The 72089-nt window shown below is 40.8% G+C and overlaps 1 long non-coding RNA gene across 3 annotated transcripts; it reads right to left on the bottom strand.

Moving 5' to 3' along the window:
• Positions 1-15889: 15889 nt before the first annotated feature.
• LOC311595678 lies at positions 15890-35268 on the bottom strand. Of its 3 annotated transcripts, none has more exons than XR_014778536.1 (5): positions 35164-35268; positions 31353-31440; positions 26532-26628; positions 23320-23415; positions 15890-17129 (listed from the first exon to the last, which is right to left on the bottom strand). It is a non-coding gene; the product is annotated as an uncharacterized lncRNA (long non-coding RNA). The 3 variants fall into 3 exon arrangements; XR_014778537.1 differs by lacking the exon at positions 35164-35268 and adding an exon at positions 33892-33987; XR_014778538.1 differs by lacking the exon at positions 35164-35268 and having other exon boundaries at positions 31401-31519.
• Between the last annotated feature and the right edge of the window lie 36821 nt (positions 35269-72089).

Here is a 72089-nt window from a genome sequence, read left to right as displayed (position 1 = left end):
CCAGGGCCCAGGAGAGCCTGTGGAGACTGGGGCTCCAAGGGACCATGCATAGACTGGACCTGAGCCCCCTGCACAGGGCAGTGGATAGCTCAGTCATCGTGTGGGTATCCTAGTGAGGGGAGTAGGGGCTAACTATAACATGGACTCTGCTGCCTGCTTTTATATCTCTTTCCCCTGGTGAGGCTGCCTTGCTGGGCCATGGGGGAAGGGCATGCCCTCAGTCCTCATGGGACTTGATATGCTGGGGGGTGGTGGGGGTTCCCCTTCTCTGGAGAATAATGGAGGGGTGGGGGAAAGGGAGGAAGGGTCCAACTTGGGGGAAAGGAGAGAAGGGGATATGACCAGGATGTAAAGTGAATAATTAATGATAATTTTAAGACAAAACAAAACAAAAACAAACAAACATACCTTCCACCCAAGAAAAGCCAAGTTACAGATGGTTTCAGCACCAAATTCTACCAGATTTTCAAAGAGGAGCTAATACCAATACTCCTCAAACTATTCCACAAAATAGAAACAGAAGGAACATTGCCAAACTCGTTCTATGAGGCCACAGTCACCCTCATACATAAACCACACAAAGACCCAACAAAAAAAGAGAATTTCAGACCCATTTCCCTTATGAACATTGATGCAAAAATCTCAACAAAATACTCCCAACCCAAATCCAAGAACACATAAAAAATATGATCCACCATGATCAAGTAGGCTTTATCCCAGGCATGCAGGTGTGGTTCAATATACAGAAATCCATCAATGTAATCCACCTTATAAGCAAGCTGAAAGAAAAAATAAAAACACACGATCCTCTCATTACATGTCAAAAAAGCATTTGACAAAATCCAACAACCCTTCATGATAAAACTCTTAGAAAGATCAGGTATACAAGGCATATATCTAAACACAATAAAGGCAATATATAGCAAGCCTATAGACAACATCAAATTAAATGGAGAAAAACTGAAGTAATCTCACTAAAAACAGGGACTAGACAAGACTGTCCACTCGCCCCATATCTCTTTAATATAGTACTTGAAATACTAGCCAGTGCAATATTAAAACAAAAGGACATCAAGTGAATCCACATTATAAAGGAAGAAGCTAAAGTATCACTATTCACAAATGATAAATAATATATATAAGTGACCCACAAAATTCCACCCACGTACTCCTAAGGCTGATAAATACCTTCAGCTAAATGGCTGGATACAAGACTAATTTTTAAAAAATCAGTAGCCTTCCTATATACAAACAACAAATGGGCTGAAAAATAAATTGGGGAAACTATCTCCTTCATAATAGTCACAGATAATATAAAGTATCTTGGTGTAACTCTAACCAACCAAGTGAAAGACCTATTTGACTAGCACAAGTCTCTGAAGAAAGGAACTGAAGAAGATATCAGATGGAAAGATTTCCCATACTCACATATCAATAGGGTTAACATAGTAAAAATGTCCATCTTACCAAAAGCAATCTAAATATTCAATGCATTTCCCATCAAAATACCAACAGAATTCATTACAGATATTGAAAGAATAATGTTCAACTTCATATGGAAAAACAAAAAACCCAGAATATCTAAAACAATCCTATACAATAAAAGAGGTTCTGGAGGCATCTCTATCCCTGATTTCAAGCTGTACTACAGAGCAATAGTAATAGAAACTGCATGGTATTGGCATAGAAATAGACTGGTTAATCAATGGAATCAAACTTAAGACCCAGAAATAAGCCCACACACTTATGGACACATGATTTTTGACAAGGAAGCCCAAACCATAAATGGAAAAAGAAAGCATTTTCAACAAATGCTGCTGGTCTAGCTGGATGTCTACAAGTAGAAAAATGCAAATAGATCCATATCCTTCATTCTGCACAAAACTCAAATCAAATGGATTAAAGGCCTCAACATAAAACCAAAACAATAAATCTTTTAGAAGAGAAAGTGGGAATCAGCCTGGAATGCATTGGTACAGGAGACAACTTTGTGAAGAGACTTCCAATAGCTCAAGCTCTAAGACCATGAATTAATAAATGGGACTTCATGAAACTGGAAAACTTCTGTAAGGCAAAGGACACTCTCAACAGAACAAAATGGCAGGCTACAGACTGGGGAAAGATTTTCAGCAACCCTACATCTGACAAAGGGCTTATATCCAAAATACATAAAGAACTCATGAAATTAAACACCAACAAACCAAATAATCCAATTATAAAATGGGGTACAGAGCTAAAAAGAGAATTTTCAACATAGGAATCTCTAATGGCCAAGAAGCACTTAAAGAAATGCTCAACATCCTTAGTCATTAGGGAAATGCAAATCAAACTGATTCTGAGATTTCATATTACACCCATCAAAATGGCTAAGATCAAAAACTCAAGTGGTAGCCCATGCTGGCAAGGATGTGGAGAAAGGGGAGCACTTCTCATTGACGCTGGAAGTACAAACATGTACAACAACTTTGAAAATCAATCTGGTGCTTTTTCAGAAAAACTGGGGATAGCTCTACCTCAGAACCTAGCTATACCCCTCCTAGGTAAATACCCCAATGATGCTCCACAGTACAAGGACATTTGCTCGACTATATACATAGCAGCTTTATTTGTAATAACCATGAACTGGAAAACAACCCAGCTATCCCTCAACAGAAGAATGGATAAAAAAAATGTGGTACATGTACACAGTGGAATACTACCCAACTATTAAAAGCAAAGAGAAGCTGAGGGAAATGAGGGTGGTGATCAGATGTGGAGAGAGTGGGGGCAGGAGGAGAGAGAGCTTGCAGAGAAGGAAGAAACCATGGTTTGGGCATCTCTGAATCAAGCTGGAGACCTATGACACGGTAGGCTCCTGGGAAGATACAAAGGTAACTCTAGCTGAGACCCTTTAGTAGTGGGAGTCATGGAAACTGAAGAGGCTATCCTTTAACCAGCCAGGACTCCTAGTGGAGGGAGGGAAACACCAACCCACCCACAAAAACTTTGATCCAAAATTTACCCTGCCTACAAGACATGCAGAGATAAAGACAACAAAGATTGATGGAATATCTAACCAATGCCTGGCCTAACCTGAGTCCCACACCAAGGGAGAAAGCCAAGCCCTGACACTATTAACATACTCTGCTATACTTGCAGATGGTAGCCTAAGCATAGGTGTCCTCTGGGATGCTCTATCCAGCAGTGAACCAAAATGGATGGTGAGACTCACAGCCAAACATTAGGTGGAGCACAGGGAGACTTGTGAAAGACTGGGGGAAATGATACAAAGACCTGGAAGGGACAGGAACTATACAAGAAGACCAACAGAACCAACTAACCTGGGCACGGATGCAGGGTGGTGGTGAGGGGGGCTTGTGAAGACTGAAGCACCAACCGAGGACCATGCATAGACTGGACCTAGGCCTCCTATACATATGTGGGTGATGGGCCGCTTGGTCTTCACGTGGGTCCCCTAGGAAGGGGAGCGGAGCTGTCTCTGGCACGGACTTTGTTATATCACTTCCCCCAGGCAGGACTGATTTTTGCGGCCACTTAGGAAAAGGATAAACTCAGTCCTGCTGTGATTTGATGTGCTGGGGTGTGTTGGGGCGTCTTCCCTTTTCTGAGTGGGAGGGGGACAGAAGGAAGACAGAGGGAGAGAGGGAGGGAGAGAGGGAGGGAGGGAGGGAAGAAGGGAGGGAGGGAGGGAGGAAGCAGGAGAAGAGATAGGCAGCTATGATTAGGATGTAAAATAAATAAATACATTAATTAATTTTAAAACAGATAGAACAAGAAAGTGAGAGAGTGGAGAGAAAAAATGAATTCCTCTCTTTACACTCACATGTAATATTGCATCATGTACTCATATATTTTCCCCAAATGCTGACATGTATAACAGAATTTAAGGCAACATTTTCTGAAAATAATTATGCAAAGAAAGAAGTCATGTGATACTTGATAGTCTAATGTATGATAGTCCAAACTTTCAATTACTTTATTTCAAACCACATATTTTTCGGAAAGACACATTTTTCTGCAATTGTTCTATACAATGTTAGTTTCTGAAGCGATAAGGTGAGAAGATGAAGATGAGAGAGAACCATGAGAGGAATTTCACACAAACCAGGTAATTATGAGTGGAAGACATCATAATTGCAAATGTGTGTGTCATTATGCTGTAAAAATCACTTTGAAATAATGTAGGAATTAGTCGTGCTGTGGAGAGCAAGTATATAATTATAGGACAAAGGAAAAAGTCAGTCATTCTAACGTTAGGCATAAAATCCCCTACAGTCAGGCAATTTTTTTTCCAGGGAAGTTATGAAGACTAGTTCATAAACTGTCAAGGCTGATGCACCCTGGGGAGCTATCAGTGTCTCTCAGAAATTGGTTCTTCCCTGATGGTCAACCTTGTACCAAAGATGTCACTTTCTAAAAGATGCAAAAAAAATAACATTTTAAGTTATTCTTTTGGGTTTTTTATTTTAAATTAATTTTATTGTACAATTTACTGTATATTTTAATATATTTTATTAGTTTATTCATATTACATCTCAATTGTTATCTCATCCCTTCTATCCTCCCATTCCTCCCTCCCTCCCATTTTCCCCTTACTCCCCTCCCCTATGACTGTGACTGGGTACATAGGCATGTTTGGATATTTGACTGTTTCACATCCCTAAAATGTTATAATTCAGTTTAACCCCAGACTTCTTTTTCAGTGTTCTAATTTCAAAGGGAAACACTGTTGGCTAGCTCCAGTTGCACTGAAAAAGGATACAATACCACAGGGCCAGCTGTTTCACTCAGAAGAGAGACAGCTTAGTATGCACAAGGCACTGAACCAGATCACCAGTATCATAAGCAACTACCAAAGACAGGGCAACTTAAACAACAGGAACGCTTTCCTCACAGTCCTGAAGGACATGGATTTCATGGTAAATACATCAGCAGGGCAGGTGTGGTTCCGAGCTTGCGACTGGCCAGGCACATTCACATGATGACCTCCTGTGTACATGTCTGTGTACAGAGAGGAGTGGGCAGCCAGCAGACCTCACTTAACCTTTAGTACTTCCGTAAAAAGTCTGTCCACAAATATAGAAGCACTGTGGGGTTCGGGTTTGGCACATGAATTTTGAGAGTGTATATGTATGTAGTCGAAGTTGCATTATTTTTAAGCCTATGAAATTACTATGATGTTTTTCTTATGATGCCACTAACACAAACACTAACAAGAATTTCTCTGGTGTGAATGCCTAGGAGGACCACATCGCTTCTTACTCCACCATGTCATGAAAATTCTCTGCTGATTCTGAGGGGGTTGTTTATTTCTCGGGGTCAGAGGGCCACCAAGAAGACTGAAACTGACATCATTTCTCTCATAAGACTTTCCAACAAGATCCTTCTACAATATGGCCCTCTATCCCCAGTGATGTGGTGACCTCTTCCTCCCTGTAGCTCCCTCCCCCACCTTTATGAATTAGGGCCTTGCCAGAGTCACCAACTCAAAGCAGCACTGACAAAAATGGGTCATGGGTCCGATTCAGCCCCTCACTTTCTGTATCTCTGCCAAGCAGCCTTGCCATTGCCAAGCATAAAGGGGTCTCCAGAGTCAGAAGGGCCCTAAATTATAATTCACCCCCACAATTAACGTAATGTGTAGAACTAATTGGGAATCTGATGTGTAAACAACCATGAGAAACACAGAGAAGCATCAGGCCCCGGGGCAAGGTAGAAAGACCTCCATGCTCTGTGGTAACTCCTTAGGTCAGCCCTTGCTACAGTAGGATGGAGTGACTTCATCCAATAGTAGAGGGTATACATGCCCACACAATTAGCACCCTTGTCCCAGAAAAAGCCCAAATCTAAGTCCTTGGGCTAACTCAGAGTCAATCAACAACTCAGGATTACCATCACTGAGTTTGAGCAGCAAATCCTCTTCTCAGTAGCTGTGAGATGAGTTAGTAATCTCTGATCCTGGGTTACCTCGTCTACGAATTAGGAATAATAGGCCTGGTATGGAGTTGTTTGGGGGACTAAATACTGCTGTGGTGGGAACCAGCAGTACAAGTCTGTCACACTTGCCATATCTTGCTTTAAAGTGACAAGAAACTGTCTTCCCCAGGGAAAGCACACCAATTGGTTATCCTGGGGTCAACCCTAAAAACACATATATGAGTAACATCAAACAGAGTGAGCTGGCTATATTTAGAAGCATATATGTGTATAGATATGCATATATGCAGGCAGCAACAAGTAATAAAAAAAGAAGTTATCAATTTGAAAGCGAACAAAGAGAGGTATGTGGGAAGATTTGGAGGGAGGAAAAGAAAGGGAGAAATAACATAATTACATTAATATAAAAGTAAAACACAATTTTAAAAAGTGGCAAGAATTGGTGCAGATTGTGATATTCATTCTAATTTTAATGGTGTCAGCCATTTGTTTGGCAACATTTTTTCTCTGTCACTAGGATAATTCATCTCATTCAGCTTCAGTCAGGATGTGAGAATTATTTGTGTTCATTTCACAGAGAAGAAAACTATGACACAGAAGGTTAAACAATTTCCCTTAAACATAAATTAAGTGGTAGAAATTGGACTCAAGCTAAATTAGACCATTTCTGCTGACCCTTTCAACACCATGAGAGAACATTGTCTGGAGGCTTCTTCCAGTGAAGGTAAAGTGGGGTGTTTGCAACCTCTAGGAGGATCTAATATGCACACATGCACCTATTCCCCTGGAACACTAAAAGTCACCAACGGCATAATAGTTTTATTTTGTTGATAGAGTGAACTTATACTTTCTCGCTGTGAGGCATCTGGAAAGTTGATTCACCTATTTCTTTTTCACCTGCAGATGGACCCAAAAAAGCCCACTGTAAACTCTTAGCTCAAACATGATGACTGACTCCAAAATCAGCCACTGAAGGGTCTCTTGTTCTCTCTGCCTCTCTCTGTCTCTGTGTCTCTCTGCCTCTGTGTCTCTCTCTGTCTCTGTCTCTCTGTCTCTGTCTCTCTGTCTCTCTGTCTCTGTCTCTCTCTGTCTCTCTGTCTCTGTCTCTCTCTCTGTCTCTCTGTCTCTCTGTCTCTCTCTGTCTCTCTCTCTGTCTCTCTCTCTGTCTCTCTCTCTCTCTCCCTCCCTCTCTCTCTCTCCCTCCCTCCCTCTCTCTCTGTCTCTCTCTCTCTCTCTGTCTCTGTCTCTCTCTCTCTCTGTCTCTGTCTCTCTCTCTCTCTCTCTCTCTCTCTCTCTCTCATAACACTCCACGTGTTATGTTCCTCTATCCATATGATGTGATGTGGCCCTTATTAATGCAGGTATGGAAATGAAAACTCAACTGCATGATTCGTCTACTGCCATGCATTTATTAATGGGAAGATATAGGATTGAAAGTCTGCAAGTCTGCAAGTCTGCATCCACCTGGCTGTAATTTGCCCTAAGAGTATGCAAATATTCCCACTGAATGATGGGCACCATACTGAAGAGCACACAAGATCTGCGCTTTCTTTCTTTCTTAAGAAATCTTTACAAATTACCTCTTGCAACAATATAGTAAGATAATATTATTTGTCTAAATTTACAAAGTTGAATCATGTGTGTGTGTATACATATATATGTATATATATTTTTTTCAATCTTGAATCCATTTGAGATTCTCATGAAAGTCCACTGCTTTCACCCATTTCCATTGTAGAAATTTTTGGTATGATTTTACAAAATGCCCAGAGTCCTTAAAGTCTCTGAATTTCTATGCTTTGCTGATATACAAATCCACACAAAGAGACTTACAAAGCTGGTGCTTTGTCCTCCCGAACTGTGTGTTCACAACTTTTATTCTAGAGCAAGACCATGTCCAAATGCTGCCTCTACCACTTAAGAAGTTCCTTACGTATGCTCCTTGCGCCTGAGGTTCTCCGGCAGGAAGCTGAGATGTACAAATGGTACCTGCTTCATGCGGCCCCACGATAATTAACCTAGCTCATACTATCAAGCACTTAGAAAACTATGCAGCACACAGCAGGCATGAAGAAAGTGTTACCTTTTACATTCTATCTACAAGGCTACCAAGTCTCCATTCCCTCTTACTTTCCTCCCATTCCTGCATTCTCCTTAACCTTAATTCCTCTTGCTTCAGAACTTTGTGCTAGGTGGTGTCTTCTCCCAACCATCATCTCCCACACTCGTGCCAACATGCCAGCCCTTCAGCTCACTCATACACTGATCTCAACACAAGCAGCCCCTCCTCACAGAAGTTTTCTATGACCTGACTAACAAGGACAGCTGTTGCTTTTGTAAGCTCCTAAGGAGCACAGCAGATTCCTGTATCTACCCTGGGTATCGTTTTCTTACATCTTAAAGAGCTATATGACTGACATGAGTCTCTCCCCCAGATTTTAAACTCTGAAAAAAAAAACTGGATCCACTTTGGCTCTCCATCGTGTCCTCAGCATTTATTACAGTCATTACTGTAGACCTTCAGCATTTGTTGAGATGTGGAACATAAATAAATGAATACACCTATAATGGCAGAGCTGACAGACACGTAAAGAGGCTGTTCACCCAAAAAGAGTGGCTTTCTTTATCAGTCACAAGAGAGAGCACTTGTACTCAAATGGATCTGATATTGAATGTTTCTGTAGTTCATAGTTCCAGTTTATATGACAGTGAATGAGATGCCAATTTACTTAGCTCTACAGGATACACAATACATTTTTTGAAAGAACTGTGAAAGGTCCAGTCACCACTAAGCCACTCCATTTTATTCTAAAACATCTATAAACAGAGAGAGGGAGAGAGGGGGAGAGAGGGGAGAGAGAGAGAGAGAGAAGAGGAGAGGAGAGGAGAGGAGAGGAGAGGAGAGGAGAGAGGGAGAGACAGGGAAGAGGAAGAAAGCAAAGAGAGAGGGAGGGAGGAAGGGAGGGAGAGAGAGAACTTCCCCAAGTCTTTTCAAGATTCAAATACACATCTCATCAAGGCTTATTCATTTTTCCACTGTACTGATTCTCTGGAAATATATTGTATTTTATGCAAAAAATAATAATTACTCAAAGCAAAAACAAAGCTCGCTGTTGGGTTCTCCTCCATCCCGTTACACACCTAATCTTTCTAGACACTGGGCCCAACTCTGCCCAACCCTTGGGCTTCCCCTGCTGAGGCATATTAGCAGCAAAGTCCCACAGTTGGATTAATTAGATCAATGTTGAAGTTTTCATTTGCTCTGTGAGTTTAACAAATTAATCTGGCGTATAATGAAATACTGTGAAACAATTTCAGAGTGGATATAGCAAATGCTGCCTTGTTCAATTACTGTCACAATGCACATGCAGGAAAGATATGAAAATCTGAACATATAATTGCAGACTTAATTACCATGCAGCGCTAACCAGAGGTAATCATGTCGAATTAGTCAAAGTATTTTAACTAGTTCTAAAGTTTCCAATGCCAAAGAAGTGGAAATATGTGACCAAATATTATAAGCAGACAATGATCTAGTTCTTCTTTCTCTTTCTTGAGTTAATAAGGCAAGTTATAATGGTCAAGGCAGAGATTTTACAAGGGACACAATCATGAGTCAAGTTTTTATGATTTACTGGCTTATAAGGTACTTTGATATATATCATCTTAAGAGTTATGATTATATATGAAATTAACACTCCTCTGTTGTCATCAGAGACTATTTATTTATTTATTTATTTATTTATTTATTTAATATTTATTGAGTGCCTACTATGTCCTATAAACTATTCCACGCATTAGGGTGCATCCTGAACAGAGCTGTGTTCCTCTTCTAGAGAAGATGCTCACAAAAAAAGGAGATGTTTACAATAAATGTAAAACAGAGGAAAAAGTAATGTTCTGATAATGCATGGATGCATGTCTATTTCAAAGATCTTTCCAAAGGAAGATCTGAGTACCAACCCTCCCATGCATGTATGTCTGAGACGGGTCATATCCTGCACGCTTAGAACATTCGTGATTAAACTATGGGTGTATATTGTCACATACCTTATGTGACAGATGGCAATCATGCCCAGCATTATTGTTTAGTTCACTTCCTTCATTCTCACACCTTGATATAAGGAAGTGCTACCTCCCACAATAATCTGTTTTACTAAAGGAGCTTCTGGACTGTTCTGTTCCTTTTTTCCTTTGCATCTGTTTCTCTCTGACTTTGAGAAATGGGCGATGTTATCCCTCACTGCTGGCGAGAATGTTGTGGCTCAGCTGAGGACATAGAGCAAGTAAATGACTGAATGCAGTGGTTCCTGGTGCAATGCCCTTTTCAGAATGAACTCACAGTATAGAGGACTCCAGTCAGCTTAGTGGACAGGTATTGCCACATTTTGTTCCATGTCATTTGTTCCATCCAAGTAGATAAAGATTATTGAGGGTAAGAAATGTTCAGCGTTCGACCTTATACATTTCTCCATTGGTACAGTATTCAAATAATAAGGTCCTCCCTGAGTTCTGGGAAATTCTCAAAAGGTTTTTGTCTGTGTCAACTAAAATGAGCTCTCTAGAGAGCCTTTTGCTCTGACTTGCAGGATGGGTGGTGGTCATTTGTTTCACATCTCTACAACATTAATATATATAGTCCACGTGAAGAGAAGTCCTGAAATCCACGTATATGTACCATCTCACTAGTCTTCTGCCTGCTGAAGGGGTCTGGGCAGCACAGCTCCTTAGTCCCACTTCACATTGTTATATTGGGTCTCTGGCCTTCTACTGCTCTGACAGGAAAGCATTGCCTACTTCTGCTGCTTTCTCTGCCCTGAAAAAGACTGGCTTGACAAGTGACGGGTAATTGTTGTTTACTTTCTGGCTCGTGTCAAAAGCTGCATTTGGCTGGTCACATGTGGCTAAGGGCATTGCTGCAAAGGGTGAAGGGTCAGAGCCCTCACCTTGGTAATTGAAGAAAACGCTGAAGAGTGGTTTGGCAAGTGGCCATCTTGTCACTTTATGTGGGAAGCATGACTCGCCTTAAAGCACTCACTGAGCAGCTCAGACCAGGTGGAAGGAAAGGCCAAGAGTCATCAGAGGCCACTGCTCAGGAGAGTGTCGTTTCCCTGAAGATGCATGCATCAGGATAGCTCTTTCCCCAGGCTCAGCAGAGCCACAGTGTTCAGAAGCACATAGATATTCCTCGCTCTGATAAAATTGTTTCCGTATGGAATTAGTGCAGAGACAAGCCCAGTTCCTACCCAGCACCTGCTCTCCAGGCCCTGTGCTCTAATTGTTTGTACCACTAAAATGGCTTTAAACTGTCAAAGACGTGGATCTATATCCTCTGCCTGTTAGTAAGCGCAGTGTCCTCGAGGAAGACAGTATCTTTAAGTTACTTTACTACTGAGTAAAATTCTGGTAATAATGGCATCTATTACATAGAGCCAGTGTAAAAATTAAATGACAAAATACATACCAAGCACTCAATACAGTGTTTGGAACATAGAAAGGGCTTGTGAGTATGACCACCAACATCACTAGCATCATAAATATTGTTTCTTACCCCATCTTCAACATTTAGTGTGATTGTTAAAAGCTTGACATTTGGAAGGGGCAGGGCAAATGTTGCAATTCTATCTAGATTATTCGTTGGGTGTGTGATCCATCTTCTCCATCAACGAACTAGAAGTATTAGTAGCAACAATATATAACTTTAGTACAGGGCTGGGTAAATCGTGGCAGTCCAGCACTGGTCTAGCCTTTTCAAGCCTGTGGCTTTAGTTCTAGTAATACAAACAAACAAACAAAACCACAAAACAACAGCAACAATAACCGACAACAAGGAAAACACAGTATTTTCTCCTAGAGCTATGAAATGAATAAATAAATTGAATAAATGTAAGACTCTCCCTTCCTGCTTTGCTTTTCAACTGAGTTGCATACTTTCATGCTACACAGTGTGATAGTCTGATTCACCATGCAATGACTACACGCAGGCAATTAGCAAGTCTATCATCTGACACCCTTGTCATTTCCTAGTGTGAGAACATTTAAAATCTACACACTTAGCTATTACCGAGAATAGAATGACTTGTTGTTGGCTATAGTCCCTACACTGCCAATAGATCTTCAGAACGCTATCCCCTGCAGCAGGTGTCTCCTCACATCGTGAGAAGAGCAGTATATAACTAAATGTTTCTCTTTCCATTTGTGTCCGTCTATTCAGGCTGACTTATGGAAGCACTCAGTTAATGAGCTTGCTAGCCACAGAAGCGTCCATGAAACAGTTTGGTGGTTCCATGGCTGAGGAAATTCTGTATTACACAGAGAAACTGACTCAATTCTTAGGCATTTCCTTTCTAATAGGAGCTTTTGTTATAATAAAAGGAAATAACAAAGCAAATTTTCATGAACAGTTACACAATTAGAAAAAGAAGTCACCCCTCCTCTGCACATTTGCTTGGCATAGCTCTGAAATGGCAAGGCCGTCCCCGAAGGAGTGCGCATGAAAATGGAAGGTCAAGCACCTCTCATGACCTGTGGGGCATGAGCGCTCTTCTTCAGTCATGCTCCTTGGGTGCTGCTGTATTTGGAGGAAATGTTTACTTCATGGTTACATAAAGGAGAACTAATGATAAAATGCTTTACGTACCTTTTATGGATGGGTTGGCCACTTCAGGCTCCATATCCCCTGATGCTAAGAGTCTCAGTATGAGCACTCCCAAAGCCCCCCTGGAGCCTCCCTCACTCCCAGAGATGTCCTCCACTGATTTCCTTTCTCTCTTGTAGTCCTCTTCACCCCACCCCCGTTCTCCCAACACCTTATCTCCACCACGTTGCCCTCCCCACTCCCTCTCCCACCGAGTTCCTTCTCTCCATGAACTTCAGACATCTATTTTATTTCCCCTTCTAAGTGAGATTCAAGCCTCCTCCTTTGGGCCTTTCTTGTTACTCTGCTTCTTTGTAATGTGGTTTATCATGTAATATATGGCTAATATCTGCTTATTAGTGAGCACATACCATGCACGTCTTTCTGGGTCTAGGTTGGCTCACTCAGGATGATATTTCCATTTGCCTGCAAATTTTATATTTTTCTTCATAGCTGAGTAGTCTTCCATTGTTTATCCATTCTTTTATCCGTTCTTCAGCTGAGAGACATCTAGGTTGTTTCCAGTTTCTGGCTATTATAAAAAAAAAAAGCTGCCCTAAACATAGTTGAGTAAGTGTCCTTGTGATGTGGTGGAGCAACATCTGGGTATACGCCCAGAAGTGGTATCGATAGGTCTTGAGGTAGCACTGTTTCCAATTTTCTGAGAGAGTGCCAGATTGATTTCTAAATTGGTTGTATAAGTCTGCACTCCCACCAGCAATGGAGGAGTGTTTCCCTTTCTCCACGTCCTCTCCAGCATGTGCTGTAACTTGAATTTTTTATCTTGGCCACTATGACAGGTGTAAAATGAAATCTTAGAGTCATTTTGATTTGCATTTCCCTGATGACTAAGGACATTGAACATTTTTATATGCTTCTTAGACATTAAATATTCTTCAGTTGTAAATACTCTGTTGAGCTCTGTACCCCATTTTTAATTTGGTTATTTAGTTTGTTGGTGTTTAATTTCTCAAGTTCTCTGTAAAGTTTGGATACTAGCCCTCTGTAGGATGTAGGGTTGCTGAAGATCTTCTCCCAATCTGTAGACTGCTGTTTTGTCCTATTGACTGTGTCCTTTGCCTTAAAGAAGCTTCTCAGTTTCTTGAGGTCCATTTATTAATTGTTGATCTTAATGCCTAAGCTGCTAGTGTTCTATTCAGGAAGTGGTCTCCTGTACCAACCCACCCATAAAACCTCCCTGCCAAAATTTGTCTTACCATAAGAAGTGTAATGATGAAGATGGAGCAGAGCTTGAGAGAATGGCCAACCAATGACTGGCCCAACTTGAGACCCACCACATGGGAGAAAGCCAACCCCTGATATTATTAATGATACTCTACTATGCTTGCTTAAAGTAGCCTAGCTTAACTGACTTCTGAGAGACTTCATCCAGCAGCTGATGGTAACAGATGCAGAGACCCGTAGCCAAACAAGAGGAAAGCTCTGGGAGTCTTGTCGAAGAGTAGGCAGAAGGATTGAGGGAGCTGGAGGGGTCAAGGACACCACAAGAAGGCCTACAGTGTAAACTAACCTGGACCCATGAGGGCCCACAGAGACTGAAGCACAAACCAGGGAGCATGCATGGGCTGGACCTAGGCCTCCTACACATATGTAGCAGATGAGCAGCTTGTTCTTCATGTGGGTCCCCCTGACAGTTGGAGTGAGGTGGAGGATGCTATCTCTGACTCTGTTCCTGCCATTGGATCCCTTTCCCTAGCTGAGCTGCCTTATCTGGCCTCAGTGAAGCAGATGTGCTTAGTGTTGCTGTGACCTGATGTGACATGGTTGGTTTTGTACCCACCATGGTAGGTTTGGTACCGATGTTGGGTGGGGGAGGTTCTATATCTACTCAAAAAAAAAGGGAGTGGTGTGTGTGTGTGTGTGTGTGTGTGTGTGTGTGTGTGTGTGTGTGTGTGTGTAGGTGGGAGTAGGAGGGGAAGAGGAGAAGAAGGAAGGGATATTAGCAGGCTGTAAAATGATTAAATAAATTAATTTTACAAACTTTAATGACACTGGACTCACCATGGCAGTTGTCTGCTAAGTACTAGTTTCTTTTATTTTTATTTATTTATTTGTGGTGGGGGGGTGCATGGATGTGCAGGTGCATGCACATGCTATAAAGAGCAAGATGACCCCTGCCACATGAGTGCACCAGGTAACTTTCCCTATAAGGAAAGTCTCTGCTGGGTGGCAAAATACCTCCAGACTGATGACAAAATACACCCCAGCCAGCTCATTATACAAACTGACTGTAAAGGCCTGCTCCCTATGGGAAATGTTATACCGTTCATATTTTACTATTTCCATGATCTAACACTAACCTTGCCATCCTAAGCTTCTATTTGTCTGGTGGAGTTTTGCAGCCTCATTTGACATTAGACTGCCGCACCACACAGGATGTGACAAGTTCATCTTTGCTGCTCCACAGCATTAAAGACACTGCAAAGCTTTAGGACTCTCACAGGCCCCATAGGTAATATAGACATATTTGCCTTTCTCCTTTTTCTATCTCCATTTGAAGCTGGTGTCTCAACCATGCTTAAACTTGCTAAGTCACCTCTACCTCTTGCTTGAACGCTCTTCTGTGCCCACCAGTTTTGTTATTTTCATTCGATTTTTATCTTTTCAAGGAACTTGGGGTGACTGTGCCCCTGAATTGCCATGAGGCAGATGAGGTAACAGGATTATACTCTGTGAACTAGGAGAATTTGAGTGGCATCCTCTCAGCCATACAACTAGCTGTAGAACACTGTGTGACTTGAGTCTGTGTCTTCCTGGCCCTGTCTGGTCCCCAGTAGTGAGAAGAATACAGTGCAATTAAATACATTTGTTATTTAGTATCTATCTTAGTTATTGCTGTTGTTACTGCTGTTGTTTGTCAATATAAAATGGACTAATCTTGGAGAAAGGTATGTCAGTTCACAATATGCCTCCATCAGATTGGCCTGTAGGCAAGTCTGTGCGGACATTTTCTTTATTAATCATGGATGGAGGAGGTCCTAGCCCATTCTGAGTGGTGTCACCCTAAGGGTGGTCCAGGGTTTTATAAGAAAGCAAGCTGAGCAAGCCATGAGGAACAAACCAGAAAGCAGCACTCCTCCACGGTCTCAGCATCAGCTCCTGCTTCCGATTCCTGCTTCAGTTTCTGCCCCCACTTCCCTCAGTGATGGAGTGTGACCTGAAAGCTGTAAACTGAAACAAACCCTTTCCTCCTCAAGTTGCTTTGGTCATGGTGTTCTACCACAGCAATAGGAAGCTAACCTAAGACAATATGGAACATACGAGACACAAGCAGCCTTTATTGGGTTCCCCGATAGAAAGAGTTTGATTTCACCCCCAAAGAGCAAGCTCCATGCTACCCTGACAATTAGATTATTTCTAGATTATTTCTACAGTATGGGAAGAAGTCCGGTAGAAGAAACAATGAGCCATGAGCATCAACTCACAGCCTCCATTCTCCTGCACAAAGTACATTGCCTGTGACTTTCAGAGAAATGATGACCCTGCTCAAGCAAACGATGAGGCAACCAACCTCATCCCCTCACCATATCTAATTGTTCCCACTATGTCTTCCTGAGCAGTAGGCCACCTCCCTCCCTTATTTCTTCCTTTAGCTCTGACATTTTGGCACACTAGAATCTACGAACGGGCAAAGTTACATCCACAACCATATGCCTGTATGATATTTAAAGGTTCGATATTTAAAGGGTCTGACATTTCCATTACAACCAATTCCTCTGAAACCAATTTTAAGGGCTATAAAATTATGGGCCAGCCCCCTGTTTCACATCTAATCAAGGGTAGTTAGATGTTCAATGCAAAAACACCATAAAGTTTGTGCTGGCCTTCTTTCCACAATGGTATGTCTCATTGACCAAAACAAAGCTCTTTAAAAATGAAGACAGTTAAAAAAAAAAAAAAGATCTGAGGTTCTCTGTTAAGGGAGGCTGAGAGATGGCTCCACAAAAAGAAATGGGTTTGAAAATTGCTGATGCATCCTTTATCACTGCAATTTCCACACGGTTATAAAAGTCATGCTCGGATAAAACCTTGAAAGTGCCAAAGCAATGGTCTAGGAAATGAATGCAGATAAGCTTTCTCCATTGCAAATCACAAGCAGTGGACATAGACGAGAAATTATATCACTACTGAAGAGTCTAAAATTAAAGATGCGGTTTTACTCATTTGTAGACAACTGGAAGCAAATCGTTTCGTGGACTTCGCACAGCAAGTCTGAAATGCAGCTGCCAAGTGTACTGACCTCTCCACTTCTGCACGGCTCTTGTGTGTAAAGGTCTTCATGCCTCCAAGCATTTGCAGATCCTTGTAAGAGCTTATTTCAGATGTAGGTTGGAGACGCTGGTGCTTTGTTCTGCCTCTTTAAAATGCCAGGGGAGAGGAAAGATGCAGAGCCTCTCACTGCTGGACCTCAAAGGGACCAAGACACTTCTATGCAGTTCAGAGCAATTAACTTGGTCCTGGCCCCTCGGAGGCTATAATGAAATATCTGCTTTAACACCGTGTGAAAACAAAGACACAGCTCTTTTCCCAAGGCCTGAAAGATAATAAAGTGACTCAAAGGGTGAGCAAAAAAAATTTAATATACTTTGTGCTTCTTTTCCAGTTTCTTCTGGTTTATATTTCAAGAGTCTATGGATCTAGTGAGGCCTTTGAAGCATATGCATTCACAGCACACCCAAATAAAAAAGAAGAGAATCAAAGTTACAGGAACTTTGCTGTGGAGGACAGAATTGAAAATCTAGCTGTTTTTCTTTAAATATTCCAAATTATAAAATGACATGATTATTCTTGAGATATATATGTATATATAAAGAGTTATATATAGTGTTTATATTTATATAGTTACATATATTGTTTTATTCAAGGATTTGCTTCAGGCAGTATTTTAGAATCAAGATTTTTAAAGACCAAAATTAAAAAAAAAAAACCTCACAAATACGCCACTAAAAAAGGAATGGTTATGTTAATAACATAAACTGTCATCTATCTTTTTGAACATTTACATCTATTATAATCTTATTTGTCAAAAAAAAAAAAAAGGAAAGTGAATTTCAGGTCTATTGTAGTCACCAGTCAGTGAGACCAAGCATAGGACTTTATAAACTGCATTCTTCACTTACTAATATATTTTGAACTTACAGAAATAAACAATTTTGAAGGGAACTTAAGAGGTGTGCTGGCTAGTTTTAATATCAACCTGATGTTACCTAGTCATTTTGGAATTTAAGGAACGCTTCCATGGGACTGTCAGTGTCTAATTGATGTAGGAAGGCTCACCTCAGTGTGGGCGATAGCACCCCTCAGCTGGTGGTCCTCGGTGATATAACAAATCAGGCTGAACAAGCCATGAGGAGCAATCCAGTAAGCAGCACCCCTCCATGGCCTCTGCCTCAGTTCCTGCCTCCAGCTGTCTTCCCTGACTTCCCTCAGTGATGGGCTGTGCCATGGAACTGGAAGCTCAAGAAGACCTTTTCCAAGTTGCTTCAGCCATAGTGTTTTGTTTTTTTTTATCTCGGATTAGAAATCTAACTAACCCAAGGAGAAAGAGTATGGATCTGATAAGGAATAGTTAAACAGAAATATAAGGAACAACTCACAAGTGCCCTTTAGACGGTGACTGTCAAGAATGGCTGCTGTGACAATCTGGGGGTGGAGAGGAGTTAGGTGTGTCATCAGTAAAACCACACGGATTTAAATTTTTCAATATCTAATTTTTCATGTGTATGAGAATTTTTCCTGAGTATATGTATGTGAACCATGTACATGGCTGATGCACTTGCATGTCACAAAAGGGTATCAGACCCCCTGAAACTGTGGTTGTGAGCCACCATGTGGGTCCTGGAAACCACACCCGCTTCCTCTATAATAGCAGTGTGTACTTATAACTGCTGAGCCATCTCTCCAGCCAAAACATGCTCCTCCGGTTGCTCTTGTCTCTAATTAGGGAACCTCCACTGAACAGCTGAAAAACTACAGACAGTGGTGACTAACCACATGCAGTTACTCGTGTTTAAACTAAAATTTTAATTTCTAGGTCACACTTAACCGGACTTTAAGCAGTAAATAGCTATGAGTGGATGTTACAATTGCACAGCACAGACAGGCCACAGAACACTGTCAGCCGTGAAGGTTCTATTGGACAGCATTAGTTCAAAGCACTCAGATCCCAAAAAAAGGCTATGGTCACAGAAGATTTCTCAGTGTGTATTACCTGCCAGCATTCATGAACTGTTTTAATTCTGGAAATAGCAGGTGTTAGACTATTGATAGCTCCATTTATCTTTGCTTATGGCTGACCGGGTCACTTGGAGAGGTCTGAAAGCCCTTTTGCATAGGCAGGTGGGTTCTGTGCTCAGTTATCAATGGCAGAGGAATGCTCCAAGCAGCCAGCCTTCTCTGAACAAAGTTTACCGATACGATGACATAGTTAGGAGCTTCAACAAGTGAGTTAAATTTTTGAAGTCGCTTTTAAAGACAAGATTTACTTTACAGAGACCATTTCCTCCTCAAAACCACACACCCCAGCCCAGAAAGCCCCATGACATAATTCAGCATATGTGACTTCACTAGATTCATCTTGACCAATCAAGTGGGAGCCGCCCACTGGACCAATTGGCAACGTCTTCTATAGGAATTGGGACCACTGGATACTGGTCTTCTGAAGAGCATCAAAGCAACAATAGATACAGTGAGTGAAAATTCTCCTTCAAAGGCAAAAGTACTATAGTCAATAGCCATTGTAGAAGGCTTCAGAGTGGAAGGTGAACAGCACCAGACTGAGTTGGTTCTGGAGTGGTCATTCCAAGTTCCAACCAACTTCCACATTGAAAAGTAACACTGCAGCCTAAGGTCGGCAACTGAGTGGGACCTGGAGAAGCAACTTGGGCATCTTTTTTAAAGTATATGCCACAAATCACGTACACCAAAAATCTGTATGCATGCCAGGTCAGTCTGTGGACTTTGTCCAGTCCTATTAGCTGTAGGTACAGCCCAAAAATCTGTGTTTAGTAAACCACCCACCCAGGGATATTTTCCTGGATATTTAACTTCCCCCCTACTTCACCATCTTCTCTTTATTTCCTCCACTACCTCTTTCTTCTCCTTTCTTATTTATGAAGAAAATACTGAAAAGGAGAAAAAGCTTTGTCTCTGGTACAAATCTAATAACTAAAAACAATAAATGTTTATTGAGTCATAATTACATTTGTGAAAATGTTTGTAAAACTGAACATATAGCAAATAGTAATAAAATACTTCATAATAACAGTAAAATATGGTATGTCAACTCTACAGTGTTTTATGTATTGGTTAAAGATATCTACAGAAACTTCTTTTTTTACTTTTTTTTTTACAGAAACTTCTTAATGATGAGAGGAAATATACTGTTGAGTAAAAAAATTGTCATCATATGTATAAAGTCTGACAGAACTATGAAAATAATATTACAGTAAAAGAACTATAAAATATTAATAAAAACCAATATTGTTAAGTTATAGAATTATGGTGGTGGGTGTTTATTCTTGTCTTATTCTTTCTTATCTATTATCCATTATTCTAGTGTGCTTTCTTTGCTGTGATAAACATCATGACCAAAAGTAAACTGAGGGAAAAGAGGCTTATGCCAGCTTATAACTCCCATGTCACCGTCCATCACTGAGGGAGGTCAAGGAAGGAACTCAAGACAGGAGCTTGAATGTAAGAGCTAAGGCAGAGGCTATGGAGAAGTGTAGCTTAGAGTCTTGCTCTCCACGGTGTGCTCAGCTACTGTCTGTCCCCCGCTCCCTCTCTCCACCTCGTGTGTGTGTGTGTGTGTGTGTGTGTGTGTGTGTGTGCGCGTGTGCGAGCACGTGAGCATGCAGTTCAGGCTTTCATTTTTTTCTTCCAATTTTATTTTTTATTTAATTAATTTATTCAGATTACATCTCAATTGTTATCCCATCCCTTGTATCCTCCTGTTCCTCACTCCCTCCCACTTTCACCCTATTCCCCTGCCCTATGTCTGTGACCGAGGGGGACCTCCTCCCTCACTATATGGTTATAGGCTATCAAGTCTTGTCTTGGTAGCCTGCTTATTTTTTCTGAGTGCCACCAGGCCTCCCCACCACAGGGAAGTGGTCAGTCAATGGAAAAAGGATAGCATCTTCAACAAATGGTGCTGGTCTAACTGGATGTCTACAAGTAGAAAAATGCAAGTAGACCCATATTTGACACCATGCACAAAACTCAAGTCCAAGTGGATTAAAGACCTCAACATAAAACCAGAGAGACTAAATCAGCCTTTCATTTTTTATCTATTTGTACGTTCTTGGTTTATGATTCTTAGGACTGGGCTCCTAGCTCTACCATTCTGGGATCTGAGCTCTAGCCAGTCTGCTCATCTTTATTGTCCTTCAAGCATCCATAATTTAGAAAAGGAGTGGGAACTTATCGAGGAGAGAATAAAAGACTGTCGACTTGCCAATCCTATACACTCTACCATTTGATAGAGTCTGTACTCCCAGTAATAGACAAAGGCTCAAAGACACCTGCTCACAGCACTTGCCTAGAGGACTACCCAAAGAAAAACAACTGTGTCAGCTGTGGTCACTCACTCCAAGGAATGCACTGTAGTGCTTAGAAAAAAATGAGTATTTTCAGGAGACATTACATTCTCAGGACTCTAGCTCTAACGAAGAAGTTATAAAAAGCATTGGAAATGGAGGCATATGTTAAGGAACACCACTGTGGAATTATTTAGCCTACTCCAAAGTATGGGTCACCTTGTGAGGAAGACAATGGGGAAAGGGAGGCAGGAGAGGGTAAACTCCTACAGGAAAAAAATGAAATGAAGATGCATGGCAACCAATTATATTTGAAACATGATTTGGACAAAGCCAATGAAATAAGTGATATTTTTGAGGCAACTAGAGAAATCTGGATCAGGTAATTTTTTAGAAAACATTAAGGAATAAGACATAATATTGAAATAGAGACGACTTTACAAATAAAACTACTTGCCTATAAAATAAATTAATGTTTTGCGTATACTTTAAAGTACTGTGTCCAAAATGGAAGACAAAATCTGGGGAGGTGGCTTTGTAGTGTTTTCCATGCAAGAGTAAATGTAGATATCCAGCGCCCATGTAAAAGGCAGGTATGATGGTGAGCATCTGGAAGCCCAGCAATGGGAAAGCAGAGACAGGCAGATCCTGCCACTTACTGACCAGCCGGTTTAGATGAAACAGTTCAGTGGGAGTGCCTGACTCAAAAATCAGTTGAAGAGCCAAATTCTGGCCTATATAAGTGTACACACACACACACACACACACACACACACACGAGGAGAAAACAGATACACTGGGGTTTCATAAGTTAAACAGATTACTAAAAACAGTTTGTCTGATGTTTAAACACAGGATACACAGAAGCAGAGTTCAGACACTGAAACATTATACAGCCTTTGCCTCTCAGGTTACAGAATAATCAATCCCAGGATGCTTTGTGAAGATAAATAAGCAGGGTGGAGACTACTGACAGCAGTATGGACATTTGCTGTGTATAGACAACAAGTGACATGTGTAGTTGTGGTCCCTCAAACTGTGTGTGTGTGTGCATGTGTATGTGTGTGTGTGTGTGTGTGTGTGAAAGAGAGATAGAAACTATAAAAGTGGTTCAACTTGAGAAGACAAAGAAACTAAAAGTGAAGATATTTTGTTTGTAAATTCTATAAATTCCTGTACTTAATGGATATTTTTTTTACTGGATATAGAAATGCCTTTTTTTTAAGACCAAAAGGACAATATGAGTTTTGAGATAATATACCATTTCTATTTTCTTGTTTATGACTTTTTACTAAAGAAAACAATGAACCTGTAAAATGCAGCTGAAATAATTATCAGTAAGAAAATATTTTTAATATTTAGACCTATTTATTTTGTGTGTGTATGAGTGTTTTGCCTGACTGTATATATGTGCACCAAATGCATGTCTGGTACATAATGAATTCAGAAGAGGCGTCGGTTGTAAGCTTTAGTGCAGTGCTAGGAACTGAACCCAGATCCTCTGCAAGAGCTGCAAGTGCACTTAACCGCTGAGCCATCTTTCCAGTCCTCATAGGTAAGTAAAATTGTGACAGTATATGTGGCTACATGTAAGTAGAAAAGAAGAGTGAGAAATATTACTATGTTATACTTAAGTCTTAACATCATTGTGTTAGTATTTAGGAAATTAACACACAAATATAAATGAGTCTTTTAAATGGTTTGAAAGGAGATGTGCCAAGTGGATAACAGTAATGACCCCTGATTTGGAATGCCCAGCCTGTCCCCTTTGGTCCTAACCTCATACAATTGAGTCTTCTGCCATCCCCACATTTTTCCAATAGGACTTCAGTGTGACCACAGTGACTGACATCAGTTGTCAGCAGACACAGCTTCCAAATGACAGGTGGAGACAGAGCCTCTTTGCCACATTTGTATTTCCAGTTTAAAAGTGCAAATATGAGCCGGGTACAGCAGGGCATGCCTCTAGCGGCAGCCACGCGAGTGCAGATACAGTGTAGTCCCCTGTGTCCAGGAGCTTAAGGTCAGCCTAGAGAACGTAGTGAGGCCCCCATCTCTAAACAGATCAGCACGAGAGAGTATGAAAGTGGGAGGGATTGAAGTGAGAACAGAGCACATCAAACTCCATCAGATGCTGCACACTTGGCTGACATTGGGCTTTTTTGCTGATTGCAACTGACTCACCACTGTGCTTAGAGTTCTCAGTCCCACTGCTGGAAGAGGAAATGATCTCGCAATCCCATGTGCTGCAGGTTTTTTTTTCCTTCCGGCCTTAGGCTCCTGAAATAAAGACTTGTGAGAGTTAAAATATATTTACAAACACCTAGGCCAGTCTTCTCTGACTACCCCATAACTTAAAATAAGCCGTTTGTTCTGATCTATATGCTCAGGTATCATGTGTCTGTCCCCCTCGCATTTTCTCAGGTGACTCTCCCATGTCTGGCACTATCCCAGAATCCTTTTTGCCTACCAGATGCCCTACATTCTATTCTACCTTCTCTTCTGGGCCATGGCTTTCTTAATTGACGGATGCATTTATACAGTACACAAGATATTCTCTCTACACCTTGTCTTAGGAAAACAACACAAGTGAAGATTTTGATAACTTTGCTTAAGTACCACATGAAGAACCAAAGCAAGCCTCGTACTGCAAATAAATGTGATGGCCATTTTTGCTTTACTGAAATTGATGTCTTCTCTTTCTCCGAGTTCCTTATTTATTAATTTATTTCTTCTAGTCATGGTATGGCTTTGCTAAAGCACCTGTTTTATATCCTTGCTTGGATGATATGAATCCCATCAGATTACACACTATGGTCCTAGCTTACACACACACACACACACACACACACACACACACACACACACACTTTGTCCCTTGAACTCTTGCCTCCTGAGCTTGCATACTGGGCTAGCTTTTCCTTCCGCTCACTTAATTCACTGCCACTCATGTCTCATATCCCAGTTCATTTCCTACTTTTTCAGAGACAGCTTTTCTTGACCTTCCTCCCTCCCAGATACCCTTCTCAGCACGGATGCCTTAAAATCCCACAGTAGCTTATGTGATAATTTGAACAATACCCAACTCTCCCACTAAGCTGCACTGTCCATGAGGACAACAACTTCTACTTATAACTGTATCTCCATGGTCAGTCTAGCACCCATTTCCTACACAGTATTGAAATAAGAAGACATTTAATTATGTTTCTTTCCCTCAACTTGAATGTGTTCCATATGGGCCTAAGAGAACTTAATTAAGTAATGCCTTACAGACTTGATGAAACTTTTTTCTTACTTTTTTAAACTTTTTTTTTTCTCTTAGAAACAGTGGGAGCAGGTAACGCCCTAGAGTGGATCCATGTAGTGTCTGTGGAAGACATGGAGGGATTAATGAGGTCTTGGGAGCAGTCACTGAGTTGAAATTGGCATTTTCATCTTCTAACAGCCCTTCTATCTATCAGTAATTGTCACATTTGGAAGCCATCTAGAGAAAGATGAGACAATAAGGCTTCCCTTTCCTCCCAGAAGTTAAACAGTTCATAAAGTTAGCCATTGAGTTCTTTTATGGGACAAGACTTTTCCTTCACACAAGTGTCCTTTCAAGGAGCAGACAAGGCAGTGAATTTTCAATTTGATGTTTGAGTGGCTTGGAGGGGGTGGCAGTGACACTGAAATGCACTCCAAACCCCAGGAAATAAAGAAGATTGGATTTTCTACCACAATTCAAAGTCTATAAAAAAAAAAAAAAGAATAAAGCAAGGCAGAACAAGATTTTACAGAAGGTGAGGTCAGAGAACAAGGAAGGTGTGAAAAGCCACCAAGCTCTAAGTTGTAAAATGAGACTCTCATCCCAGATAGCCTGTGTACAGAGGTCAGGAGCAGTGTCGCTGACAGGAGGACGCATTTGGGTACACAAAGCCAGTTCACTCTCTGCCCACAGCAGAGATGCATCCACCATCTGCTTAATTTGTTGCCCTAAAATTCAAGACCGATGAAAATCATCTTTCTAATCCCACACTCATCACCCAAACTGCAAACAGTATTTTTTCTTCGAGTATATTGCTGTTTGGTAAAGTGCAGATGTGCTAGTCAAATCTACACATATGGCCTTGTCAGTCAGAACTTTTTGTGCAAATTAACAGCTTGGCACTGGTTTCCTATACATCAGTTGATACTGATTTTACCTCATAGTGCATTCTGGAGTCCCTATCTGGCTACTAGCTAGCTTAGGATAAAGTTGGAGGGAGAGCATCCTTCTTGAAGTTAATGCGTCTTTCCTTGTGTTGGTTTTGTTTCTCTTGGGTTGCCCACAAATTAAGTGGGATTCATTTTAAGTTCACAGACCCATTGTTAAAGCCAGAGATACATCTTATTTTGGTAAATAACAGAATTCGAATAGTTTAGAATGTTTCTCAAATCATCTTTCATTCTAAGGGCTAACAGATCAAGGGATGACCAATTTGAAGGGTTTATTTAAGTAGCCAGGGTTCACAGAGAGGTGATAAGAGACATAAAAAAAATCAAATGCTTAATGAAGGTCACTCAGCCTTCAACAAGGCTATTGTATTGAATTCTACTTTAGGTGTATGTGCCTAGTTGGTTTTTGATTTGGTTTGGCTCGTTTTTGTTTTTTTTAAAAAAAAAACATTCTGATAGTCATTTGCAAGTACAAATTCTATTTGAGGGCAATGAATTCATATAGAGCTTAACCAAAGTTTGGAAATTTGCAAAATTTTTTATGATTGAGTTCAATAAATTTCACACTAGATAGTTTACATCAAACTGGCTGTCACCTTTCAAGTGAGTACTTTTCCTTCAGAACACTTTCTCAGTCCCCAGACATCAAAGAAATCTGATTTGAAGGTAGAGGTCAGTGCATCAGATGGCAAATTTATTTAGTTCCTTTAAATCATAAGTCAGAGGCCTGAAAGGGATCTTTAGAAACATCTATTCTATTTCAAATTCAAACGTGAAGACTTCTGGCATGTGATACAGGAGGGATTAAAGCTATGGGAGTTTCTGTATTGATGTATCACACAATGATATTTAATGTAAAATATTACTTCCATACTGAACCTAGTATGTATACATGGTGGAATACAAGAGCCACACCCCCAGCAAAAATAACCTTGGTCTTCAAAGTAAATCATGATATTTCTAAAGATGGTATTTACACAGCTACTTCCAGTTGTTGTCAATTTTTTTTGATGACATAAACACTTTCTTGCATGTTATTTGACAGAAGGATTAAACACACACACACACACACACACACACACACACACACACACACACACACACACACAGAGTACTATTTAACCAGAGTCAGAGACGGAAAGGGTTGAGGTCAAGGTCACACAGCCTGTGTTAGTAACAGACACAGAGCTGCCACTCACTCATGCATCATGTTCTCCAGAATCCAGAAGCTGCCTCTGGGTCTCAAAAGGGTCTTCATAGCTCTTTAGTTCTCGTGACCTTAAGGAGAACATTTCTCTAGGGTTATTTAAAAACAAGAAAAAATTAATTTCAATGCCATTGATAAGCGTTATATCATTCGTATTCAGCAGTTCTTTTATCTTTTAAACTTCTTCAAGATTATTCACCAAAAGAAGGTGAAACATGTATTCAAATTTATTTCAGTAGAAAAAGATTGTTATGATTTAAGTGGAATAGAATCTGTTCATCTATGATATAAAAACAAGGCCCATAAAAAGGGTGCCCTAGATTGCCTGGCTCGGTATTTTCTGTGATAGTAGTTAAAAACATGCAGATGACTGCTTGGATTAGTTTCTTTTGGTACTATAACAAAATACTTGAAGATTAAGAATGAGTGCTTTATAATGAAATTATATATATTTACATTTTTGTCTTTAGAATGTGTGTGTGTGTGTGTATCACATGATTTGAATTCATTAGAGAGATACATTGGAGAATGGACCAAGGAATAAATTACAAAAAAACCCCAAGTGATTAGGGAGGAGATAGTAATCAGTTCTGGGGAGAATCAGTTGACTTCTGGAAAACCTAACCCAATCTCAAAAGATGGGCATTACTCCCTTCCAAGGTCCTGTCACCCATGCCCTCATTGTGTCCCACTATTCCTCACCACTTCTCAATGCAGTTAAAATTGAGAGCAAGCCCTCGGCTTATGAAACCTCATGTGACAAATCATATTCCACCCACAGCATAGGGTCTCAGTCCTCTTACTACTCAGAAACTTGGGGATAGTCCTCGTGGTGGTAATTTAAACAATAATGCCCTCCCTTAGACTCCTGTGCTTGAACACTTGGTCCAGAGGGAGTGGCCTTGTTAGGAGATATACCTTCTTGGAGTGGCCAGGGGCTTGTTGGAAAAAGTATGTCTGTCACGGCAGGCTTTGAGGTCTCATATGCTCAAGCTATGCCCAGTGTGGCAAATAGTCACTTGTGCTGCCTGCAGATCGAGATGCAGAACTCTCAGCTCCTTCTCCATCACATCGTCTGCTTGAGTGCTGCCATGTTTCCTGCCATGACAATAGTGGACTAAACCTCTGAAACTGGAAGCCAGCCCCAGTTCAGTGTTTTTCTTTATAAGAGTTGCTGTGGTCACCGTGTCTCTTCACAGCAACAGAGACCCTAACTAAGATAGCCGGTAGCCTCCATGTTAACTGAGTAGACATGAAATCTTATATACTATGACATTGGAACATGGCCTCCTTACATGCACAAGAGAAGAGAGATTAGGAATGGGTGAAACTGTAGCACTAAGATTTATGTTTGAGGGCTTACATGTCAAAGCACAACCATTTGTAAGCTCTAATATGATTCAAAAACCGCATGTGATAGGGAGACACAGAGGACATGTGTTAATTTACTGAAGGAGGAAATGAATGTCAGCTAATCCAACTGGTTTCAGAGCAAATATGAAGGTGGAAAAAACTCCAGACAAGCGTCGTAACAGGTGTAACAGCACAAAGGCCAAGAGACAGGTGAGGTACTTTGACTGCTGCTCATACTCAGCCTCCTTCCCTACATATAAATTGAAACTAGCATCACATCAAATTTGTAAATATTGTTTCATGAAACATGAAACCATAGAAAACAATGGCATAATTATTATCATTATATTTCCAATCATCTAATGACATCAAGGAGATACCATGAGATCAAAAGAAGAAGTGATTCCTAGAACAAATAACTAAGAAACAAATAGGCTGATGGCAGTTGTTTTAATATCCAACGTCTCCAGCAGATGCAATAAAAGAGTCAGAGTACTCCAGGTTAAAATGGAGTAGTTAAAGGTGATCTCTAAGAATTAACAATGGTTTGAAGGAAGGCCTTTAAAAATATCCTGCTAGATATAGTGGTGTGGGAAGAAAAAAAGCTGGGTGTAGCCCTTTCTAAGTCAAAGAGTTATGACTACAAGAGAGTAGAACTGATGTGTGTAGAAATCCATGAACTTGAGCAAGGATCCCACAGAGGAATGAGAGGCACGGACACAACTAGAAAGGTTCATGACACAAGCGAATCACAGGTGGCCTGTACACACTCGCAGCTCGGCCTCAGGTACAGCCGGGATGGACTGGTTCCTGTCCATGCCTGCGCCGTGAGTCTCTCAACAGCATGCTCTTCCACTGGCCGTGCACAGCAGCTCAGGATGAAGGGAGTGCTTCTCACACTGGAAAGAAGCATCCCAGGGAGGAAAGGAGAGAAAGAACACTGTGACATGAAGGCTCACGTTCACCTCTGAAGGAAGAACACCTTTCTGTGCTAGTTTATCTTCTGCTTGAGAGTGCGGAATGCAGCTACGCTTTCTATGAGGGCTGAATAACGCTCATGTGACAAGATTAGGAAACCGTCTTCCCTCCCTAAACACTCAACATTTCGTATTATGTGTAGGCCTTGTAGAAGAGACTTCTCCAAACGGGAACATCTGCTTCCCTCTGGTTCTCAGTTTGACAGAGAGGCCTACTTTTCTCAGCTGATTAGAAAACTTGGCTTAATTAGAGTTATTCCTGAGAAGCCACCTACTGTGATCCACTCCCACCCAATCCCAGAAAAAAAAGCTCAGCCAGAGATAGAGACAAAGAGTATCTGGTACAGATCGCTAAACTTGCTAAATGCAAAATAACCAGACTACACAGCCATGTTCTTTTTATGTACAGTGGCTCCATACTCAAGTGGCCACCTGGATGTTAATTTCTGTTAAATAAATGGCTTTGGGTTTTTTGTTTTGTTTTGTTTTGTTTTAGTATTGCTAGCATAACACAGTAATAAACGGTTGATTTAAAAGTTAATATAAGAAAGGAAATAAAATCAGTTTCAAATAAGAGGGATATTTACTGCCTTTTGTACCTGAGCTCTCCTGAAAAGACCATTGAAATGAAATTCTTTTCCCAATGGGTACAAGGTATGTCCGATCAGATCTTTAGACTTATATGCAAGTTTGCAGGAGAAGAAAATGAGACCATAGAACAAGACGGAGCTAAATATCCACCCTAATCAATATTTACTCACAGCTGAAAAATCTGCTCCTCTTTCCCCTTCAGTGCCTCACACTGGTTCGGTTTTATCGTGGCTTCTAGAAATTTAGCTGAATAAATCAGAGAAAGCGGGGAGCTTTTTCATCAGTGTGTCGTCACACCGTGATCACCTGCCAAGTGCACTGTTCCTTTATCTGGGATCCTGAAACGTCTCTGCCATGAAAGAAATCTTCACTCTCCTAACAATCACCGCAGAGAGAATGCTCTGCAATCAAGGGAAATGCCTAGCAAATTGACTCCCCTGCTAAAAGCCGTCTGTGTGTAGCGACTCCCCTGCAGGGACAGCAAAGCCATGAGCAATTGGGAGAGCTGCTCAAGCCTACAGAACACGCAAATCACAGAACTGAGAATTATGGGACAATAAGGTCAGCCTGACCACAGACGATCTACAATTACCCAAGTTAGAAAACGTAGAATAATAAATTGTGTCTCCATCCTTATGAAACACAGCACATGCACCAGCTGATGCAGGCTCCCCTCTCTTTCTTTTGCCTCGGTTTAAATACTAAGGAATGCAAACATGTCCTGTTCCTCAAGCTTAATTTGTAAGTAAAGCCTAGAGCAGTTGGTGGCTGAATTTTAGGAGAAAAGGGAAAATATTTACAGAATTTCTAAATTTGCCTGAATAGCACTAAAATTGCTCTCTCTTTGGAAGATAAGACAAGAAAGTTATAAAATTTTATTGCTAAATCTCTAACTTGTTCATTTAGCTGTTTTTTTTTTTTAATTTGGGTTTTGGTGATGGTGGTTGGGTTATTTTTATTATTTTTATTCACTCATTTATTTTGTGTGCTGAGGGAAGTACGTGCATGGAGTATGTATGAAGGTCAAAAGACTACTTGAGGATGCTAGGGTTCCGTGCTTCCTCCATGAGCATCACCAAGAATTAGCCTCAGGTCACCGGGTTAGACTCAGGCATCTTTACTGCCTGTGGTACCGCAGCAATCAGAGCTCTGTCTGTCTCCAGTCTTCCCATCCACTCCTCATTGGTCCATTGTCTGCTTTTGGTTTTTCTTGTTTCTTTGCTTGATCCTCTGTGGTTTTATTTGACTTGCTTTGGTTTGGATTTGGGTGCTGATGACTGAACTTCTGGCCTGCCCGTCTTTAGTAAGTCCTCTTCTCCTGAGCCAAATATCCAATCCCATCTCTCATTTTACAAATGGAGAAATAGTTCTTCATCTGTCCTTGATCACTCCTTCATCACCTCACCATGACTCAATCCACTCATGTTCCTATTTTGGTGATGAGTACTTGTCAGCACCAGAGACATGGGCAATTGTGGTGGATGAATCTATTTTGAGTTTCTCCAACTGATGTCCAGTCCTATCCATCCTCAGGGTCTTTGCCCAAACAACACCTTCATCCATCATCTGTGCCCTAGATGTCCCCTGTGACAATGTCAGAGCTCTTAATCCATCTGCAGTCTTCTCCTCAGCTACAGTGTACATTCCCTCCTTACTTGGGAAGCCAGAACACCATGAACAATGCTCCTGAGCAGCCAACTGGGACACTCCTGGGATGCAGTCTTCAGTGGTTTTCCCATCACATCCCAAATCGTGTACAAAGCCTTTAATAGATTCACAGCACCCCTAATACTCCTCTCGAGCTGTATCTCTTCCACAGCCCTCACTGACTTTGTGCCCACTCCTTCAAATAATTTCACCCAGTCCCTCACATATGATGTGCTTTCTCTCACCTCACATCTTGTTCTTTCTGGCCCAAATCCTCTTTTCTCATCTCTCACCTTATTAATTCCTGCTCACTGTGATATTTCAGCCAGTCACCTAGAATGAGAAAGCAAATGCCTTCAGGTGTTTTTCAGCTTGGTTGTCATGTGTTTTCAGAACACTCTTTACATCTGCAAGAAAGCCTTACTTATTGCTCTTGCTGTTTATTGGTTGCTTATGTCCTGACTGGACCATAAGTATTATGACATCAGTGACCATGTCTGTCTAGCTAATATTTATTTCCATGTATTTTTGAATAGTTATTGAAATGTAAGTGGTATTTAATTTTTATTTATTGAATGAACAAATGAATAATGAATGACATCAAAGAACTTCCAAAGTTCTTAGTAAGCCAGACAGTATATTTAATTTACGTAACAGACTAGTTATTGAAGACCAATTAAACCACAATCTTAAAGCTTAGATCCAAGAATGTGCTACAGCCATTATGCCTAAGTGCTTGAAAATGCAAGCATTCCCCACATTAAAGACAAAGGTTCTTACAATACTCACAAAGTCATTATTTCTAACTTTAATGATATCAAACTATATCTAAGTAAGAAATCACCAAACCAAAGGGACAAAATTGAATTCAATAGACAGATATGGTCCTTAAATATTAGTGTTTTGTCTTTTAAAAACCATTGTCAAAGAGGGATTCTAACATAAAAAAAATGTTAGTCATTATTTTTGAGAGAATATTAACATAATTTTAGGCAATCCATTTTTGAGCTTATAATTTATTGAGTTTTAAAAATAGAAAAGTTTATATTGTTAATTTGAGTGATAAATACTATTGTCATGACTGTGGAATAAAAAATATTATTTCTTTATTAGTTAAAAACTGCACTAATAGCTGAAAATGACTCCTCCATGCTAAAGCACTCGAAAACACTAAGATAAACTCACTTGGATTCATTATTTTCATCTGGAGTCAAGAGTTACATATAAATTTTTAAATTAATATATAAACTAAAAGAGGGGCTAGTAAGCATTATTAGAAAAACACTCTGGCCCTGTCTGGCCGCTGCTGATATCCTGAGATAGAGTCGCTGATAAGGCAACTGAATCACAAATGGTCAAACTGACACACACACACAAAAAATTAATAAGCTCTTTCCTCCTAATTAAAGAGCATTTACCTTTAGCAGTAATGCAATCATTCTATTGTGAAAAGGTGCTACTGCAGTGATTGAAAATATGTTAGGAGAGAAATGGAGAACTGATTGCCCACTCTATTTGTAAGGGTCTTGGCAGAGAGCACATAACACACTCTGGTTAAGTAATTTGAGATGAGTTTAATGAAAACAAATGATTACAAAAGTATGGGAAGAGTTTGGAGAACCCAGCAGTATAGAACCCAGCAAGAGAGGGAAGGTGGAGAGCTATTTGGGACCCAGAAAGAATAGGTATATGGATGCTGCCTAGCAGAAAACAAGGACACAAGCAATCCAGGAGGAAGGAAGCCAAAGCACACCTATAAAGGACATACTTTCTGATCTCCCAACAGGTCAAACCAATCCTGGGTCTGAACTATTCACCACGCCAGTTAGACTGCCATGACACAGAGTGAGAGTTCAAATGCCATGATGACACAGAAAACAAGTTCTGTGTGTCTTGTTCCTCCACAAGACTGAGGTTTAGGTCTCTGTTGAAAGGAATGCTAGCAGCTGCAGGGTCCCAGAGCCTCTCCATCTTTACTGTCGAGAACACGCATGGTGGTTTGTTTCCCCACCACCCACTTGCCCAGTGCTCAGTATCTGCAGCCAGGTTTTTGCTGAGTCAACCTTTCCTCCCTTCAGCCCATTTGTTTAAGCAAAACTGGTGCTATGTCAGACTCATGAGCTGAATGTAGCATAAGAATGCCTAGTGACTGCATTTTATATCTTTCAGCTCACCTGACCCAAATTGATCTAAAGAGAGAATCTGTTGACTACATGGAAAACAGAGAGAGAGAGAGAGAGAGAGAGAGAGAGAGAGAGAGAGAGAGAGAGAATTTTGACAGCAAGAGTGAGTGACTGTGTAGTCTTAGCGCTACAACAGGCAACACGTTTATTACCAAGGAATCTAAGGGTCTAGGTCAAATTCTGCCCTGTCACTGTTCTTCTCTATAACACAAAACAGTAACTACCCTCTAGTGAATTGGTTGGGATTTCTCTTGTTTAACACTAAGAAGCATCTTATCGACTGTCAAATTGACTGTATTGCATCTCTATCAAGCCTAGCTAAACCTCCTACAGCAGTATCTCCATTCGAAGTAGTTTCCATTAGTGTTCGTGGAAACATTAACTGAGTTGGCCTTCCCACAGTCTATCATAAAGTCTGATCAGCCTCCTGAGAAGTCTTAATGCTCAGATGTTAACACCTAAAATTATTTTAATTAAAATAAAGGTTTAGATTAGTCACTAACAATTTAACAAGAATATGGAAATATCCCTGCCAAATGCGCTGTTCCAGACACTAAACACATAAAACAATTAAAACACAGAATCTTCACGGAGGTCTCACCCAAATTTAGTAGAGACACATTGAGAACCTGATGTTGGATTATGTGGTGAGCTGTAACTGAGTCATACACAAGATGGTCATGAAATGAGAGTGAAGATGCATGCAATAGAGCAACACTAAAGATGGCGGCCTTGGCTTTATTATGATGCAAAAGTTCTGACATGACACCCTTGCAGTAAGTTCTCACAGGCTGTTTAACAAATATATCAATGAAAGCAATGGAAGTAGCTTGAGCCAAAGCACATTCATAGGTACAGGCTCGATCTAGTTTGTATACAGAAAGTGGCAGAGTGACTAAGCAGAGTGGGGACCCTCTTCTATCTGCTTATGTGAGCTTGGACAAGTCACATAACTTTTCTTGGTATGACTTTCTTTATGCACAAGACTAATAATGCTGTCTTGTTCATGTTTATCCTGCTGATGATGAAATTCCTATTGTAGGTAAATGTCTTATTTACTTTTATATTGTGGTAATAGAAGACCATAACCGAGGCAACTTATAAAATAAAGCATTTAGTTTGGGACTTAAGGTTTCAGAGGGTTAGAGTCCATGATCATTATGTGAACATGGTGGCAGGCATGGAGCTGGGGCAGTAGCTGAGAGCTCCCGTCTTGAGACACGTCCACAAGGCAGAGAGAGCTAACTGGGAGTGACACGGGTTTTTGAAACCTCAAAGCCGGCTCCCAGTTATATACCTCATCCAACAAGGCCACACCTCCTAATCCTTCCCAAACAATTTCACCTAGTTGGGACCAAGTATTCAAATATGTGAGTCAATGAGCATCATTCTCATTTAAATCATGACAATAAGGTAACTGTAACTCAAAAACATGTTATTATAAGAGAGAAAGCATTGCTTAAAGCTAGAAATGATGGCTGGTCTGGTGCCAAACTGTGAAAATGCTCTAAGTTCTGTCAAATAATTAATCTTACATTATGTATAAAATGTGTCATAATGTAGCTAAGACATAGCAAACATCAGAGGTTTAAATATACATAGATACGTTTGTATTTTGCAAGAATAGTTGTGGCGATGGCATGACTCTGTAATTTTTTTTTAAATGGAAGATTGAAAAGAGAGAAACTGGGATATTGTAATAGTCCTTATCTGAAATCTAAACCTGGCCATAGAAGGAGTTGCTGAGAAGAACCAACAAAAATGAAGGAATGACAGCCAAGGTTTCAATGGCTATTGGTACCTTAAGTAAGTAAACATCACAAAATAAGGAGTAGCGTGGGCAAAGAAGACAATAAGCCCAATTTTTTTTTACCTGTTAGCTGTCAGTTGCCCATATAACAAATGAGTAAAAGTTTCCAGATGTTGCTGAAAACAGGAGATCAAGGGAAAGGGAAAGGTTGGAGGCAGATGGGCAGGGATCCCCTGCACGCAGTCCATGGTAACTAGAGAAAGGGAGATCCTGAGTGAGCCAACAATGAGAAGAACTCTAGAAGCAAACAGTCACTGCAGGAACCTCAGGATAACCGACCATCAGGGTTGCAGAACAAGAAGGAAGGGAGATCTCACCAATAATGAGAAAAGGGTTTTCAGGAGCAGACACTAGTTAATGAAAGTCTCCGAGAGCTAGCCTATAGGAGGCATGAGTCCAAGGGCATCCCTGCACTTGGCAAACAAGAAACATTCTTAGCTCAAGACAGAGGTTTCACAGAGGTGACAGACCTGCATTCTCTTTGCAGTGACCAAGAACAAGAACAAATGAGAACCCTGGAGTGAAGTCACAAGTCACAGTTGTTCAAGGCACTGGATGGTGACCCTGCCAGGCACCCCTCCCATTGATATTCCACTGGCCTTAGACCTGGGCTCTGCTGTAACTAAACAATGTGTATAACAGAGCTGACTTGTTGGGTGGCATTTGTCAGAGTGGGTCTTTCTCAATCAGAGTTGCTAGTTTTTAAGAAGCCAGACAATTACAAGCAACACTTCGTTTGACTTTCTAAGAACTTTCTCCTGGTCTCCTTGCAAGAACTTCAGGACGGATGAGTTGCAGTGATTTAAGAGTTCCATTTTCAATTCCTGAATGCAGACAATAAAATACTGATGAGGTCTTATTCATTTTGAAGTCATCATCAGTAAAGACTAAGTACAAGATAATCCAAGTAATACAGAAACTGCCTAGATATATATGTATATTAAAGCCATCATTCATATTTATGGTTCTAGGAAAGAGAGATCCAAGCTTATTTCCAAAGTCATCTTATTAGCCTCCAGATTTACCTTTTTTAACAATATTTTTTATTTTTTATTTTTGGAATTATAATATAATTTTATCATTTTCTCTCTTCTATTTCCTCCCTCCAACTCCATAAACCCTTCTTGTTCTCTCTCAAATTCACAGGCTCATTTTATTTAATTGTTGTTTTACACTAACACACACACACACACACACACACACACACACACACACACACACTAGACACTGCTCATGAACTACAACAATGATCTGCACGGCACAATAACTCTAAGGGACCAACTGTGGTATTTACGCTTGGCAGTAACCAACAGCTCTCTAATTGGACTTGAGGCCCACTCAACAAGAGGGAAATCATACCTGGTACTAGAAACCTAGTCAATAACCCAGGATTAATGATGTCCTGGATCTTAGGGGGGTTAGAGAACCTACAACTGCCATTCTACTAAAACACCATAATTCCTAACTGTATTCTAAATATTTATGTTTATACAGACAGATAACTGTAGTTCTCACCCTTCATCAGAGAAACTTCTCATTGCAACACATAGAGACCATTATAGAAAGGCTTCAGATTTGCCTTTTAAGGTAAGATAGAGATAAAGGAAAAAAACAAAGGACCAGAATTCAATGAAGGTCATCAGCATCAGAGGCTGCTGAGTGTGTTTCTTCGGGCTAGAACAGCATCCATCAAAAGATGAGCCAAGGACCAGTTGTATCAACTTCACATTGTGTCACTCTTTTATAAATACATATTCCTGGGGACTTCTTCAACCCTACTGATTTATTTTCCTGACAGTGGGCTTGAGCTATGAATTTATAAAATATGATCACCAACTCTAAAGACTTAGAAAGCACTGTCTTCCCTGACTGTCAACAGTCTAGCTGATTGGAGCAGGAAAATCCTCTGCTACCCCTACTGTCTCTCTCTGAACTGGGATATAGAAACTATAGACAACTAGTTGCAGTGGCTCCAGTGAATACTGTGTAAAGACAGCTGAAAATTTATCCAAAAACAAAAAACAAAAAGCAGAGTGTGGCACAGAATGACGTGATGCTATTAAGACTAAGCCTGACAGACAGAGAAAGAAGTGTCAGTTACCAAACGTTCCTTTCCTCGTGGCCCTCTTAGTATAGTTTATACAAGGGTCCCTAAATAGTTACATGAAATCTTTTATTTTAATTAAAAATCTTTTGAGAATTTCATGCATGTACTAACATCATTTCCAGCAATTTCTGACCACTTCACACTCTTCCTATATCCCCTTGACTCCCTCTCAAATTCATAACTTATACTTCTTTAGTTATTGTTATATATAAACATATTCATATGTACATGTACATATATATCCTACTGAGTCCATTTAGTCTTTTTCAAGCTACTTCGAGTGGGCTTCTACTCCCACTCAAGAGGCATAAAAACATTATTTGGAGCAATTAATTTAAAGACAAGCAAACTCAGTGAGTAAGATTTCTTTCTTTCTCGCTACCTCAGTAATCATCGTTGGCCCATGGTATGACCTAGGAACTTGGAAGTCATTTCAATCTCCCATCTATTCAATCTGATGTCACTCAAGTTGCCCATCTCACCTCCGACATTATTCAACACCGTTTCTTTCTATAACTCTTACCCTAGTTAAAGCTACTAAGCAGTTTGCCTCTGGCATAATCAGTCAATCCATAACCCACACTCCCATGCCCAGGAAGAATGAATCAAAAAATCTGATCATGCCCACATTATGCTACTGCCATATCCATCAGTATCCACGGTTTCCTCTTGCACATGTCACAAAGGCCTAAAATGTACAGAGTGGACTCACTCTGACCTCACCCCGCATCTTGCATGTTGTATTCTTCTGTTTTTGTTCTAGCCACCCTCGCTGGCTACCTTTTGGTACATAATATTTCCCATGCTCCTCTTCACCACATTATTCCTGAAGACATTTTTCTCTTATCCTAAATCTCCCTCTATCTCTGCTGTCTTACATAACTCCCACCATCCTCTGGATTGTATCTTAAATGTCACTCTCTGTAGGAAACCTGTTCTGACATCTTGGACAAATCCCAATATTTCTAAAGTAGACTTTTAGCACCATGTGATTCACCTAATATTTACCACAATTGCAACTTTAAATGTATGTGATAATCTGATTGGTCATCCATTGATTATGTAATAGGCTATTAGCCCTCTATCTCTTACGGTCACTATTGCATCCTTAGCACCCAGCGCTAAACCTGACATATTTACTGTTTAAGAGTTTAGTGATCAGAATTGGTAGAAGAAAAAAAAGTTGTGTGTGAGAGTCAAAATCCTCATTGATCAAAAGAGAGTAGGAATTAGAGAGCACATTCATGTTTGTACAAGAGAAGTTGATATAACAGAATGTTGGATCAGTTGAAGCTTAGTTAGACACTGGAATAAAATTCTTAGTTAACTTGAAACAAAATAGTAGTGTGACAGCAAGCAAGTTATAAGCCATGTGATAATAATCTGAGTCAGGACAAGGGTGGAGAGACAGTTCAGCTGTTATGAGCACTGGATGTTGGCATTCCTGCTCAGATGGAAAAGTACCCTGGAACGGGGGAGCCACAAAGCCATACAGTTCTGAGGTGGGACAGTCTCCCAGTGAAATGGTGTCCTGAGGCCTGGGAGTCCAGGAATCTCACAGCTCTGAGAGGAAGCCTCCTCAGTAGAGGCTCTGCAGCCCCGAGGGCGGATGCTCCTGGCTGAGCTGGAGTGCTACAGTGTACAACTTGGCTTCTTCAGCACTGCAGCTTCCTAGGGAGCGTATCCCCAGCTGAGCTCAGAAGCTCAAGAGCCTCAGCCCAGCTCCACTTCTCTGCTTCTTCCCTTCCTTGCTTCTTGGCTTCTCGGCTTCTTTAGAGCAGAGAGGCAGCAAATTTCATAAAAGTGATTTATTGGGAGAAACAGATACAGGGTTTGGAGGGATGAATGAGGGCAGGCGGCGGGGGCGGGGCCGGCGGGTAGCTCTGTTCAGGGAGCTGAACTGTAGGCGGGGTTTATAAAAGAGTTCTTAGGAGGTGGAGGTTTCCAGGGTGAGGAGTAGTGGGATTTCTAGTTCTAAGCTTGGGAGAACTGGATTTTTCTTGTAGGGTGAGGTCGGGGCACTCTACTGCCTGCAGGCTGGAAATGACAGTTACCACCATTAGAAAAATGTCTGTTAGGAGCCGGGCGTGGTGGCACATGCCTTTAATCCCAGCACTTGGGAGGCAGAGGCAGGAAGATCTCTGTGAGTTTGAGGCCAGCCCGGTCTACAAAGCGAGTCCAGGACAGCCAAGGCTACACAGAGAAACCTTGTCTGAAACACACATGCACACAGAGAGAGAGAGAGAGAGAGAGAGAGAGAGAGAGAGAGAGAGAGAGAGAGAGAGAGAGAGAGAAGAAAAAGGAAGGAAGGAAGGAAGGAAGAAAGAAAGAAAGAAAGAAAGAAAGAAAGAAAGAAAGAAAGAAAATGTCTGTTAAGGCCATTAGGGATGTCGGGGGAGGGAGGGGGAACACTGGCTGTTGGAGCTCTTCAGGCTGGAAACTGGTCACTTTCCTGCCTTGGGGGTTTACGAAGTTTACAAAGGGAGTGCACCACAGGCAAATCTTTCGCTGAGCTTGTGTGGGTATGAATAGACAGCACTGGCTGCTCTTCCAAAGGACCTGGGTTCAATTCCCACCACGCACCTGGCAGCTCACAACTGTCTGTAAATCCAGTCCCAGGGGAATCTAATGCTCTCACACATACATACAAGTAGGCAGAACATTAATGTATATAAAATAAAAATAAACAAATCATTGGAAAACTGTTTTAAAAAGAAAGATACTGAGTCAAGAGCCGAAGCAGGAAAATTAGTCTTTTGTCTCAAGAATCACCCAGGAGGAGGCTACAGATGCGGATACTGTAGTGAGTGTAAAGCTGTGGAGCAGGGTTAGCAGGATCACAGGCAGCCCTGTGCAAACAGCAGAGGGAGCAGCAACAGAGGAGCTGACTAAGGCCTTGTACCTACTAGGTGGATGGTGGTCCTGCCACCCCCTCCTTACACGGCTGCTCTTTAAACTCCGACATTAGGCCTCTCCATTTAAAGACATATTAATGTCTAGTTCATAACTGTTTAAAGGTGAAATAAGATGATGTATTTGTGAGTCCTCGGCAGAAAACTAAATAATTAACCATAAAAGAATTTTTTTTTACAGAGCTAAGCTATTATAGTTGAAGGAAGGAAAATACAGAACACCACGTTGTTGCTGCTCTACCTCTGGAGTGGATAGCTCATTACCAATGACTTGACAGATACATGTATGTGCATGGATAACCTTTTTTATTGGTTAAGTGTCTCCTGGGTGAAGAAGGAAAATTCCCTAATGAAGGCTGCTGAATGAAGCTGATGACTGTGAAGCTACATTTTGCTCTCGGAAACGCTGACAGCTAAAGTGAACTTGACTCACGTTCCACTCACAGTTCTCCCAGCAGCTTTACGGTTGACTTTAGAAGTATTTCTGAGAGTCAGAAGCTTTTCTACTTCCATTTCCAAGGCATATCTTAGTGTAGAACCATCAGAGCTCCTCATCTGTGAAGCAGAAAATCAGACTTTGCAAGATTATTGGACCCATTCAGAAAGGAATGAAGAAATTGAGGACTGGAAGGCCAATTCACCGGCAGCATGGCAACACTTGACTTTAAAGATGGATTTTATGTGCCTATAAGAAACATCCATTCTCCAACCCTTTTGCAGAGTGAAATGATACATTGGGGGAAGTTAATTTGGCAGTCTCTAAAAGAAAGTAATGCACATTCTCTATGACCAGAAAAACAGCTTCTAAGAATCTATTCTACAAAGATGGTCCCACGAACATGAGAAAATATGTAAAAAGTTATGCTTCAGAATGTTGCAATAAATACTCATTAATAAAAGTATAATTTTATTATTACAGTGTCTATTAAAATGAATATTATTATATTTATGTGTTCTACTACTTCAAAATTATACTCTTATGTAGGCTCAATTTTCTTAACCAGTATATTTTATTAACAACTTAATGACCGAGCATACATCCCTTATAACCCGACTAACCAAAACAATAGGAAATGAGGATTAATGGACACAATAACAAAACCTTAAGGATATCAGTTCTGAGGAACGATTCTCCAGGTGTGAGCCGCAGGATTTCTTCTGCTGGAACCTGGGATAACCAGTACCCAGAGCCTCAGCAGGAACTGGAGCCTCCAAAGCCTTCCCTAGAGCTGTTTTATCTACGAGCGTCTCGAAGGGCAGCGATGAACCACCAAATCTATCCCAAGTCTCCTATCCACCCCGCTGCCAGTTCTGGGCTCATTTATATATCTCCTCCCAGAGTCTGGTCACGGGATCTTTTCAGCTGGCCGCAATTAAGCTCCTGCATGAGGTGGTTGCTCTTCTAGTGAATTAACATCACCTGTTCTCTCAAGAGACCGTTCGGATCCCACACTTGGGATCCTAAAGAACAGGTTTCTCTCCTTCACTCTAAGGAACATTGATTAATTAATACAGTCTATTTTGTTTTAAAAGTATGTCATACATGTTTGCATGTGTATACTATTAATATTTGACACAATGGTTCTACTTATGTGTGCATGCTCTTCTGGTACACTAACAGCGTCAGAACCTACTTCTCAAGCAGTAGGATTATCACATAGTATGAAGAAATGGAACAAGGCCAGATAGCTTTCACTTCTCATCATACTATCTTTCATGTTATTTAAATTTTAAACAATAAATGGCTATCTTTTGTTACCAGTTTTTTCCCTACAAATTATGAATGGTAAAAAACACACAAATACACTATCATTCTGAGATTTCTAAGACAAATTATCTTGAATTCATTAATTTAAAAACAACAGAAATTTATTGCTCAAAATCCTTGAGTCTAGAGAATCAAAGGCCATCAGATTCTCTAACTGGTGAAGATCAATTCTGCTCTGCAGATGACACCATTCTGTATGTGCTTCCATATGGTGAAAGGGGCAAGAAAACGTTCTTCAACCTGTTTTATAAGGACACTAATCCACCGGGCCCTTTCCTCTAAATATAATCGCATTAGATAGTCAAATCATGATATACAAATTGGAAAGGATGGAGTTCCAACATTCAAACCAAAGCAATGATGTATCATTTTTAGAAGAAAAAATGACTAGTAAATGATCCAGTTAATAACATGTGGTAAATAATATGTCAAAAACTAGATCACCAATAATAAATGAAACAAATATCAGCAACTACATAATCCACACATGCAAAATTTACAAAATGAGGCAGTACGAGAAAAAATGGAGGTACTCGACATAAAACCAGATGCACCAAATCTAGTAGAAGAGAAAATGGGGAAGAGCCTTGAAGTCATTGGAACAGGAGACAACTTGCTGAACAGAACACCAACAGCTCAGATACTAAGATCAACAATTAATAAATGGGATCCCAGGAAATTGAAAAGCTTCTGTAAGTAAGGCAAAGGACACTGTCAACAGAAAATGACAGTCAAAAGATTGGGAAAAGATCTTTACCAACCCTACATCTGACAGAGGGCTAATAGCCAAAATATATAAAGAACTCAAGAAATTAAACACCAACAAACCAAATAATCCAGTTAAAAATGGGCACAGAGCTAACAGAATTCTCAACAGAAGAATCTCTAAGGGCTGAGAAACAGTTAAAGAAATGGTCAACATCCTTAGTCATCAAGGATATGCAAATAAAGATGACTCTGAGATTCCATCTCAGATCTGACAAAACAGCTACAATCAAAAACTCAAGTGACAGCATGTGCTGGCAAGGATGTGAAGCAAGGGGAATGCTCTTCTGGTGCTGGTGGGTGCTGGAGTGCAAACTTGTACAACCACTCTGAAAATCAATCTAGTGCTTTCTCAAAAATTGGGAATAGCTCTGCCTCAAGACCTAGCTATACCACTCCTATCCCAATACCCAAAAGATGCTCCACCATACCACAAAGACAGTTGTTCAACTATGTTCATAGCCGTTTTACTTATAATAGCCATAAACTGGAAACAAAACAGATGTTCCTCAACCTATGAATAGAAAAAGAAAATATGGTACATTAATATAGTGGAATACTACTCAGCTATTACAAACAGGAAAATCATGGAATTTGCAGGTAAATGGGTAGAACTAGAAAATATCATCCTGAGTGTGGTAACCCAGACCCAGAAAGACACATATGGTATATACTCACTTAGAAGTGGTTACTAACCACATACTACATATAACTATAATACAATCTACAGACCCAAAGAAGCTAAGTAACAAGGAAGTCCCCAGGGAGAATTCTTGAATTGGACTCAGAAGAGGAAATAGAATAGACATCCGAAGGGAATGAAGTATGTCAAGTAGGATGCAGCGGTGAGTCTAGCTGAGACTCCTAGCAGTGGGGGGACCCAGAGGCTGAAGTGGCCACCTCCTAACCAGGCAGGAGTATTCCAGTGAAGGGAGGGGGGGACACCAACCCACCAACAAAACCTTTGACCCAAATTTACCCTGCCTACAAATTGTGCAGGAATAAAGATGGAGCAATGATTGAAGGAATGGTCAACCAATGACTGGCCTTCCCTGAGACCCACGCCTTGAGAGAGCCAACCTGTGACACTATTAATGAGTACTCTGATGCTGGCAGACTGGAGCCTCATTTAACTTTCCTCTGAGAGGCTCCACTCTGCAGCAGATTGAAACGGATGCTAAGACCCACAGCCAACCATTAGGCAGAGTGTTGGGAGTCTTGTGGAAGAGTTAGGCGAAGGGGAGAGGGACCCTGAGGGGCGAAGAACTCCACAAAAAGACCAACAGAATCAACTAACCTAGGCCCATGGTGGCTCACAGATACTGAAGCACCAACCAAAGAGCAGGCATGGACTGTACTTAGGCCCCACATGTATGTAACTCATGGCCAGGTGGCTCAGGCTTCATGGGGTCCCCTAGCAAGTGGAGCTGGGGCTGTCTCTGACACAGACTCTGTTGCCTGCCTTTGGATCACTTGTCCTTAGTCGGGCTGCCTTTTCTGGCCTCAGTGGAAAAGGATGTGCTTAGTCCTGATGTCACTGGATATGCCAGAGTAGGTTGTTGGGGTGGGTGGGTGGGGTGTAGGGAGCTTCCCTTTTCTGAGAAGAAGGGGAGGAGGAAAGGAGAAGAGAGTAGGAGGGTGGGACTGACCGGGAAGAGAGAGGAGGGAGGGAGCTGAGTTCATGATGTAAAGTGAACAAATTCAATTAATTAAAAAAAGAAAGAAAGAAAACTGGAGGTCCACCTATCCAGTGCTACTGGAGCTAATATTGGTCTAGCCACTCTAGAGGGCAAGATAGGCACTCGGATTAAATTTGAAAATACCTGAAATTGATGCTGTGGGAACTCCACTCCTCACTGTATGTATTTGTGGGGATTGTGCCCAAAGGCCATGGTCAGATAGCAAGCAACACTGCACCTTCAGGTCCTCCCGGAATTCCTGTCATTCTCCATCTATGGAACTTCCATTCCCCCTCTCACATCCGAGTTGTTTTAAGATTTATTTATTGTTCCCATATGTGTAAGAGTGTTTTGCCAACAGGGCACGGTGGCCAACATTGTAATTCCAGCACTCTGGGAGACAGAGGTAGGAAGATCTCTGTAAGTTCAAGGCCAGCCTGGTCTGCAATGTAAGTTCCAGGACAGCCAGGGCTACACAGAAAAAACCCTGTCTCAAAAAACAAAAACAAAACAAAACAAAAAGTGTTCTTTACGTGTATGTAAGTGCACCATCAGTGTACGTGGAGCCTTGTGGGCTAGAAGGCGGCATCGGATCCCTTGGACTGGAGTTACAGAACTTTGTTAACTAATTCTGCAAGAGCAGCAAGAGGCCCTAACTGCCCAGTGATCTCTCCAGCCCCCTTCCCCATTTTTTAAAGGAAAACTCATTGCTGCAACATGAGCATCTAGACTAAAACACTTACTTTTGCCCAACCCCCATCCCTGCTTCTCTTACATTTCCTAAGCCTTCCCTTTCCTCCAATTCTGCATCACCAACCCTAGAAGAATCAGTCTATAATGTAGAACACATCTCAAATGCATGAAAAGAGAAGATTCTGAGCATCATGCCTATGAAAAATAAAGACCCAAACCATTGCGGAGCAGAAGAACAGAACAAAGATACTGAGATACTAACAACAGTCTCTTTCCCTCCATCCCCTCCTCTCTCTCTTCTGCCTCCATTCCCACATTTCTCCATGCCCCTCTCTCTCTCTCTCTCTCTCTCTCTCTCTCTCTCTCTCTCTCTCTCTCTCCCTCCCTCCCTCTCTCTCTCTCTCTCTCTCTCTCTCTCTCTCTCTCTCTCTCTCTTGAGTTTCATGGGAATCAAGAGTGTGGCTTTACTGCTATGCCCCTAGATTCCACATGACATCAAGTAGGTACAAAATGTTTGTTGACTATTACCTTTGAACAAACAATACCCTCAAGTCATTTATACCCTGTTAGGGAGGTTTACGGTTTGTGATATTAAGTGATTTCCCCCTTAACATCATATGTGCTGTAACTCAGTCTTACCTGAGAAGCAACAGCAGCTTTTTAAACCAGCATCCACCAATAACTGAGGACTTACTTCTGCAAAGCCCTGTATGCTAATGAAGGCTGTCAGCCAAGGAACCCAGCAGAGCTGTGCTTAGCAACCAGTCCCTTTGCTATCTATTTTGGTTAGTTGTGTCAAAAGTTATTCTAACTTCACTCAATCAACGGCTCCGTGTTGTGAAAGAAAGACACTGCAAAGAGACGAAAAAAGAGAATCAAAGTTGTGTATGTTCAACAGCTCTGAAGTCTATTTCAAATGCCTCCTTTCCCTGTGCAGCTGGGGTACTAGGCACATTTGTTTACAGCCCATTGGGGAGGGATGTGTTAAGCAAAAGAAAGGCTTCTTTGGCCTTCATCTCCAGGGAAGGAGAAATACAGAACAGCTGTCTCTTTACCACTCTGACCTCATTTCTATGACGCTGAACCTCTCATTTGGGAAACATGAAAAATAGAGGCCATTCATTTTGTCCCCAGTGATGTCCTCAAAGACACTGGGCTCTTGTGAACTGAAGGATAATTAAAACTACCCAGCCCCAAATATTTGTTATGTATTAAAAAGAAAGACACTAGATTTCCAAGTACAATGTAAAGTCCATACGTTTTTCAGTTTGGGGACATCACTTATATCTACTAATTGGCTCATATTTTTTTAAAAGCTCCTGAGTTCCAACACATATTAGCCTCAAATATAAACGAGAAAATAAAAAATAAACCCCTAAAGTTGAAACGTAGACCAAGAACAACAGATTGATAATTCAATAATTCCACTTGGCTCCACTGAGTCTAGACTATGATCCAGCCAATCCAGATTGCATATCCCACAATCGCTCCAGGGGCACTACAAACCCTTATGGAAATGCAAAGAGCCCTGCTGTGATCATTCAACAAATTGCTTTGCTCCTCAGGTCAGTCATGATCTCAAGATTAGCAGTGCTTGGTACCAGTTTTGATTAGTGGACAAGGCAGAATCATCAAGTCTGTGTCCCTCATTTACCCATAAGGAAAAATAGGTCTAAAGCCAAGGGGGAGTTACCTGGGGGTGCAGCCAGTGTCAGGAGAGCAAGAAAAGTTAAGAATCCCTCCCCATGTTCCTCCACATAGCACATGGCCTCTCCAGTTGGAGTTCAGCTGAAACAGCAATCAGCATAATGAATTTCAATTCAATGCATTTCTGTTAGTGCCTCTTCTGGCCCCAGAGGAGCTAGACTTCTATGAGAGAAAAACAAATAATTGCAGGTGTCAGCAACTCCCTTCAAGGAGCTGACTTTAGAGACAAAATTCATGCATTTCTGTGGGTTAAAAGCAAGTGATTGCAGATTCACAAAAGGCTTCTTTTTAGGATAATGAAATAGTTCTAGATCACAAAATGATAATGTCGTGCAGCCTTGCAAATGTGCTAACCAGCAACATCTCCTATGCTTTCAAGGCGCAAACTGTATGGTGTATGAATTGGTGTTGGGCAGATTTCCATGGCTGTCATAAATACCTCAGAAGGTCAATTTGTAGGGTTGACTCATATAGTTTCAGGCCATGATCTATTGGTTCCATTGCTTGAGAACATCTGAGGAACAGCTGGTTATGGTACCAGCTTATGGAGTAGAAAGTCTGTTAACCTCATGGTAATGGCAGGAAAAGAAAAATGATGAGACTGGCATTTCTCAACCCAAGTCCAGACATGCCCCTGTGACGTAAAGCTTACCCTGAAGCTCCACATTGTAAAAGACCCCACCTTCAAATGGCAACAGGCTGAGGACCAAGCATACCACACATAGGAGAGGATCACCCAAAATCTAAAATATTATACCTCATTAAGAAATAAGCTACTTGCTTCTATTAATAATGGGCTGGAAAAAATTTAAATGCCTCATGAAACTAAGTAGCAATGAAAACTCTGACTAAAAGAAATACTGGAAAATACAATAGAGACACTTTGAGAAGAAAGATAGGTTATGTCAAAACATTATCTGAACATTTTTATAAGAAGCAATACTATAATAGAGAATACACAGCTGGTTAAGTTTGAAATAAGAAGGATATTTTTTTAAGTATTTCTAACTTCTGTTAAAGCTAAATTACTAAGGTTTGGAACTAGAATATCCTCCCTTGGTTTATGCATTAAAGCGTTTGTCGCTGGCTCCAGTGCTACTGAGAGGTAAAAGACTCCACCTTCAAATAGCACCAGGCTGAGCACCAAGCATATCCCACATGGGAGAGAATCCCAGGAGAGGTGAGCCTAGTAAGAGGTCTACATCATTGGGTGTTCCCTCACAAAGTACTGTGGGATCCCTGTTTTATGGCTTTGTTTTATGGCTAGCATGTGATGAACACAGGCCCTACCACTTTTCGTATGTAGGCCATGACGTGCTGCCCCACCATAGGCCCAAGCATACAGCCAGGCAGCCATAGACTGAGAACTCCAAAGCTGTGCATGAGATCAACTTTTCTCTATAATATCATTAACTCAGGCATCCACTACAGCAACAGGAAGCTAGCACAGTGACACAAAATAATTTCATTATAACTTTCTAGCGATTCAACATAGAAGTTCTAAATGAGGGAGTAACATTGGTTCTAGGCACTTTCTGCCCAGGAAGCCAACAAGAATACCACTGCAAGATGCTTCAGATATGAATAAAGCTAAATTTATGAGTCTCAGAGAAGAAGCATTGGGCATCAGTGAAAGTGTGTGCTGGGTCTAAATACATGGAGAAAAAGTTGAAGGAGGCATTTGCTACTAAATCATAAATATACAAATATAATCATGCAACACTAGCATTTCAGGGCTGTTATTGTTTGGTTGGATCAGTCCTATGTGTTATTTTTTATACAACCTTGGTTTTCAGCCTAGTTATGCTATATTACTGTTTGTGACAGCATGCCTACTGCCTGCCTCCCTGGTAAACTTATATGACCACTACACATGTCTACAGCCCCCTACTTAAACCTCATTGCCAATCACTTAAATGCATTGGATAAATATTCAAGTTGATGTAATAAAGCTCCAGTTTTACTCATAGTTTCTTCCTAAACACATCTGTAACATCTTTCTCCCCAACATCCAGAAGCTTTAAGGTACCTTCATTACAACTTTTAAAAAACTATAGGAAAGCTTTTGCCATTAAGACAGACAGGGCTGAATCCCCCACACATTTCTTATCCTAAATTGTTAGCATCTCAGTTTCACCCAAGTCTTGCATAGTAGCTCTGTACTCCTTTTGCTAGTGGCAATAAGGCCTCAACAACTGAATAACCTTTCCAGGTGATGTTCCCTGGCACTGTTTTGACACACATCATTAAAGTAATGCTAACATTGGGACCACTTGGTGCATCGAACCATGTGACTTGGTTGCCAGCTTGAATAGCTAAATATTATATTTTAGTCCATGTTGTTAACATACTGCCCCCAGTCTGCCTAGCAACCCATGACATCATTACCTGCCCACCACTAGATGTCCCATCTGTCCAGGATATAAAAGAGGCAAACACTCCTCATCTCTCTCTTCTCCTGCTTCTCTCTTGCTCTTCTATTCCTTTCTCTTCCTCTCTCTTGATATTTCTGTCTTTGCCTCTCTCTCTCTCTCTCTCTCTCTCTCTCTCTCTCTCTCTCTCTTTCTTTCTGGGGCACCCTCCCCCTTTCATGCTCTCTCATGCTTCTATAATAAACTTCTCCATATTATATCTGTTGCCTGGCATCTTATTTTCCCTATTTAATATGCATAAGTTGTAAGACTCAAAAGCTAAGTCTTGAAAAAAGGCACGTTTAACCTCACATGCACTGCAGACAATCGCTACATCAGCAGTGTGGACAACCGTAAGCCAAGAAGCCCAGACATCCCTAGCTATTTGGCAGACAAATCAAGTCTCACTTCGTACAGACAGTTAGAATCTTTTGTGTTGTAAGAGACAATAATAAGCAGCTATAAGAACAATAGAAATCATGGGGTTAGTTGACTAAAAGTGCCAGAAATAAAGCTGACCCTGGACCCGCAGTCTCAAATGATGCCATTCTCACTGCCACTTACTGATACACCCCAACCCCAGGCTGCAGACAGCCATTCCAGCCCACCATGCTAATGGATGGAAGCCTAAGCAGGTATTGCTGTAACATCTCTGACTCCTAAAATGTCTTACGTCCTTCCCTGAAACAACAGCTGTATATAGAGAAAGAGGATTCCTGACTGTGTAGGCATGCTCACGTGGCTACTCCTGTTCTTTGGAGTGGAGTCAGCTCTACTTGAAACTGCACTTAAAAATTAAAGACCAGATTATTTCCCCAGGAGAAATCAGAGCGCTGTTAGAGGAGAACTGAGTGAAAGATGAACAGCAAAACAGCAGGCTTTTACATTAAAGCTTGAGTCGCTCAGAAATATTATGGCAATGTTGACAGCTGCTGCCGGAGACCCAGTATTCTTACTAAGCCTGTGTCAACTAAGGAAAAGTAAAGGACAAGAGACTGTGTCATCAAAGGACCATAGAACTGGCATCTTTTCAACACTTTACAGGGCACCCAAAACTTGAATCTATCTCACATATGTCTTGTTATATAAACTGTGTGTCCTCTTCCAATGCCAACAGGCCGATAGGCTGAAACACAGGGGGGGAGGATCGCCTCAGTGCCAGCCAGCATCATGAATATATATAAAATTCATATATATTTCTGCATACATATTTAAACAATAAATAATGGTGCAGAATGAAGAAAAATGGGGAGGGAAGAACAAATAGTGCAGAAAGGAGAGGAAGGAAGAAGTAAGTTAAGACATCAGCGTAAATGATAGAAGCAAAAATAAACCCTAAAGAGTTCCAAGTGATAATTTGTCTAGAATACACATGTAGTATTTGCACTGTGTTCTTATTCCCCATGAGTTTATTCTATGCTATCCTTCATGGTCAGAGCATATATCCATTTGCATATGTACCGCTGGGGTTTAATAGTGATAATAAACAGCGCTAACATCTCTACATTTTTCTAACAAAATTCAGAGTGATTTGAGAGAAAAAAAAAATTCACAGGAGCCCAAGCCAAATTTGAAAGTATCGATCTTTTATCATCAATAAACCTAATTTGGGGAAATTTTCCATTCTCCAGATGAGTGGCCTCATGTGTACTCCATCTCCTGTCTTAGATATACTTTCCCAGTCTAGCTGCTGATAAAGCCTGGATGGTATCAGCCCCTTCCTTCTTCATTGGAGATCGGCTCCATAATGTTACAGCAGAAAGGAGAGGCACAGATAGAATGCCTGAAGCTGGCAGAGTCCCCCCAAAACAGAGAACACAGGACAGAATCAGGCCACACACTCTTTGGGACTTTCCCAGGATCACCTAATAACTGTTGGGAAATGGTAAATGATGGAATGAGGAGGAGGCAATGTGTGCTTGAGTGGCACAGAACACACCACCAGGGCAAAGAATGTGTCCTGGCAGACGGACAGTGCGACCTGTTGCCAGCGCTCCATCTCATTCCATCATCTCATCCAGTGGAATTAGATTTTTTTTAAAAAATGTTACTCAAGACCTCATTGTCCATGCCTCTCCTCCATGACTGGAATCAATAGGCAGCCTTCTCTTTAAGCCAACCAACCAAATATACAGCAAGTATTGATGGATAAGATCACTGCAGGGGAGGCTTACCGGGCCTGCATTATGCTAATGAGCTTCTATTGTTTACCATGCACAAGACTGAGAAGGTAACGTGAAAATGAATGTGATGCTTGTTTCTTTCCTCTTATAAGACCCACATGCAGACACCCTCTGATCAGCCGGCTTCCCCAGGAAACATGGCATTTGCTGTTGCACTTTTAAAGCTGTCGTGTCCCCAGCCTGGCTCATAAATAATGACGAAGCCTTAGCTACTTAGACTTATGATGTAGCCAGCTGCTTTTATTTATGAGCAACGTGGGTAGCCAATCATCGTCTGTCTGTTAGCACAATATTGCTCTCCAAGAGGAGGCAAGGGGGTCACTGGGAAAACCTGGGGCAGGTCGTAACACACTGTGCCTGCCATCCACTTCCATCGCAGAGCAAAGATTTATTCAGCCCACGGGAATTGGCATGTATTTTATTGCTGCTATCACAAAGAAACATGGCAGGCAGCTCCTTCTGGTCTATAGCTATTTGGAACGTTTCCCATTTACATGCTCCCTTCATGCAGTGTTAAGGAAACACCGTAAGGATTTGTACAAAGGTTATCAATTACATCATTACCTAGAGCACCAAGTCTCATCCTTGCCAGTTACAACACACTGAATGATGGTGACAAGGGCAGACTGAAAAACCGTCAAGAAAAGTTCATGTGTAAGCCATGGAACAATAAAATGAGATTGAAAATAACTTAGAGGTGAGGTGAAACATTCAAATTCATTTCTATAGCTGAGTTCCTGAAGAGGAAGTTTATTAATTGGTTATACACCATTTAAAAAAATCTGGTTCTTTGACAAAGTTTGCAACTTAAGCTGTTTTTGACATAACACATCCAGGTAGATCAGGCTCTTAATTATGAGTTTTTAAAGGACTACAATTATGTTGCTAGGGATTTTTACTTCCTACTTCTGTGCTTTCTATTATTCTCATTATTTTGGTCCATGAAGATAGAGGCTTGGCTTCCTAAAAGCTCTAATACAATACTAGATTATAGTGTCTTGAAATAGTAAGAAGATGTAAAAGAGGACCAGATGTCCTCTTGGTGACAACCTCTGAACAAGCTGACATTACAGTATCTGGTTTCCTCAAAAGATTTTGAAACCATTATTGTAATTTCAATCTGAAGGGTTCCTAAAAGACTATGTATGAAAGCCTTAGCCCCCAACTTGACACTAGTGCTGCAGATCTCAACCTCTGGGTCATGATATCCGGAATTTACATTGCAATTCATTAACAGCAGCAAAATTACAGTTATGAGGTAGCAACAAAATAATTTTATGGTTGGGGGTCACTACAACATGAGGAACTGTATTAAAAGGCCATTGCATTAGGAAGGTTGAGAACCACTGCACTAATTGATGGAGGTAAAAGCTAAGAGTTTGGGGAGTGATCAGAGATCTTCAAGTCATGGTAGGCATGCCCTCGAGCAGTACCATGGGACCCTAATCTCTCTTCTCTCCCTTTTTCCATTTCCTGACCATTAGGAGAGCAGCTTCACTCCTCATACGCTCCTGCCTAATGTGCTGCCTTATGATAAAACCAAAGGGATAAATCAATCATGAATATAGATCCCAAAAGCAATAAGCCCAAACAAACATCTCCTCCTCCTAGGTTTACTATCTCAGGGATTTTGCTATAGGAGAAGGCTAACAAAATTGGTGGTAGTTTCTAGTCTCCAGATCAAGAAAACAGTACTTATTCAGCATCTATTATATATTAGGAATTTGTATACAATGGATTCCTGCCAAGAACTAAATATTTACTGAAGACTATATGTGTGCCTGACATGGTACCAGGTACTGTAGTGATGGCATCTTCTTAGTCATCAGTAGGTAGAGAGCTTAGAATTCATCTAAAATGTTGGTCATGGGTCTCTCTTAATCCTTTCTCCAGACCTCCACAACAGCTGGGATTTTACTTTAGAAAGTCTTTTAAGAGACTCTCTTCTTCCTCTCCTGGGGTTTCTGTCACAGAGCACAGAAGTGTATTTGTCACTTCACAGTTCTGAAGGCTTGGAGTCCAAGATCAAGGTGTTGACAGAGTTCACACCTCTGAGTAGTGTGAGCGACATCTGCTCTGCACTTCTATGCCAGCTTCTGCCTACAGGCTCGTCGTTCAGACCTCAGCCTTCCCACATACATGCCATTCTCCCCGGGGGCACATCTGTGTCCAAGCTCCCTGCCTTACGCAAGGAAATTTGTCATTTATTAGGACCCTCAGTAAAAACTCAATTTAACTTTATTAATTTTGCTAAGAACCGTCACCAAACGGTGTTGCAAAACAAGACTCCAAGGTCAAGAAGAAAACACACTTTTTTGGCTTTAAGGAGCACAGTTCAGTTCATCCAAGTCAAGGTCCCCATGACTTTTCCATTAAGATGTGTGAACAAGATATTCATAGGAAGAGCATAACTTATGGAACATTTTGACATCCACCATTTCCACTCATCTGAACTCTTTCTTCTCTCCATTATCAAAATATTGTGCACAAGCATTGCTTTCAACCTCAGTAACACTGTACTCAATAGGCATTATGGTACTCAGTCCACCCTTAGCTACTAAAGGGTCTGGTGCTAATGAGATGAACTTCAGGTTACAAAAAATTCTTTAAATTGGCAGCAATTTCATCCTTCTACCTTGGGTCTCAGAACCGATCCACCAATAAGTCTCATTAATTCTACCTTGAAAATGTCTATAATTTGGCCATGCCTCTTGTCTACTGCACAGGGGTCCAGCCATCAGCCTGCTGCAGAATACAGCAGCAGCCTCCAACTATGCACACTTCCATCATTGTCCTTGCATACTCCCAGGCTCTTTTAAATACAGAAGCCAAAATATCTTGCATTATACTCTTAAAATATATATTTTTAAAACACATATACCTCCTCTGCTTAACACCCTCTCAAACTTCCCACACCTTTTTTTGTAGGGGAGTGGGGGGCAGGGACTAAAGAAGTTGACGAAACTTCTAGGTGTTATGAAATCTTAGATCATCATCCTACAATATTATTTCCCATGATTTGCTCTTGCTAACTAGCAATTCCTTAAACATACCAAACCCTTAAAAAAAACTTACCGAGTAAACAAATCAAAATGGCAAAATAGAATGTTAGTGGCTCAGGAAAGCATTTCCTATTAAATATCTATAAATGTACTCTGATATTTTTTAAAGTCCCCTGAATGCCAAGAGCCACCCTGTTAAGGGGGCTCACTAGGCATGTGGGCTGTCTAGGAGGTGATCTGGTGTTTGCAAGGTCTTATACCATGATGTACCCCGAGACTGCTTCCAGCTTCTGACATGCTTTCAGGAGCCATTGATTTGGGAAAGTCCAGGAGGCATGAGAGATCTCTGGAGGTGATCTGGTATTTGCAAGGTCTGTATCGTGATGTACCCCAGAACTGCTTCCAACCTCTGACTACTCTGTCAATTGTGCTTTGCTGCCTCTCTCTAAAATCTGGCATTAGAGCGGGGCATGATGGCACATGCCTTTAATCCCAGCACCCAGGGAGGCAGAGGCAGGTGAATCACTGTGAGTCTAAGGCCAGCTTGGTCTACATAGTGAGTCCCAGACAGCCAGGACTACATTCATGGCCAACCCGGTATACAAAGCGAGTCCAGGATAGCCAAGATTACACAGAGAAATGCTGTCTTGTACAACCAAAAGTAAATACATCTGGCATTAGTGTGAATTGTTATTTTCTGGGTACTGACCAGCTCTGATTGAGCAAACTTCCTAGAGGATCTTATTGAAGATGTACTTTTTGTTATTCGGATGAATTAATCCCTGATTATGGAATTCCTGATTTGGCTCAAATAGTTTTAAAAGTTAAAGTTAGTTTATGGCTGCAATAAATACATTTGTGGACCTCCAGATGCCTCACTAGGATAGCCTACCAGCAGATTTGTGGCTTCAGATAAGCCTCCACCATAGATGGCACCAAGAATCCTGGTATTTCACCACAAATATAGCCAAATTTGTTTAAACTCCATGTGAGCCTATATGGAATGAAGTTACCTAGAGATGTCTGAATTTATTATGTTTCTTAGAATGAAAGACAGACACAATTATTGTCCTGAGCTCATAATGAACTAAGAGATAGCTGGATAATGTATAGTCAGGTCCATCCTAATTGATAAGTTGTATACTCTTGTATTAACCTTAGACCCAGCCAACCTTCGTCATTTTGAACTCACCATGAACTTATGTAATGGATACATAGATAAGAAATGTTTATCTTTAAAACATGTAACCTGTTATATCTTAGAATTCATCTGTTTTTGTGATTAATTGTACTCTTTTGACTATGAGGTAATTTCCTTTTCTCAGAAGTATAAGTACGGTCTACAATAAACGTGGGGAGGAGAAAATTGAGAAGAAAATGAAGAAGAAGCAGAGGAAGAAAGATTGAGCAGCTTAACTTCAGTTGAAGTTAAGATGCCTGACTTCATCCACCTTTTCTCCTGATCCTCTTCTCTTGAATGTATGTGTGTGAGTGGTTTATTTTCTATCTCTCTCTTACTTCTTATTTCTCTGTAGATTCGCAAATAAGTTAGCAGACTCAGGGCCATCAGCCTTCTACGGCTAATAAGCCTAAGTTTACACCAACTTATTGGAGATCTCCGCAAAGAGGCCTATCCACAGATCAAAGAGCCTCCTTTTATGACCCCCGTGCAGTTTCTAGCCAGAAGCCACTTTTACATCCTCAGCCATAGAAAAAAGTTGGTCAGTTTAAGTCCTCCTCAGCCGCAGTACAGCCAGTCCCTAGAGAAGAAACCTTGGGCTCTTTTTCCCTTTCCTTCCTTTTTCTTCTTTCAATCCTGATCGGTTGCCTGAGCCATCAGCTCTGACCACCCAAGAGATAAAGTGAACAAGAAGGGCATCCGCATCCAACTCCAGAGAAACTACCCTGGACCCTCACCAGAGCACTAGCCGGGCATTAACACCTGAAAATATTAATATTTCAGCCATCTTTCTTATATTCAAATTCCAGTTCTACCTCTTACATACGTATGATGCTACACATATTATTTTTCCTCTTTATGTCTTTAATTCGCCATATGAAAAACTGGATATGATCCTAACTCTCATAATACTTCCAAGGATTAACTGTATTAATAAATATAAAAGCACTTTAAGTACCACATCTGAGTGCTATATGAATGTCAGCTATCATTTCCCTATTATTTCTGCTATAAGAAGTCTAAGAGAGATGGCTCAGAGGTTAAGAGCAGTGGCTGCTCTTCCAGAGGACCCGGGTTCAAATCCCAGCACCCACATGGCAGCTCACAACTGTCTGTAACTACAAGATCTGACACCCTCACACAGACATATATGTGGGCAAAACACCAATGCACATTAAATAAATTAAACTAAAATATTGTTTAAAAATAAGTCTAATATGGATTAATTTCAATATTAAATGATTGGTCCCTGTAACTGTTACCAGCTCTACTCTATCAAACCCTTCTGCAATCTTCTTCATCATTCTCAGTATTAAATAAGCACCATGGGCCTTCTTGTATGGTATGAAGAGAACAGTCCATGTGTACCTGCCTTGGTTCTGAGAGCCATACCCTATGATGTTCAATAGAAAATGGCCTTATCTCCAGCCTAGGTCCTCTGTGCCAGGTCTCCTCACTGGCTCCTGGTTGATCTTCCTTAAGACTACCTAGAAGTCAACTTCTGCTCTATAGAAGGAATTCAAACTGCCATGGGTATTCTTTTTGATGATCCTTCTAGAAGATGAAAAGATTCTCCAGCCCCATTTGGATGAAGAAGTGTAGAAATTGCAGCAGTCTACTTTCTGATGTCTCTCTTAACTCAAAGAAAACGTATGTGTTTGTGTCTATTAAAAAGTGAGAGTGTCATTAACCAATGCCATGGGTCAAATGGATCTAACAGATATCTATAGAACCTTTCACCCAAACAAGAAAGAATATACCTTCTTCTCTGCACCCCATGGAACCTTCTCCAAAATTGATCACATCGTAGTTCACAAAGAAAGCCTCAACAGATACAAGAGGATTGAAATAATACCTTGTATCCTATCAGATCATCATGGGCTTAGGCTGCAATTCAACAACAACAGAAATAACAAAAAGCCTACATGTATGTGGAAACTAAACAACTCTCTGCTAAATGACACCTGGGTCAGGGAAGAAATAAAGAAAGAAATCAAGGAGTTTCTGAAATTCAATGAAAATGAAGGAACAACATACCCAAATTTGTGGGATACATTGAAAGCAGTGCTAAGAGAAAAATTCATAGCACTAAGTGCTTTTAAAAAGAAATTGGAAGCATCGCACATAAACACCTTAACGACACAACTGGAAGCCCTAGAAAAAAAAGAAGCAGAAACACCCAAAAGGAGTAGACGTCTGAAAATAATCAAACTCAGGGGTGAAATTAACAAATTAGAAACTAAGAAAACAGTCCAAAGAATCAACAAAACCAAGAGCTGGTTCTTTGAGAAAGTCAACAAGATAGACAGACCATTAGCCAAACTAACTAAAAGGCAGAGAGACAGTATTGAAATCAACAAAATCAGAAATGAAAAGGGAGACATAACAACAGACACTGAAGAAATACAAAGAATCATAAGATCCTACTTTGAAGGCATATATGCCACAAAATTTGAAAATCTAGGGGAAATGGACAATTTTCTTGATCAATTTCACTTGCCAAAGCTGAACGAAGAACAGATAAACAAGCTAAATAGTCCCATTTCCCCTACAGAAATTGAAGTAATCATTGATAGTCTCCCAACCAAAAAAAGCCCAGGGCCAGATGGTTTCAGTGAAGAATTCTACCAGACCTTTAAGGGCGAGCTAATACCGATACTCTTCAAGCTACTCCAAAAGATAGAAAGGGATGGAACATTACCAAATTCATTCTATGAGGCCGTAGTCTCATTGATACCTAAACCTCACAAAGACTCAACAAAGAAGGAGAATTTCAGACCAATTTCTCTGATGAACATCGATGCAAAAATACTAAATAAAATACTTGCAAAACGAATACAAGAGCACATCAAAGATATCATTCATCATGACCAAGTAGGCTTCATTCCAGGCATGCAGGGATGGTTTAATATACAGAAATCCATCAATGTAATCCACCACATAAACAAACTGAAAATAAAAAACCACATGATCATCTCTTTGGATGCAGAGAAAGCATTTGATAAAATCCAACACCCATTCATGTTTAAAGTTTTAGAGAGATCGGGAATACAAGGCACTTTCCTCAACATAATAAAGGCTATATATAGGAAGCCAATAGCCAAAATCAAAGTAAATGGTGAGATACTCAAGGAAATTCCTCTAAAATCAGGAACAAGGCAAGGCTGCCCACTCTCTCCATATCTCTTCAATATAGTACTCGAAGTTCTAGCCAGAGCAATAAGACAACAAAAGGAGATCAAGGCTATTCAAATGGGAAAGGAGGAAGTCAAATTATCTCTATTTGCAGATGATATGATAGTCTACATAAGTGACCCTCAAAATTCCACCAGAGAACTCCTACAGCTGATAAACACCTTCAGCAAATTGGCTGGATACAAAATTAACTCAAAAAAGTCTGTAGCCTTCCTATACACAAATAACAAGCTTGCAGAGGAAGAAATTAGGAAAACTACACCCTTCACATTAGCCACAAGCAATATAAAGTACTTAGGAGTTACTCTAACTAAGCAAGTGAAGGACTTGTTTGAAAAAAATTTCAAAACTCTAAAGAGAGAGATTGAAGATGACATGAGAAGATGGAAGGATCTTCCTTGCTCATGGATCGGGAGAATTAACATAATAAAAATGGCCATCCTACCAAAAGCAATCTATAGATTCAATGCAATCCCTATCAAAATACCTACACAATTTTTTAAAGACATTGAAAGTTCAATTCTGAACTTCATATGGAAAAACAAAAAACCCAGAATAGCTAAAACAATCTTGTACAATAAAAGGTGCTCTGGAGGAGTCTCCATACCTGATCTCAAACTGTACTATAAAGCAATAGTAATTAAAACAGCATGGTACTGGCACAGCAACAGACTGGTTGATCAGTGGAATCGAATCGAAGACCCAGATATGAATCCACACACATATGGTCATTTGATTTTCGACAAAGAAGCCAAATTCATTCGATGGAAAAGGGATAGCATCTTCAACAAATGGTGCTGGTCTAACTGGATGTCTATGTGTAAAAAAATGCAACTGGACCCATATTTGTCACCTTGTACAAAACTCAAATCCAAGTGGATTAAAGACCTTAACATAAAACCAGAGACACTAAGTCACTTAGAAGAAAAAATGGGAAAGAGCCTGGAACATATTGGCACAGGAGACAACTTCCTGAACAGAACATCAACAGCCCAGGCATTAATGTCAACAATTAATAAATGGGACCTCATGAGGCTGAGAAGCTTCTGTAAGGCAGGTGACACGGTAAAAAGAACAAAGCAACAGTCTACAGACTGGGAAAAGATCTTCACCAACCCCACATCTGACAAAGGTCTAATATCCAAAATATATAAAGAACTCAAGAAATTAAATACCACCAAACCAAATAACCCAATCAAGAAATGGGGCATGGAACTAAACAGAATTCTCAACAGAGGAATATCAAATGGCTGAGAAACACTTAAAGAAATGCTCAACCTCCTTAATCATCAGGGAAATGCAAATCAAAACAACGCTGAAATTCCATCTTACACCCATCAGGATGGCTAAGATCAAAAATTCAAGCGACACCACATGCTGGCGAGGATGTGGGGAGAGAGGAACACTCCTTCATTGCTGGTGGGAATGCAAACTAGTACAACCACTTTGTAAATCTATCTGGTGCTATCTCAGAAAAATGGGAATAGGGCTTCCTCAAGACCCAGCTATTCCACTCCTTGGAATATACCCAGAAGATGCTCCAGCACACAGCAAGAAAATTTGCTCAACCATGTTCATAGCAGCCTTATTCATAATAGCCAGAACATGGAAACAGCCTAAGTGTCCCTCAATAGAAGAATGGATAAAGAAACTTTGGTACATATACACTATGGAATACTATTCAGCTATTAAAAACAAGGAATTCCCGAAATTTGTGGATAAATGGATTGAGCTAGAAATGATCATAATGAGTGAGTTAACCCAGAAGCAGAAAGACTCAAATGGTATATACTCACTTATATCTGCATACTAGCCCAACGGGCATGTCCCACGAAAGCCTTCACTTACCAGGAAACTGAGACAGAGGGGAGGACATTCTAGTGGGACTCTAGATGAGAGAAGCATGGGAGAATGGCAAAGTAGAAGGATCCAGAGGGTCCTAGAAGCCTACAAGTAGAACATTATGATAGGCAGATTTGGGCATAGAGGTCCCGCTCAAACTAAGGCACCAGCCAAGGACAATACAGGCGGTAAACCTTAAACCCCTACCCAGATCTAGCCAATGGACAGAACACTCTCCACAGTAGAGTAGAGAGTGGGATATGACTTTCTCCCATACTCTGGTGCCTCACCTTTGACCATGTCCCCTGGAGGGGGAGACCTGGTGGCACTCAGAGGAAGGACAGCACGTTACCAAGAAGAGACTTGATAGCCTATGAACATATACAGGGGGAGCTAATCCCCCTCAGGAACAGTCATAGGGAAGGGGAATAAGGGGAAAATGGGAGGGGGGAGGGAAGAATGGGAGGATACAAGGGGTGGGATAACCATTGAGATGTAACAAGAATAAATTAATAAAGGAGAAAAAATAAAATAAAATAAAATAAATAAAAAGTGAGAGTGGAGAAAGCTTCCATCTACCAGCTCTCTCAGCATTCTGCTACTACCCTTTCAGTCTTATCTACCATCCTCAGCCTCATGATAGTATTCAGATGAAAGATAGTAACCATCCCCAAGTAAGCAGAGATGAGACTTCCAGGTACCCTAAATAGCAGGAGTAGAGAGGTGTATTCTAATGCTACCCTCCAAGAGGAAGAGAAAGAGAAGGCACTATCAAAATTCTGTAAGCTCTGCATTGCTTCTAATGAAAAGAGTGGTTTATATCTTTTGCACAGGAGAGTTTGAATGCATTATTATATTGTAAGGCAAAATTAAAATTGCATATGAAATTAAAGCTATCACTTATCCTCTGTGACGTAACAAATCTTGCAAGTGATACTCCCATCCAAGTGGCTTTCCCTCTAAGATGAACACAATAGTGATACTAATGTAGATTCCCTCCACACTAAAACAGAGAGATGGCCACCCTTCACAGTGTGCTGTTCTCCAAACTGAGGTTACTGAGTCTTTGATAATTTTCTTTACTCTTCTGACAGCCTGTAGTGAGAATATTTGTTTCTTTAAAAGACATAAAAATGTTATGTGAATATGTTTTTGTTTCAATCCCAGGTGTGGAATATGGGGCTGCTTCAGATTGAACAAGAAGCTAACTATGATTTGTCTCATGCTCTGGCAGGAGTGTAATTTTGACAACTGAGGAGAGTTTATGTTTGTAATTCTTGGGACTTTTCAGAGGATATACAATGCCAGAGCCACAGAGTCGGAGTGGCTGATGCTACCCCAGCTGTTGTTGCTTGCTGTTTGTTAGATTCTTGATTGCTGGCATCCTGATGGAGATCAAATGTGCCCCAAGGAACTCAATACCCTTACTCAGCAGGAAATAGTCTAATGATATTGATGCTCCCTTTCTCCTCTAACCTTTTTTCTCTCCTACATAGTGTTGAGGGCTTGGAAAGGATGGGGTAGAGTAGGGAGGTAGGGGAAAAAAAAACAATAAAGTAGCCAGAAGACTGGCAGCAACAGCCTCCTCTATTGATTCCCCCAGCATCCACCACACAGTGCTACCAGGCTGCACTAGCAATGAATTACAATGCACTTCATGCTTAATGACAGACCTCAGAGGGTAAGTGTTTGTAAACCTTCTTGTGGTGAGGCTCTCAGGCAGTCTTTGAGTTGTTTCCTGCTGCAACCCATCAAATCTGATTCAGGACAAAATGTCTGCTCTATAATTTCAGAGTCAGAGCCTGTCTGACTTCAGTGTCCATGCCCCCAACCCATCCACTTTACTACTTTATGGTACCCAAATCAATAAAGTCAAATGGCCCAAGTCTTTTCCCATCAATCTGACATGTGAAAGGAGATGCCTAGGGGATTCAATGTCCTGTCCAAGCGGAGACAACTAATTTATCTAAAACTGATTAAATAGAGGGGCTACAGCTCATGTGTTGGATGGGTAGTTCTTAGATCATGTGTGAGACTTAGTTCCAGGCTTTCTGAACAGTTCCATTCTCCATGCTAACCATCTGTTGAGTCTGAAAATTTGAACAGATTCTGGACTGATAACATGAGCATTAAGAGATATCTTCAGCCAGAGTGTATGACTCTTCAGTCTTTCTACTGTTTTCCAAAGTAGTCAATGGGAAATTTAAAATACAAACCGGATCCTACCTTGCTCATGCTCTCTTGCTGCTCTTCAAGTATCTTCCAAAAGAAAAGAGATGTATACGTTGAAAGTTGTCTGTCAACTTCTACGTAGTTTCCCCCAGCTTTAATTACTTTCATCTCATTGAATAATGGGGGAAATAACATTAAATGGTACAAATATTACATCTTGAACTAAACCACATCTTTGCACAGTAAGAGAAATAACCTGTTTGGCCCCTTTCATATCACTCTTCTTGATCTTAAAGCTCCAGCGGCTCTGGCCTTTTCTCTCTCTGCTGCTTTTATGCCTCATTGGTCCTATTATGTTGAGAGCTATTCTTCTTGACTTCCATCTACCTGTACATAGGTGATTTCTATCACCTTGAAGATCCCCAGTTACTCAAGGCATCTTTCTCTACCTCTGCAGAACAAATCATCTTGCCTTAGTTGCTCCCATAGACTTATACTTAACTGCAATGGCTTTGTTGAGATATAGTTAATATACCACACATTTCAACCACTTAAGATGTCCAATTCAATTCTCTTTAGTAAATTCCCACTAAACTACAACTGCCTGTTCAATTTTAAAATTCTGTTATTACCCATTAAAAAATTCCGCAAGCGATCAGTAATTTCTTTATTTCTTCCAGTCACTTCAATTCCTAGTAGTTGGTAATCTACATTCTATTTTTATGGGTTTGCCTGTTCTGCACATTTCATATAAGTACAATCATGGAGCACATGGTCTTATGCCTTGTCTCTCTCACTTAGCCCAATGTTCTCCAGACTCACTCATATTAAAGCATGCACCCATATTTCCTTTCTCTCTACTGACAAATGATGTTCTTTGGCATGGATGTACCACATTTCATTTATCCATTTATCATGTCATATAAATCAGGATTGGTTTTAATGGACCTGTGAAATTAGCAGATGATAACTATGGTCTTATGTTCTTAATTCTTAGTATCTATTTCTTTGTGTGTGTGTGTGTGTGTGTGTGTGTGTGTGTGTGTGTGTATTTTTACATGCAGGTAGTATATAAGTACCTGTGCATGTGGGTTCAACTGTTAGTGTGCATGGATGCAAAAGTCAAAGGAGGGCGTCAGCTTTCCTGCTCTATCTTTCTCTACCTTATTCCCTTGAGACAGGGTCTCTTACTGTACCTGGACTTTATATCACCACCCATACACTCACACTGAGCTACCTAGCCAGAAAGCCTCAGGATCTTCCTGTTTTCTCCATCTACCCAGCATTGGAGTTACAGGTCCCCACAGCCATTTTTGGCTTTTAACTGGGTGCTGGGGGGTCTGGACCTGGGTCCTCATGCTTACACAGAAGGAGCTTTAACCCACCAAGCCATCTCCCCAGCCTGGTTCCTACTTCTTAGACTAGGGAGGAAAGTTCTTTAAGGCCAATGTTATATCTCCTATTTGCTCCTCATTGTGGTCCCATCAACCAACAGATATTAACTGAATAAGAAGTATGCAAAGGCAGGAAGAAAAGGAGAAGGGGAAAAGGAAAGAAAAGAGGGGATGAAAGAAGAAAAGGAAGGAAGGAAAGAGAAAAGGAGGGAGGAAGGGAGAACTGAAGGGGCATGAATCAAAAGGTTGGAGCAATGAAATAGGGGTGACTTTTGTTCTCAATGTGGAGATTTTCTTCTTCAAACATTCGGGAACCTTTCCTTTCTAATTGCCCCACCATTCTGCATCTCCACCTTGGGATATAATACTTTGGGCATCAGCTTAGACAATATCCGTAAAGCCTGACTTTGTAGTCATGTCACTTCACGCAATGAAAAGGTCCAAGGAAAGATGCACCCCACCTTGCCATGTGCAGAAAGCAGCGTTTCCATCCCATCTCTACCAACTAAACAGGTACATGCAAGGAAGCCAGCATATGCATCCCCAAATACCTCCTACACAACACATGTGCTCCACAGTGTCCCAGCTCTCACTCCAAAAGTGTGAGAAGCCTTTTAAATAACAGCCCTCTCAGGCTGCAAGTGGTGGGAGTGGAAAGAAAGCACAATTCAAGTGCCCGGCTGCTGGCTGGCTGGCCCTGCTGCTCAGACACTTCTAACTCTCCTCTTTTCTCTGAGGTTAAAGGTAAATGTGGCCAACTTTGGAGAATCACCACAGCCTGCTGTGCTGAAAGACGTGTGAAAAGCAAAACCTTTGCCAGGAGAAAAGAGGAAACAGACTGTCCGGAGCAGTCCCTGCTGGGAAAAGCAGTCTGCGCGTGAATGGCACTTGCCTGCTGCTAAATGAAGAAAGAATGTTTCGCTCTTCGTTTCATCCAGTGAAGTAGCGACACTTCATCCTTATAATGCAGACTATGGCACCTCACTATGTGTAAGCGAGACTTGGAATTAGCTTCAGTGATACCTAAGTGTTCGTGTGTGCTCGCTCCTTCCGTGGCAGGCATAGGGCTAATCGGATCTCCTGCAGTGGCCTCACAGTGTGCTATGGAGTAGGTTTAACAATTAACTTCTCTTGGTAAATGAAGAAACAGAAAGCTAGAATTGTGGGCTTTAATCTTTCTAACAATTCAAGGTAGAGCTAAGATTTGACCCATGGGTACCTTAGTTTGAGTTTGTATTGCTACAATGAAACTCCATGACCAAAAGGCAACTTTGGGAGAAAGAGGTTTTGGGGGGCATACACTTCCACAGCACTGTTCATCACTGAGTGAGTCAGGACAGGAACTCAAACAGGAAGGGATCCTGGAGACAGGAGCTAATGTAGAGGCCATGGAGAGCTGCTACGTACTGGCTTGCTCCACGTGGCTTGCTCAGTCTACTTTCTTAAGGAATTCAGAACCACCAGCCCATAATAGGCTGCGCCATCCAACATTGATCACTAATTGAGATGATGCCTTACCGCTGGATCTCATGGAGGCATGTCCTCAATTGAGGCTCCTTCCTCTCTTAAGACTCTAGCTTATTTCAAGTTGACACAAAACCAGCCAGTACAATGGGTAAATGTCATGCTTCATCTTCTTGTGTTCTAGGTTGATGGGTTGTGGTGAAGATCATTGAATCCAGAGCCTCGTGTATACATAATAAGCACTTTGACACTGAGCTGAACCTCCAGACCAGTACTCTATGTTTTTAATTATCGGGCTAGGCACTTGCTTGTCAAAGGAATGTCCTCCAGTACAGGCCTTGCTCCTCATCAGGTGTACAGACAATGAGCAACTCATTTAGTGGCTGTGGACCTCCACTTTTTTATTTGTAAAGTAAGAGGATTAATGTATATTTGGCCACACAGGAATATGAACAGCAGTCTGACATACTGTGATATCAATTGTACTAAGCAATATAAAGTTACAGAAACATTGGGGAGATTTCGTGTAAATGGCTATTGTCATATATAAAGTTTTTAACTAATTAATAATCTGTAATCTGCCCATAATAATAATTTGGCATTGATGCATTTCTATGGGAGAGTTCATAGTCAAAATCTAGTGGGAAATAGATAGTATCATGGAGGTGGTTGTATAATTCTGGTTATTTCATTTTAGCTAATCCTTATCATTTCATCCATCAATTTTACTGCTCTCTGTTTGAGCAATATTGTGCAATTGTATTTTCTGGTCCATTGACGTTTAAGGATACTGTCAAGCTATGACAAGAGAAGTCAAGTACCAGGTTTATTGGATATATAATTGAACTACGTGGCCTACATCCATTTAAAGTCAGAAAGAGGCAGTGGAGTTGTCTGTGGATGCCAGTGAGAGTGAATCGCTGGCTGGTCTACACATCTTTGTGGAGCTCAAAAAATACTGCATGACTTCTCCGAATCTCATGCATTGCTGTATGGGACAGAGGCAAACCAACGTATTTTTTTTGTCTTAGGAGAGTAACTGAGTGTATTTCATGCTCTATGTTATTGGGTCCTATGTGATGGAAAGAATATTTGCATCTTACCATATCTCTTGTATCATTTTCCTCCTCTCCCTTTGGCTCACCCCAGCACCTGATAGCCATTCTTCAATGCATCTTAGAGATTCACTTAAATATATATCACAAGATGCTACATCACACTGAAATGCCAACTCTGTACAAAAGAGGTATATGTAGTGAATCACTGGGAGTTAACTAAGTAGAATAAAGGCAACTGTCCTCTTTCTTCTATGTAATTATATCTACTGGTCATCTGTCACAGTTTTCATCAACCTGACAGAAACCTAGATGTACTCAGTTAAGGAATTATCTCCATCATATTGGCCTTCCCTGAGCTGCTGAGTTGGGTTGTATAAGTAAGGATGCTGGGAAAGCCATGGGGAACAAGCCAATGAACAACACTTTTCCACAGTCCCTGCTTGCGTTCTTCCCTAGACTTCCTGCCTTTGGCTACCCTTAGTGATGGGTTAAGTCCTTTCCTCCTGAGTTGCTTTTGGTCAGTGTTTTGTCGCTGTAATAGAAAGCAAATGAGCACACCATGCCTACATCATTTTTAAGTTAGGACGAGAATCAACTTGAGATCCTGGTACATTTTCTAACCAAGACTGTGATACAGTAAGACACTGTCACGATAGCATGTATTGCCTTAATTATCCCAGGTGACAAATGTCTACATTCTTGTGTAATGTAAAATGGGATACAGATAACCATAAGAAATGAGAGAACAGAAAGGAGAAGTTGTGAAATCCTGTCAGAAGAGTCACAAGGTGAGTAACAGCCAAGCCCCTATTTGGAAGTCACTATTAAATTGCATTATTAATAGCAAAAATAAAACTCACCTCATTGCCCGTGGGCTTATGCATATAAATTAGTCTAGCCTTAGCATGATCAATTCGAGATGATGAATCTTTATGTACACTTCCCCAATATATGGCTCACAGAGCCAAGCTAACATTCTCAGGCTACATTATCAGCTAATGTCCTTTATTGAGCATAAAGTTAACTTCAGCTGTCCCACTGTTTGATCTCTCTCCTTTGAGGAACAAGAGATGACATCTCTAAGACTAAGAACCCAGGTATCAGAAGATATTGAAAATACCCAGACCATCTGGAAACCAGGCCCCCAGCCTTAGCTGTGCCATGTTACGATCACTAGAACATGTTAGACCCCAATGTCCAGGTGTGCGCTGGGACACCAGCTACTATCCTAAATGTAGAGTGTTCTGTAATGGGGGAGAAAAGGTAGCACAAGTAGACAACCCAGCAAGCCTACTGAGAGATAATTAACCCTGGGCTTGGATTGCTGCAGCTAGCTACTAATGTTCCCTTGTTCTCCAACCTCCAGCCGAAATGTGCTTGGCTCAGCACCTATTTGAATTTTCCCCACGACTTCCATCCCTGCCAGAATAAAATCTTGATGTTCCTATAAAATATGTAAAGCTCTCTATGGTCTACCCTACCTGTTTCACAGACTACACCTTCTTCCTTCCTCTCCCTCTTTCTCACCTGTGAACCCCTCAGTTTCACTATCAAGATACCAATCTCTCTTTTTTTTTTTTTTATACCTCTCTTTCCTCATAGCTCCCAATTCTCATTGCTGGGCAAATGCTCACCTAAGTCTCAGTCTGAATTCAGATTTTCCTTTCTAAGATTGTACCTGAGCAATCCCTGTCCCATTCTCCACAAAGAACTGACATGCTATCCTGTCCTATTCTTTTCACGGCAGCCAGCCAGGAAACTATGTACATCTTCTCCCAAAACTCTTCCTAGAGTCTAGCATAGTGTTCAGTATTGTACAAACTCTAAATGAAAATTTACTGGTTGGATGTTTGACTTGGACATGCAGGTATATTTTGTCCCAAGTTGACACCTGTCTTCGTGAAGGAGACAAATAGGAGCTGCATCTCTATTCATAGGTTCAGAAGATTTCTGCCATAATGGAGAATAGGGAGCCTCTTGTTTTATTTGAGTCCCCTCAAGTCCACCTTGTGACCCCTTTATTACATCTCTAGGTGTTTGCTGCCTGCCAGGTCATATCTTTTCTTCTCCCTAAATTCATATGTCAGTAAGTGTTGGAATCCCTAATTCTATCTGGAGGAAAAATCATTCCTCAGCATTTAGGTTGAAAACACATAATCAAAAGATATGTTAATTACTCTGCCTGCATAGTTTAGGGCACCAGCCAGCTGGTGAAGCCTGAGGTCACTCAGAAGTAGCTCTCTTGTGATTTTACATTAGCCTCAGAGCACCTAGCAAAGCCAAGTGCATCACCTGTGTTCTGCACAAGATAAACTGTGGGCCAGTCAGGCACGACTTACCTAGGGAAAACATCCTTATTCTAGTCATTACTCCAAGCAGTGAATGTGGCTACTCAGCTAGGTATGAGTGCCCTCATCTTGACAGTTATTTTTTTTTCCTCCCAAAATTGCCTGATTAAAATTAGGCATATTCAGTGCAACTTAAAACAATCACAGACAACGATCTCACATGTCAATGTTTTTCAGCCACAGACACAGCTCTGTTTTTGAGTGGTGAAATACACTTTGGGTAATTTTTTTTTTACATTCAGATCGTTATAGTTAAGGACATAGTCTCTTGCACGGAAAAGCGGGATTCGGATTCCAGCTCTTCCACTTCATGGCAGGGAAAGACTTGCACAGCCCTCTATGTCTCAGAGTGTTTCCTTACCTGTAAAATAGTGGTCACAACAGAGTTTCCACTGCTGTGCTTAAAATTAAAGATGTCATTCTGTGCAGAGTATATACAGAGACCGTCCTGTGGAGTGTGTTACAACTATTCCCACCTAAGATGCTTATATTACAGTCTCCACGAGGCTCATACTAAACACAAAATAAATAAAATCATCTTATCCCTAACTGAAAGTGGTTTGGTTGATCACATCTGCAGAAGAATCATTTTTTATCTAATTATATGTATTCCTTGACAATTTCATACAGAAGAATCATTTCTTATTTAATTATATGTATTCCTTGGTAATTTCATACATACATATAGTGCATTCTGGTAACACCCACCCCCAGTCCTTGTGTTGCCCTCTCATTTTTGCTAACCTCCTGTTTTCTTGTTGTTTTGTTTTGTTTTGTGACCCATTGAGTATAGCCAAGAATATTCATGCACACATGTTTCTGGAGCTGTCCATACCGAGGGCCATTTTTATGATTTCATAATTCCAACAGCTACATCATGCACAAAAATAATGTGTCACTTCCCTTCTCCCATCTCTCTGTTCCCATATACTTTTTTGGGGAGGGGGTCATGTTATTAAAATTTTTTAATTAATTTATTCAGATTATGTCTCAATTGTTATCCCCTTGCTTGTTTCCTCATGTTTCTTCCTCCCTCTTTCACCCTATTCCCCTCCCCTTGGTCTGTGACAGATGGGGATCTCCTCCCACACCATATGGTCAGAGACTATCAAGTCTCATCTTGGTAGCCTTCCTATTCTTTCTCTGAGTGCTGCGACGCTTCCCCACCAAGGGGAAACGGTCAAATATGGGGCACCAGAGTTCATGTCAGAGTCAGTCCCCACTCTCCACACAACTGTGGAGAATGTCTTGTCCCTTGGCTAAATCTGACTAGGGGTTCAATATTTACTGCATATATTGTCCTTGGTTGGTGCAGTAATTTAAGTAGACACCCCTGGGTCCAGATCTGTCCATCATGATGTTCTTCTTGTAGGTTTCTAGGATCCTCTGGATCCTTCTATTTCCCCATTCTCCAATACTTCTCTCACCTTGAGTCCCAATAGGAGGTCCTCACAACTATCCCCATCTCCTAGTAAGTGAAGACTTTCAGGGTACATCCCTGTTGGGCTAGTGTCCAGTTATAAGTGAGTATATACTATGTGAGTCTTCCTGAGTCTGGATTAACTGACCCAATATGACCATTTCTAGTTCCATCCATTTGCCCACAAATTTTGGGATTTCCTTGTTTTTAATAGCTGAGTAGTATTCCATAGCGTAAACGTACCACAGTTTCTTTATCCATTCTTCGATTGAAGGACATTTAAGTTGTTTCCAGGTTCTGACTATTACGAATAAGACTGCTATGAACATGGTTGAGCACATGTCCTTGTTGTATGGTGGAGCATCTTCTGGGTGTATTCCAAGGAGTGGTGCAGCAGCTGGGTCTTGAGGAAGCCCTATTTCCAATATTCTGAGAAAGTGCCAAATAGATTTCCTAAGTGGTTGTACAAGTTTGCACTTCCACCAGCAATGAAGGAGTGTTCCCCTTTCTCCACATCCTAGCCAGCATGTGCTGTTACTTGAGTTTTTTATCTTGGCAATTCAGATGGGTATAAGATGGAATATCAGGGTCATTTTGATTTGTATTTCTCTGATGACTAAGGATGCTGAGCATTTCTTTAAATGTTTCTCAGCCATTTGATATTCCTCTGTTGAGAATTCTCTGTTTAATTCTGAGCTCCATTTCTTGATTGGGTTATTGGGTTTGGTGGTGTTTAATTTCTTAAGTTCTTTATATATTTTGGATATTAGACCTTTGTCAGATTTAGGGTTTGTGAAGATCTTTTCCTAATCTGTAAGCTGTCACTTTGTTCTTTTTACAGTGTCTTCTGCCTTACAGAAACTTCTCAGCCTCATGAGGTCCCATTTATTAATTGTTGACCTTAAGGCTTGGGCTGTTCAGGAAGTTGTCTCTATGCCAGTGAGTCCCAGGTTCTTCCCTACTTTTTCCTCTAACAGATTTAATGTCTCTGGTTTTATGTTGAAGTCTTTAATCCATAGGGACTTGAGTTTTGTGCATGGTGATAAATATGGGTCTGCTTGCATTTTTCTACATGTAGACATCCAGTTAGACCAACACCATTTGTTGAAGATGCTATTCTTTTTCCATTGAATAGATTTGGCTTCCTTGTCAAAAATCAAGTGTCCATATGTGTGCGGATTTATTCTTCATCTTCAATTCTATTCCATTGATCAACCATCCTATTGCTGTGCCAGTACCATGCTGTTTTAATTACTGTTGCTCTATAGTACAGCTTGTGATCAAGTATGGAGATTCTTCTTGAGGATCTTTTATTGTACAGAATAGTTTTAGCTATTCTGGGTTTTTTGTTTTTCCATATGAAGTTGAAAATTGATCTTTCAATGTCTTTAAAAATATTCTGTGGGTAGTTTGAAAAGGATTACTTGAATCTGTACATTGCTGTTGGTAAGATGGGCATTTTTACCATGTTAATTCTTCCAATCCACAAACAAGGGAGATCTTTCCATTTTCTGATGTCATCTTCAATCTCCTTCTTCAGAGACTTGAAGATTTTTCGAACAAGTCTTTTACTTGCTTGGTTAGAGTTACTCCTAGATATTTTATCTTGCCTGTGGCTATTGTGAAGGGTGTACTTTCCCTAATATTTTACTCTAAATAATTGTCATTTCTATAAAGGAAGGCTATTGA

The sequence above is a fragment of the Acomys minous genome (assembly GCF_964271855.1).
Source record: "Acomys minous genome assembly, chromosome: 4".
Taxonomy (NCBI): domain Eukaryota; kingdom Metazoa; phylum Chordata; class Mammalia; order Rodentia; family Muridae; genus Acomys; species Acomys minous.
This window is presented reverse-complemented; position numbering and strand designations above follow the sequence as displayed.